The sequence below is a fragment of the Lytechinus pictus genome, chromosome 7 (genome assembly GCF_037042905.1).
Source record: "Lytechinus pictus isolate F3 Inbred chromosome 7, Lp3.0, whole genome shotgun sequence".
Lineage (NCBI taxonomy): Eukaryota > Metazoa > Echinodermata > Echinoidea > Temnopleuroida > Toxopneustidae > Lytechinus > Lytechinus pictus.
The window spans coordinates 27,451,574-27,523,662 of NC_087251.1; the positions used below are offsets into that span (position 1 = coordinate 27,451,574).

The 72,089-nt window shown below is 36.2% G+C and overlaps 4 protein-coding genes across 4 annotated transcripts in view; 3 read left to right on the forward strand and 1 right to left on the reverse strand.

Annotated features, from left to right (window-relative positions):
• The window catches only part of LOC129265864 (uncharacterized), a 21,696-nt gene extending 10,150 nt beyond the window's left edge, over positions 1-11,546 (forward strand). The window contains exons 4-5 of the mRNA XM_064102384.1: positions 995-1,321; positions 8,607-11,546. Coding sequence (XP_063958454.1) covers positions 995-1,321; positions 8,607-8,944 — 665 coding nt within the window. The 3' untranslated portion in view covers positions 8,945-11,546. The remainder of the gene's footprint in view (positions 1-994; positions 1,322-8,606) is intronic.
• A 6,679-nt stretch (positions 11,547-18,225) lies between these two features.
• On the forward strand, positions 18,226-22,788 carry LOC129265863 (periostin-like). The gene is made up of 5 exons (XM_054903786.2): positions 18,226-18,660; positions 19,016-19,233; positions 19,800-19,986; positions 20,187-20,399; positions 21,257-22,788. The coding sequence occupies exons 1-5, from the start codon at positions 18,342-18,344 to the stop codon at positions 21,394-21,396; spliced, it is 1,077 nt and encodes a 358-aa protein (XP_054759761.2). The 5' UTR covers positions 18,226-18,341; the 3' UTR covers positions 21,397-22,788.
• A 31,794-nt stretch (positions 22,789-54,582) lies between these two features.
• Positions 54,583-64,400, forward strand: LOC129265327 (uncharacterized). The gene is made up of 5 exons (XM_054903334.2): positions 54,583-56,216; positions 56,558-57,411; positions 57,859-58,084; positions 59,179-59,322; positions 61,288-64,400. The coding sequence occupies exons 1-5, from the start codon at positions 55,949-55,951 to the stop codon at positions 61,590-61,592; spliced, it is 1,797 nt and encodes a 598-aa protein (XP_054759309.2). The 5' UTR covers positions 54,583-55,948; the 3' UTR covers positions 61,593-64,400.
• Positions 64,401-66,134: 1,734 nt separating this feature from the next.
• LOC129264634 (uncharacterized protein C2orf73 homolog) overlaps positions 66,135-72,089 on the reverse strand; it is a 6,336-nt gene continuing 381 nt past the window's right edge. Inside the window, exons 2-4 of the mRNA XM_054902542.2 lie at positions 71,099-71,502; positions 70,655-70,767; positions 66,135-70,166 (exon numbers count right to left, since the gene is read on the reverse strand). Coding sequence (XP_054758517.2) covers positions 69,861-70,166; positions 70,655-70,767; positions 71,099-71,502 — 823 coding nt within the window. The 3' untranslated portion in view covers positions 66,135-69,860. The remainder of the gene's footprint in view (positions 70,167-70,654; positions 70,768-71,098; positions 71,503-72,089) is intronic.

Consider the following 72,089-nt stretch of genomic DNA (forward strand, 5'->3'; position numbering starts at 1 on the left):
TCATAATCTTTTATAAACTGAAGAGAAGCAAGAAAAAACTAACACACTAGTCCAAAATGAAATAAAGGTATCTACAGTATTCCAACAAACCATATATTATGGGAGTAATTATGATGTCCTTGTAATTTTTACGGCGAAAACCCTTATTCTTTGTTGACCATCATTGTAATTTTATTTAAAGGTCAAGTCCACCTCATAAAAATGTTGATTTGAATCAATAGAGAAAAATCAGGCAAGCATTATGCTGAAAATTCATCAAAATCGGATGTAAAATAAGAAAGTTATGACAGTTTAAAGTTTAGCTTATTATTCACAAAATAGTTATATGCACAATTTAGTCATATGCAAATGATATATCGATGATGTCCCTCACTCACTATTTCTTTTGTTTTTTATTGTTCGAATTATACATTATTTCAATTTTTGCAGATTTGACAATATGGACCAACTTGACTGAACCATAAAATGTTAAGCAATGGTAATTCAACATGTTCAGGGAGAAATAAAACTTTGTTTTACAGGACAATGAGGAGAAAATTAGAATATTTCATATTTCATATAATAAAATACAAAAATAATAGTGAGTGAGTGATGTCATCAGTTCCCTCATTTGCATACCGACCAGGATGTGCAAGTAACTGTTTTGTGAAATTAGGCAAAACTTTAAAATTTCAGAACTTTTTTATTTTACATCCGATTTTGATGAAATTTTCAGTGTTATGCTTGTTGGATTTTTCTCTTTTTATTCAAATCAAATTTTTGTTGGGGTGGACTTGTCCTTTAAATAAAAAGAATGCCGTGATATTTTGAAAAATGAAACAAGGCATAGATGATCAGTATAACAGACTATAGGCCCTAATTATGTATGAGTTATCATTAAAAAGTGAACAAATTAATATGGGCACAATCGCAAATAGATTGGACTTTAAATTAAGAGATATATGTAGGCCTATAAGCATAAGTTTTATTCGTTAATATTCTTTTTTTTTCGAAGTTCCTCCTCCTCCTGGCACCGCTGACCGTCGATCGACCAGCAAACCTCCATTTTCAGATACAAGTAGTAGACAGAACTACACATCTAAATATGGCTCTTCCCCTTCATCTTATTACGGAGACCCGTCGGAGAAGTACGGACCGCCGTCGACGAGGTACGGATACGCTCCGGGGGCCATGGATGGTGAAAGTCTGGACGGTTTCGATGTAGGGAAAGTGGCGCCGTTATCCATATCGGGCAATCTCCCTCCACCAGCTTACAGCGAGCATTCGTTTGCTGTCGGACCCGGTCCGGCTGGACCAGTGGTACTCTACAAACCTGGACGAGGTGGGTAGGCCAACATTAATCCCCTATACCCTCCCAGTGGCGTACCTAGGATTTTCCAGGATTTTCGTCAGGGGGGGGGGGGGGGCAAAAAGGTCTTTCAAGCTCGTCAGGGGGGGGGAGGCAAGGATACATGCATGGGTGGTGGCTCGTCAGGGGGGGGGGGCAGACTGCCCCTCTGCCCCCCCCCCCGTAGGTACGCTAGTGTACCCTCCCCTTCAAATAATTTTTAAAAATCAGATAATATTTAGTTTTCGTTTTCTTTGCCTGTTGAGCTATGCTGCTGCAGCGGTGACCCGACAATTGCTCCGCCGACATCTGCTCCGCCGACAATTGCTACGCAAAATAAGACAATTGCTCCGCCGACAATTGCTCCGGACAATTGCTCCGCCGACAGTTGCTCCGTCGACACTTGCTCCGCCGATATGTGCTCCGTCGACACTTGCTCCGCCGTTACTTGCTCCGCCGATATTTGCTCCGCCGACATCTGCTCCGCCGACATCTGCTCCGCCGAAAATTGCTCCGCCGACAATTGCTCCGCCGATAATTGCTCCGCCGACATCTGCTCCGATTATACGACAATTGCTCCGCGACAATTGCTCCGCCGATATTTGCTCCACCGAAAATTGCTCCGATTATACGACAATTGCTCCGCGACAATTGCTCCGCCGATATTTGCTCCGCCGAAAATTGCTCCGATTATACGACAATTGCTCCGCGACAATTGCTCCGCCGATATTTGCTCCGCCGACATCTGCTCCGATTATACGACAATTGCATGAACATCTTATTTCTCCAAGTTGGTCTATATTAAATGATAAGAAATTCATCCTGATACAAATTGTTTTGTCGTTGTTTTGTTCTTGTTATTCGTTAATGTTTTATTTATTTTATTTTCCCCCTATCATCACAGCTTTATGCTTAAAAAACAAAACAAATTGTTCTCCCTGCCGCTGCCACTTGACAAATTGTAACGGAGAAGGGGAATGACACACTCCCCATTGAAATTGTGAATCTGGATTTTTGTTCATATATTATTATCATTGGTTTCACTCCGGTCTTGAGCGGGGAGAGAATTTGGGGGGGGGGGTGCTGGACACAATATCTCTTCTGCTTTCCAGCAACTTATACACCATACATTCGCGCGGGCTCTCTCTCTCTCTTTCTCGTTCTGTTCTTTCACGTTGTTTATTTTTATTGGTGACCGCTTGATTTATTGTATATTTATCAGTATTATAATTATTAATATTTTTATCAATAATTTTTATTTACGTCTTCGGCCTTATCTACCCTTGCACTTTTTTTCCTTCAATTTGTTTCAAACGAAAGTATGATCATCACTGGCGTACAGATGGGGGAGGGGCGTGCTAGGGGTCACGGATCCCCCATTCTCCCTACCAATGAAAAAAAAAAGAATAAAGGAAAGGAAAATAAATGTCATCCTTGTCTCGCCCCCTCCATTTTTTTGTTGTTGGCTCATTACGCGACTGGTGAGTTACTATAAAACTAGACTTCGGTTGTATTTTTGTTCTATTCTGTGCAATAGCGACAATATAAATATATTATAATAAATGAATATATGTATGTATTTCTCTCATTACGTCTAAACAAATAATGTTATTTCTAAAAGACAATAATATATATACCAGCAATAATATAGTTACAAATTCATGAAACCCATTACGCATCTCACTGAATTTATAATGCGAGCACAAAGCACGAGCTGTTATTGACATGGAAAGGGGACATTTATACGCCTTTTTTAGATTGTAAACATGAAGCATATATCTCGGGGGGGGGGGGGGTATCTCGTAAAAGAAATGAGAGCACGATGCGTTAATTGAATATTTTTGATATATTTACCAGAGTTACAGTTCTATATATTTCCTTTTCTTTGTGTTATTTCTTTCGACAAACTGTAATTGAAGTATTGAAGAGTATATAGGCTGTTACGCCTGCTGATCATGATAGAATGTGGATTATTTTGCTGATTCATTAGATCTTAACATGTGTTCTTTAAATTTGGTAATTTGGGTACATGTTAGAAACACAGGCATTGTGCATTCAGATGCACATTGTGGAAATGAGATTCAGTATTCCTTGCAGCTAAGAAAGGTTTTGAAAATGACACTACTCTCAATTACATGTACAGTGCGTCCCACAAAAAACGAAACCGAGATTTATCGATGATTTATCATAACTTAATCGCAAATACAATAGACAAATGACCTACCATTTTAAGGACGTTCCACAGTTAAAGTGAAATCCATGTCATTTTCACCAAACTTTGCACATAGATAATTTAGAACCTTAATATTCGAAATATGCAAAAATTAACATAGGTCCATGTGCTTGATTTTTTGCTATAGAGCTTCAAAGTTCACCCAAATTGATGTTCTTAAGAATTGCGCATTCAAAAGAATTTGGCATTTTTAGACCGCCCAAGATTACTACAATGAGTTTAAACCTCCATTATTCCTTCAAAATACATGAAAAAGTCATCAAATTTCGCAAGAGAGTTAATAATTGTATCGTTAGAATGGAGAATCTATTAATAGTGCTGTTTGTTTGCAATTTTAAGTTTAACAGCACTGTCAGTTCTTAAAAATGGCGTAAAAGATAACAAAATCCCAATCTGAAAAATGTAAAATTTCAGTAACAAACTACAAACGTACAATAAATGCTGCACTTTATTCAAAATCCATGTCATTTTCACCAAAATTTGCAGAGTTGTAGAGGAAGGTATACCTAAGAGGTACAAATATTAAAGAATAGGGGTTCATGTACTTGTTTTTAAACTATCAGCATTTTTATTAGAGCAAATGTGCTTTTTAAAACACCAAAAATGGGCCGAATGCTTAGTATCTATGGGAAGAAAAAATCAAAACCACTCTACTATTTATTCAAACTCGGGCTAATATTCGTGATTCTTGGCAGCACTGCAGAGTAAAGTATTTTGAAATTGTAGAGAATTTTTTTTGAATGGTCCATGGAATAATTCAATTTTTTAGCTTCATGAAATAACGCATCGGATCTGCAGTTAAAGTGCAGAAGATGAGAAAAATCAGCTCATTACCGCAGCTAATTAATACCATAAGATCATAATGCGCACAAATATAACTGTGGAACATCCTTAAAGCTTAGAATCTCCTCTTTCATCTGAAATTACTTAGATTATTTCTCATTCACGCATTAGTGAGCAAAAACAATTTGAAAAGGGGATACCAAAAAGTCACTTGGCGGGCCGTATCTGGGTTTTAAAAAGAAAACCACATTTTTAAAAAGTTCAATATCTGCTCTTTAATTTGATACCTCAATTACAGAAAATGGTCAAGAAATAACAAAGTTCTGGTTATTTGAAATGAGGCTTGAATTTCAATAATTTTATAAAATGACGAGGTTTTACAGGCCAGCGTTCAAACTCACTCGACACTCTGTTTTGTTGACGATCAGCCATGCATTAAGTCTTTTGTTACCGTGCGATAGCTTCTGTGGGAAACCGGTGAAAACACGTTTATTTAATGAAATTATGGAAATACAAGCATTGTTTCGAGGGATCATAACTTTTTTACTACTTGACCATTTTCTGTGATTTAGGTATCAAAGAAAAGAGAAGATATTGAACTTTTTAGTCATGTGATTTTCTTTTTGAAATTCAGATACCCCCCGCCAAATGAGTTTTTGGCATCCTTTCTTCGAATTGTTTTTGCTCAATCATGCGTGAATGAGGAATAATCTAATTAATACCAGATAAAAGAGGAGATTCTAAGCTTTACATTGGTAGGTCATTTGTCTATTTTATTTATGATTAAGTTATGATAAATCATCGCTTAATCTCGGTTTCGTTTTTTCTGGGACGCACTGTATACTGTGTCCATAGTTGCGAGTGTGTGAAAATGAAGGTGTTTGCAGTCATTAAAGTGTAGTTTTGGTTGGAAAACGTTAATAAAACTGTCGAGAACGTACAGTCTTCATGATTTCATTTATCTCATGTTCTGATCAGTAAATCAAATTAAAAAAATGATAATGACAAGAACTTGTTAAGTTTATCCTTCTATTTCAATCCCATGAATAAACAGAAATCGCGATATTCAGAAATAATAAGTCATACACCTCCTTTTTTCCTCAAGCTCTCACTCACTCCCCCTCTTTCTCTCTCTCTCTCTCTCTCTCTCTCTTTCCCTCCATAACCCTTTTCACAATCATTTTTGTATGATTTCCGCATAAGCAAAACGACGACGACAATGATAATGATGGTGATGATGAAGATGTTGATAATGATGCTGATGATGATAATGGTGGTACAATGATAATGATAATAAGTACATGAACACAAGTTTTCTTCTCATATAGTTCATTCTTAGAAAATACATAGGCGGCCATATACACATGAAGGTATATCATTTATAGAAGAAAATCTTGTTTGATTGATTTTTTTATTTTTTGAAACTACGTGTAAAATTATATCCCCCATCAACAACAAATTGTTACTTACATTATAACATCATAATGAATATAATTCGACTATTGGCGGACCATATTTAGATTTAGATTAAGATTTATTCATTTTCCGTTCACAAAGCACAACAAAATCAAAGTAACAATACATAGTCAAATTTAAAGTACAATATCAATCGGAATAATGCATAAGAATTAGAACGTATAAACAATGAGAACCAATGCGAACTAAAGTAACCTTGACTAATAACTATATAAAACAGAACATATGGATTTAATTTTTGGATTATTTTTAAAAATTTAATTATCCTTTTTCTATCAGTGAAGAAAACAATCATGATCAACATAAAACAAAAACCAACTCACTATTATTTACAGTATTATCATAATCTAAAAACCTACGGTGTGTATGACATGATGTGGATGTGGAGACCAGACTGAGAGCACTGTATGTACGAGCTAGGATATGGAAACCAGAGTGGAGGGGTGTGCCGAGAAGGTGACACGACATGTAGCCGTTCACAAGTTGGTATTTTCTTGAATATTAATTTTTACTTACTGAATGTCTTGGTCATGTTTGTGTGGCACAAAATTTGCCGACAGTAAACATTTTGCGTGACTACAGTACAGGTTTTCCACAAAATAAGGTGGGGTATACCGTTGAATTTCACCTGGAGCAAATGTCTCCACTTCAGAGCATATTTCGCCAGTCTGAGCGATTTTGACGCTAAGAATGGGGTATGTCTAATTTGTTTCTACTGCTATAACATGGAGCTATATGGTTATAATAATTACATGAAAACGCGTTTTTTTTCCTTCATTTTAATCGCCAGGCACGTAATAAAACTTACACAAATGCTCCCCCCCCCACCATGAATAAGCATTAAGAATATCTATCCCTCCTTTGTGCTTACCCCTTTTTTTCTATTTCTTTCTAAATGCATGTATCAGGGGCCGCGGAGCCGGGGGCTTTAGCCCCCCCAATTTTCCAAAGCCGTGTACAAAAAACGTAAGAATGACCATATGATTGTGATTTTATCATGGACAGCCCCCCACTTTTGACTCAGCCCTCACTTTGAAAACCGTTCCGCGGCCCCTGTGTATGACATGTAATATATCATGCAAGCATAGTTTAAGTTTACTTTGTAAATTCATGGAGCTATGCTCCATGGTAAATTGACGCCTTCAGCCTGTGCTACAATTGTTATGCGTATGAAAGTACGAATAAAAAAATAAATGAATAATTGTCGTATAATCGGAGCAGATGTCAGCGGAGCAAATATCGGCGGAGCAATTGTCGCGGAGCAATTGTCGTATAATCGGAGCAATTTTCGGCGGAGCAATTGTCGTATAATCGGAGCAGATGTCGGCGGAGCAATTATCGGCGGAGCAATTGTCGGCGGAGCAATTTTCGGCGGAGCAGATGTCGGCGGAGCACATGTCGGCGGAGCAAATATCGGCGGAGCAAATAACGGCGGAGCAAGTGTCGACGGAGCACATATCGGCGGAGCAAGTGTCGACGGAGCAACTGTCGGCGGAGCAACTGTCCGGAGCAATTGTCGGCGGAGCAGTTGTCGTATTTTGCGTAGCAATTGTCGACGGAGCAAATGTCGGCGGAGCAATTGTCATGGAACCGCTGCAGCTTCCACAATAACATTCCAAAGGTTGGTGGGCGAACTTCTTAAGGCGACCGCACACATTACGATCGGTCTGCGACCCGATTTTGGAATAACACGTAGTAGAATTTGATGCTAATATTGAGACATGGAATATTTTACTGTGTAATGTTCGAAATCATTGTACGAATACCTATGTTCAAATATGTGACTATGCTATCCATCCTTCTTAGAATAAAAGCAAATTTAATATCTAGTCACAATGACGTCATAGCAGCCGTATGATTGGCTACGATTTTAAACTAAATTGGCCTTTACTAAAAAAATAAAGGCTTGCATTCTTTCAAAATGGTTATATTAGTATTCTTTCAATTAATTTCAACCTCTCATAAAATGATATGTTCCATTCATATTCTCAGAAAATTAGCAAAATGCGATTTGTTCCAAAATCGGATCGCGAACAGTCGTAAGGTGTGCGGTGGCCTTTAAACACAAAGCTGACGCTTAGAAAATGCTTATTTCCTCGTATATAAATGTGCTAAAAATTAGAATAAATTGAAAGCTAGACGAGAGAAAGGTAGGCCTATTGATTTATTTCCCCTCTATAAAGTGCCGTTTAATCTGTTTCAATTTACGGTTCTACGAACATCGCCCTTTCATATCAATTCTTAAAGCAAAAGTAAATTAAAAAGTATATACAAAAGTATACGAATCCAAGAAAGTTGTAACAAGTCTTAGACCAAGATACTTAAATTAGTAATCCTTTGTAGCCCTACATAAGCAATGGTACTAAAGGAAAGGTGACATTCTCAGCTGTAATTATATTAAAGCTCTCACAGCCCCCCCCCCAAAAAAAAAAAAAAAAAAAAAAAAAAAAAAAAAGAATGAAATAAAGTAAATAAATAAATGATAAAGAAATAAATAAAAATGATATTAAATTAGTAAATATAACAAAATATATAAAAGGGAAAAATAGACTAGAAAAACAAAACATAAAAACAACACAAACAATTATAACATGTTATTGGCCGAGTCATGAGAAAGAGAGAACAGGTATAGTAAAAAAAAAAAAAAAAAAACCTTATCCCCATTATAATTCAGCGTTTTTAATGTTTCTGTATGGGTCTCTCAGACTGGTCAGTGGTTTAATAGCCCACAAAATGTACTTGAATCAATGCGTTGCAACAAATCTTTTTAATTCGTTTTCATAACAGGGAGTGACTTGAGTTCACGCGGCTACAGTAAACGTTCTTCTCGACCATCATCCGTCACTTCTTGGCTTAAAACACAAGAGGGCGCCCACTCTCAACCTCCTCGTCACTCCTCTGTTGGCAGCGAACGTTCGGTGGTGAGGAACTCCCGTCCTGCCAGCCGTGCGAGCAGCGTCATCAACGAGGGTTTCGAACCCGAGGGCGACCAGCGCAGCCAGTTGAAGACGTCACCGAGTGTACGATCTAACGGTGGTTCGACCGTGGCGGCGAGTGAGGTCATCTATAACTCAGTAGGGGCTATGTCCAAGGCTGACCGAGCCTCGACGGTACACGACGCTTAGCTGAAAAAAAATAGGGGCCAACTACTATTATTTGGACATGTTTGATGATGTTTATGAAAAGTTGATACAAAGTGGTGTAAATATTCTTAATCATTGGGCTTATCATTGGAGGCCCCAATATACACTCTGAAAAAAAAATCTATTTAAGCTTTATCTTTTCAAAGGGGTACTTGCGGAAACAAAATATTAATGGGATGGTCCAGGCTGACGATATTTATATCTCAATAAATTGAGTAAAATTCACAAAGCAATATGTTCTTTTGTATTTTATTATATGAAATTAGGTTTATTCAAAATTGTTTTACCAATAACTAAAACAATTGGATTGACAACTGATGAAGTGCATTAGTTATTTATTGCTGCAACTTATTTCATCATAAAGGAGACACATCATTTACACAATGAAAAAATGAAACAATTATGATTTCATGTAATAACATAAGAAAAGGGAAATTGGGGATGTGACATCATCAGCCCACCTAATGAATATTCATAAAGACATGCCTAGAACTGTTTCACCGGAATAATGCAAATCTTTAAAATTAAAAAACTTAATTATTTGATATCAAATTTTGATAAAATTTCAAACATTTTGTTTTGTGAATTTTACTCTATTTATTTCGATATAGATATCTTCAGCCCGGAGTATCCCTTTAAGAAAGATACAAGATTCTTGTCAAAAGAGTTGATTCTAATCGTTCAAATGACAAGACATTTGTCTTTGTGACAAGAAACTTTCTTTTTTTATTATTAATTCTATGAAATGCTACAATGATAAAATAATCTATTTGAATTTGAATATTGAGTGTACAGGATGTAGGCTACGCATGTGCAGTGATTTTTTTTGAGAGAGAGAATTTTGTCATATAGTGAACATACTGAAATGGGAACAAAATCGCTGACGGTTTGGAGGTGGGAGACAACAATCTTTCATAGGCAGCTGTTCAAATTCAAAATTTTAGGGGGACAATTCCCCCGCTAATGCACGTACGGCATGAAAAAATCGGTGTGATGATGTTGGATATCAATTCATCTTTTCCTTTTTGAAATCCCTCAATTTCCGATGGTTTTTTTTTCTTTCACTTCATAATATTTAGAAAAAATTGTATATACCAGGCTAGAATTGCTTCAGGGTCGATTGTGATAATATTGACTCGGTAGTATCATATTCGAATTTCATTTTCATGCCTATTTTGTTGAACAGTACTAAATAGAAGTAAAGTAAGAAATATATTTATGTTAAGACTGTATGTAATTCTATGATATTGAATATAATGCTGTTTTCAATGCTTTAGTTTTATCATCATCTTTGTATGATACAGCTTTAATATTGAATACAGCGTTTACTATCAGAAAATCTTTAAATTGACATGAAACATAAATGTATATACGATATATTATATCTTTGATGTTTCATTTGATAATAAAGTCGATCTGTTATGATGGTGAAATGACAACATTGATTTAGTTTACTTTGGATGGCGTTATTCTTTCGTTATACGGCTTGTTCGATTAGATAATTATGAACAAAGAACACAGGAGATAAGCCATGTGAGAATCGAATTGAGAGAGTGGATAGATAAATCAATTATAAAATACATGCTATAATTTGTTCATCTGCATTATTTTGAGATGAAATAAGATAGTATCACAACCATGGGAATTCGTTCGGATTGAAAACAAATAAAGCTCGTTTGACAATAACAGTATACGTGACAAATATAAACATCAGCAATTCTTTTTATTTGTTGCCGCTTCCTGAACTATTGTTTTCGTATTGATTTCAAGGTACAGTGTTGTATAATAATAATACAATTGGGGGAGGGTGCTGAGGGTTTGCTGGATACGACATACCGCTTTGATAACAAATTGTTAGAAAAAAATCGAATAGATAATTAATTTTGTGATAGATTTGCCATGTAAAAAAAGTCAAATCAGTGAGTTACTCCAGGAAAATTCTTTGAAAAATAATATGAATTTGACAATGCAATACAACGACCCAAGCTCAAATATCACTTGTATGGTAATTTTGGGAGGGGTATAGTACGTCAGTGTGTTTCATTTTCTAAAAGAGGTGTATTCGAACTGTGATAATTCCAACGAGTGTTAGCGGCTTATAGACCTGGGGCCCGTTTCATAAAGGACTTGCAACTGTTGTAACTTTGCCATTATGGCAGCTACCATGGAATCCTTGATTTTGATTGGCTGCTGAACCCTGTTACCATGGTAGTTGCCATAATGACAAAGTTACAACAGTTGCAACTCTTTTATGAAACGGGCCCCAGATAACAAGATGCTTAAGTTTACCCGAGTGTATCAATAAATGGTCAATATATCCGTACTCAATTATTGTAAGATACTAAATTCAAATTAATCGCAAATTTGCAATTGATCGATATGGAACTGAGCTTTATGTCAATATTTACACTTCTGCAGGCTTTTATGTTGTCTCGAATAAACTCTGATCGAAATTCCCATCAAAGTTGCCCATGCACAAAAGTTTGGATATTTGTCAAGGAAACAAGTCGATTATTTGCTGACAGTTGAACATTGTAATGTTTTTCAAATAATAAAAACAAATTTTAATCACCATGTGTCCATTATTTTGATCGAAAAGAAAACTTCTTTTTTTCTCGAGTATCACTACTGTATTTGTGAAAAGAGTTATATTATCGACGTTGACAAACAGTCTGTGATAGTATATTGTGTGAAATATGTGTTGAAGATCGGAAGTTACACCCATCCTCTAGGAGTGCAATGACAATGTGTTTGACCCGTTATGACAGAGGGCGATTTATTTATCGTTCCTGAATTTCGGGATCCGGAGGGTGCACTGGAGAGGTTGGTTAGTTGGTGATTGAGAGATATATACAAAAGTGGGAAGGGGGTGAGAGGGGGTATGGATTAGGAGAGTGGGGAAGAAATGGAGAGAGGGGGATGTGAGATAAAGAGAAATGTAATGACGATTCGAATACAATAAACAACAACAAAAAACAATTGACATGAGAACGGGAGTGGGATGCTATAGATAATAGTGAAACAATATAGACTTATTCATAATATACGCGCCAATTTTCTATACCTACCATTTTGGTTTCTAACCCCCAAAATGATAGTAATAGGTGAAAGAAGATGGCTGAGAGTGTCACATCTGATTCCCCCACCAGCCTTGACGAAATTCAGCCCCTTGTGCGAGGAGGAGCCAGCAGTCCAGTCACTCAGTTAGCGCATTTACTTTTGAGAGTCAGACTGCCCATCAATGGGCAACACATAGGGTAAGAAATGTCCCTCCCCAATCTAGAGCCCTGACGCAGCTTCTCATAACAACGTAAAATTGAAATATATATATATATATATAACTAATTATCGTTTCAGTTCAGCACCAAATAACAATTCGGAGACTTAGGATAGAGGTTGAAGATTTTAAAGTATCAATTGAACTTGTCATTAGGCTAAGCGCTAATTACCCAACAGAATTAGATCCTGAAATTCATCACAGTTGTAAAATTCAAAAGGTACTACAAAGAGACGGTTCGGTGATTATGCGGCTGTCCCCAAGAGGTTTTGTATTTTGAAAATTATTATTATTATTATTATTACTATCTTATTTATGTATTTATTTTAGGGGGTGTGGTTATTACACAGAACCAGAGGCGGCGGAACATCAGTCTCGGACCAAAAAAAGTGGAGGCGCATCTTCTTTTGTCTGCCAAACAATAGGTGCCCATCCACTTTCATTACGTTCCGCCCCCTCTGTACAGAACCCATTATCTGTGCTACAATTTATCTGATTGTTTTGTTATTGAACTAACTTCCGATTTAATTAGGAACATCCACCATTATAAAACCATGATTGGTAAAACTGAAGGTAAAGCTCGAAAGCTCCCATAACCAGTCACATATTTTCCCTTTACGTACATTAGGAAATGAGATTGGTATGAATCGGAAGAATAGGCGGCCAGGAATAATTTTCATCAATGAACATCTTGGATCGTAACCATACGATTCACATAGAATGAACCTTTGATAACTTTCCATGATTGCTTTGAATTCTTTTGTTTTTCGGCAGTGAATATGCATGAGGTGGTACATACCAACACCAATGTGTGCTTCAAATTGGACAATTGTTCTACGCATTTCAAATTATCTTGCTACCACCTTATCTGCAGTGATGACATTTTCATTCATTCAAATACAATAAGACAGTTCGTAGTTCCCCGGGTAGTTCCACTCTGCGCATGATCAGAGGTAGGTCATTGGTACTAAAGTGACATGGTGGTTTAAAATTTAATGAGATAAACACCAACTTTGATGTCTTATATATTGTTTTGAACTGTATTTTTCATTTACATCCACAAAAAACAACAATGCGTCCACAAACGACTGCAGTATTTCACAGTTTGCCAAATATACCGTATAAACATGCTATAATATGCATTCAATAGAAATGCAACAAATACCTTCATAGAGTGTTCATTGATGTGCTATTCTAATCACCTGATCTGTTCAATTTCTCCACCCTACTATGTAAGGCATGCTTACGTAATATCTTGCCTATCACAATGAAAGAAATGAAAGGTCATTTGACCAAAATTGTCCATGAAGTAACTACGAACTGGTCTATTAATGATTGTTTCCTGTAGTCCAGGATAGGCCCCATAGAGAAGGGGTTGAACCTTGTTTTTTTAGATATACAATGTTTTTTTTTGGTTTCTTGTCAATTCGAGGGTGCTGATTCCGAATCTGAATGATGCCACTCTTGTAACCTTAAGCATTTTCCGCAAATTGGCAAAATCCAGTATGGCCGCAAAAATATGCAAATTACCCATGAAAATCATAAAATTGCCCTCATAATTATTAACAATAAAATGCATGTAGTTGTTGTGCAGAAGTTAAATACTCGTTGGAAAAACGATATTTGACAAAATATGTATTTATTGATATTCAAAATGGCCGCCATAAGCCTCTGTATACGTTATTATGTAGAATATGACTGGGGAAAAATAATTTTAAAACAAGAGCACTATTATTGCATGTTAATATGACCTACTAGTGGACTACTGTCTGAAAACATGATTATTATCAAAACTATATCTAATGTGATAAATGCTGTATTATGATATTCAAAATGGCTGTCATAGACCCCTTGTACTGTGTACAATTATAAAAGGGGACAGATAATTTTCACAACATTTGAATTTGCTTGACTATAAAATGCCAGTAATTGCGAAATATTGGTGTAACAATGTCTGACAACACGATTTCTAACGAGACATATCATTTCCCTTGCCATTTTGGTAATTATGCTGTATTTTGACATTCAAAATGGCTGCCATAGGCCCTATCTGTATTATGAACAAAGCGAAAGGAGAAACTAATTTTCACAAGAGTAAGAACAATAAAATGAATGTAATTGTAATCTAGGAGTGAAACATTGTCTGAACACATGTTTTCTAGCGAAACATATCATTTCCTTTGCCATGCATGAGATAAATGATGTATTGTGAAATTCAAAATGGCACCTATTGACCCTTACACTATTATCTACAATGTAAATGGGGACAAATAATTTTGTAAGAATTAGGATTTGTCTGACTATGAAATCCATATAATTCTGTTGTATGAGGAAAATATTGTTTGAAAACGTGATTTTGTAATGAAATATAGCATTTCCTCTCCCATGTAGGAGATAAATACTGTATTTTGACTTTCAAAATGACCGCTACAAGCCCTAACTAAATTATGCAACATGCGTATAGGGAAACTAATACCGTGTTTACACTTAATCGGCATTTGAATCGGCTCGCGGTTCTGAACCGCGAGCCGATTCAGCATCGGCTTTTTCATAGCGTGTAAACGCGAGTAACTTGAATCGGCTCGCGGTTCAGAACCGGCAATTTGCACCACCAAAGTAGTAGGTTCTGAACCGCGAGCCGATGCAGAATCGGCTTTTTTACTACGTGTAAAAAGAAAGCCGTTTCTGCACCGGCAATTTGTGCGCATTTTAATTACTTTACCATTGTGACGTAATTGTAAGCGCACTGATCCAGCGTTGTCTTTATTATGACGTATATTGTTGGTATGCGTATCATTTCAGGTTTTTGCATCGGCTCGCGGTTCTGAACCACGAGCCGTAACAACGTGTAAACGCAATCCAAATGCCGATTCTGCATCGGCATTTGGTTCAGAACCAAATGCCGATTAAGTGTAAACACGGTATAATTTTCATCAGAATGAAAACCCAAAACGCACGTAACTATTACCGTGTTTACGCTTAATCGGCTTTTGGTTCAGAACCAAAAGCCGATGCAGAATCGGCTTTTGGTTTGCGTTTACACGTTGTTACAGCTCGCGGTTCAGAACCGCGAGCCGATGCAAAAACCTGAAATGATACGCACACCAACAATATACGTCATAATAAAGACAACGCTGGATCAGTGCGCTTACAATTACGTCGGTTCAGAACCGCGAGCCGATTCAAATGCCGATTAAGTGTAAACACGGTATATGTGATGTATAAGTAAAATTGTCATGAACATGATTTCGATCTAAATACATCACATATTGGTTAAGAAGGTGATAAATACCTTACTTTGAAATTCAAAATGGCTGCCATAGGACCCCAAAGTAGTATGTACATTGTAACTGGGGACAGATAATTTTGACAGAATTTTTACTATAAAAATTGCTTAATTTGATGTAAGTGTAAGGTATTGTCTAAACCCAATGATTTCTAACGAAATATATCATAGCTTGTGTCATAAAGGTGATGAATGCTGCATTTTGAACTGAAAATGGCCGCCATAGTCCCTAATCTTAATATGTAAAATTTGAATAGGGGAAAGATTATTTCCACAAAAAGCATATTGCAGCCATTTTGGATTTTAAAATATAGCATTTATCGCCTAAATAACATAAGAAATGATCTATTTCGCTAAAAATCATATTTTCAGACAATATTTCACTCATACATGTAACACCATTTAGTCAAGCAAAGCCAAATTTCTGTTGAAATTATTATGTTCCCATTCACATAGTACATAATAGACCTACCGTTAGGGCCATGTAACGGCCATTTTGACTTTAAAAATACATTATTTATCACCTACCTGGCAGAATAAATGATACATCTTGTTAGAAATTATGTTTTCAGGCAATATTTTAATCTTAGATTAAAATTATATGCATATTATGGTGCTGACTCCTGTGAAAATTGGCTTCCCAGATCGATTTTACATAATAGGCAGTCAGTGTCTTTGGTGGCCATTTTGAAAATCAAAATATATTTTAACACAAACATTAAACCCGAATAATATATTTCGTTGAAAATTATATTTTAAGGCAGTATTCCACTAATTTACCACAAAAACATGCGTTTAAGCGCTCACCTTGTGATTGGTTTTGTCCTCTCGAACATCTTACATTATAATTGTAGGGCCTTTGACGGCCATTTTAAATATCAAAACACACGATTTATCACATACATGGAATGTTAAATAATAAATTTCGTTAACAATATGTTTTTAGTCAATATTCCACTCGTTTATCTTAACAAAATGCATTTTAGTACTCACTCTTGTGATTTTTTTGTCCCCATTCACATTGTACATCATAGTGATAGGGCTTCTGGAGGCCATTTTGAATATCAAAATACAGGATTTTATCACATACATGACATAACAAATGATATACATCGTTAGCAATCATGTTTTCAGACATTACTTCACACATAGATCATTATTACTTGCATTTTAGTGCTCACTTTTGTGAAAATTAATTTTCCCCATTCATATTGTATCTATGGCGGCCATTTTGAATATCAAGAAAATAAATATTTTTGTCAAATATCATTTTTTCAGAGAGTATTTCACTCCGGCTGCACAATTGCATGTACTTTTTAGCCAATGTGTGGACAATTTTATAATTTTCATGGGTAATTTGATGATTTTGGCGGCCATATTGGATTTTGCCAATTTGCGGAAAATGCTCAAGGTTATAAGAGTGGCATCATTCAGATTCGGAATCAGCACCCTCGAATTGACAAGAAACCATAAAAAACATTGTATATCTAAAAAAAACAAGGTACGACCCCTTCTATCCTGGACTAGTGGGGACGTATAGACTGAAAGAAGAGAGGTGATCCATTAACCTGCCAAATGCGTTGCTATGTCAGTGTATAAGGATTTCAATTTTGTCATGTTGAAATTGCAAGAACAGCAACAACAAGTTCCCAAACGAAACCCGTATTAAAATCTCACATTCTTAAGCATACATTCAGGTTGCTCTTAAGAATAAAATTTGAATTGGATTGCTGGACATAGCAACAAGTTATGTAGCATAATATGCAAGCTGAATTCCAAAGCATCGGAGCTTATTCATTCACTTTGAGCAATTAACATGTCTATTTATTAGGTTTCCAGGAAGGAAACAAGATCATGAAAGCCTGCCCAATCCTGCAACACAATTATAACTGTGGATAGACCCGTTTACCAATATATTCAAACTTTCATACATCATTTTCAAACAAAAGTGATTCTTGACAACATTCCAAGTATTCCAAGTATCGCAGTTCATACATTAAACAGGTCGATGGAATACTTGGTCCACAGGAAAGAACCATCCATACAATTTTGAATCACCATCATCACTGTAAACGGGTCTATTGAATAACTCATTTCGAGCCTTCATATGGCATTGTTTGGTAAAAAAGAAAACACACACACACACAAAACCTAATATTGCTGGTTGCTAGGTCAGACAAAGACATTACCGACATTTTAATAGCGATCTGTATAATTTGTCTATAGTAAGAGGGCAGCCGTTGTTACTTGCATGTTGCAATGGTCAGAATTCAAGCTGCATATACAAGTTTGTTACGTCAGGCAAAGGGGTTTTCATTCTTAGCAAGTACAAGTAAACTGAAATTTACAAAGGTGTCGTCTGGTGAAGAACAATGACATCATTTTGAGGGATTGGAAATACTCCAAATTCTTAGTGATTTTCAACCGAAGACGACAAGATCCGTATCCGTGCATGATTTAAACATTCCCGAAGTGATCAGATATTACTATTGTTTTCCTCCTGTAGCAAGGATCTTACACCATGAACCATGCACCTGGAATGTTGCTGTGTCTCCAGGGCCATTGTGTTGGTAATCGTTTGCAGGAATTGTCCACTTTTCAAGAGAATTACTTCAGATTATGCAACTTTTTATTCTTTAACAGCCTGAGAATCAATGGTATAGTTGACCTATCTATGTCAGGAATTCACCAAGAATGTGTCACTTTGAGGTACGAGATGGCGAAGAGAGTGTATATAAACTGCTACCCAGGCTCCTTCGCCACACCTTGTCTTTAGTGGGTCCAGGCTGGTCGGACGTATCTCTGTCAATCTGCTCATGCACCAAGCAACCACGAACTTGACCATGCAGTCTGTTGTCGCCTTTCTAGCCGTTCTGGTCGGGGTAGCCGTTGCCGTCAAGCCGACACCGAAACCGGCGTCGTCGGACGATATCAAGCAGAAGAACCGAGAGATCTCGTCCACAGAGTACCTGAGGAAGATGTTGGAGAAGCCCTCTCCAAAGATGTTCTTCAGTCCCATTGATGTGTCCACCCGTGACGACGTCCTCGACATGTTGGCAATCCTGGGGCTCCGTGAGGCATCCAAGATTGCAGAGCAGGTTAACATGAGGCAGATGCTCAGGGACGAACAACTTGGTAAATTTCAGTTTTCACCTTATAGGGCCGTATAAACAGGGGTTCGGGGACTTATTAAATACCCCATCCCCTAGAACACCAATTATGAAAAAAAAATAGACATAATATGGTAGAGTTGATCTCTTATTGTGAGAAAATACCTTAAAAAGTGAACCCCCTAAAGAAATTCATAATTCATATCAACTGTGGGTTAAAAACAGCAACACTGTCACCATTGTATACCTGCCCGAGATTATGATGGTCCCTCTCCAAATAGTACCATTTCATGAATTAAGCTTTAACATCAAATAGCCGTTTTCTTTAACATTAACCTTTAACCATTACCCTTTTACATATTCAAACCATATTTTCACAGCATCCGTCACGCTATGCCTGCCCAATGACGAGGCTGTCCAGAAATGGAAGAGGGAACTTCCCGACAAACTGAAACCAGACCAGGCGTCTCTGAAGCAACTTGTCAGGGCGTGGGTGATTCCAGGAACGATCAGATCTACAGATGTCGTCAACAACCAGATGGTCCAAAGCTTAAACGGCGCCAAACTTCGATTCAATGTTTACAACCAGGTCACGAAGGTGTGTATTTCTTTGTTAAGGAAATATGGAACGAAATTCCTTTTCAGAGAAATTAGCATTGAAATAATGGTTGAATCTATTTTCGACTTTGTTATCACAATCCTTGGCGTCCAAAAAAGTTTGGGAACATGAAATAGTAGGCAATTTTGAAAAAGCTTGTACTAACTGGTTCTTTTCGAGTATTTGTGCATTCTGTTTGCTTTTATTTCTAAAAGCGGGGATAGTTATCAAGCGTAGGCCCTACTTAGAATACACATGATAGAGATGCCGCAGAATGGTTTTGAAACTGGGGAGGGGGGCTGACCATGCACAAAATCACAATCGGAATAAGATGGCAATATTTTACTTTTTACACGGGTTTTGGAAAAAGTGGGGGGGGGGGGGGCTTTACCCCCCCCCGTTTCCGCGGCACCTGGAATGTAAATCCTTAGTGTCAGTTGCGAAATAAAGAGACAAAACTAGCATCGACCCAAATGAATTATTGAGACACTTGGAAATCCGAGTGTAAAACCATATTATGCAAGATTTTTGTAAGGTTTATCTCTATTTTTTAATTCCTTATACAGGTGGTCACCGTGAATGGAGCTAAAATCGTTAAAGCCGATATTATGGCAAGCAATGGACTCGTTCAAGTAGTCGACAAGGTGATCTATCCACTACCGGTCGGTAACGTCGTTGATACCCTGGATGACAACGAGGCCTTCTCCATCGTCTTCGATCTCCTGAAACATGCTGACCTCGTTGATCTTGCAGGTAAACCTGAACAGTCATAATACAAGAACACTGCATTAAAAATCCTCAGTGAATGGAAACCACAGTAAAACAATATAGAAAATTTATAAATATGTTTGTGGCTGCACCCTATAAGTATCTTATTTATATATTTGTTTTGCAAATTGAGTCATTTGAAATATATTTTGAATGTATTAAAATGTTTTTATATTTATTTCCAGTATCCGACCCCGTCACCGTTCTTGTGCCAACAAATGCCGCCTTCTATGCGCTTCCATCTGGAGCCCTTTCGGACCTCCTGAGAAACATGACTAAACTACGAAATATTCTAAAGAACCACGTGATCTCTGACGTCAGATATTCTGCCTCACTGTCATCGGGGCAAAGGCTTCGAACCTCTCAAGGAAGCGAGATCTCGGTCACCATTGAAAACGGTAAGCCGCTCTCCAACAACGTATACCTATTGGGCTCACATTGGTATATTAGAGACCCCCATTCACTCACGTGTTAATCATAGTTTATCAAAAGTTCAAATCAATCCCACGATAGATTTTGCTTTAGTTCACCGACTTTATTCACAATTAACAGTACATTAAAACTAGATATGTTAAACGGGTACTTGTCCAGCTCAAATCAAAAGTTAAATGGCCTGAAATATAAGACAGCCATAATTTCGGCCAGTTCATTGCCAGAAAACCCCGAACTGCATTGTGGATAATTAAAATGAAATACAAAATACAGTCTAGCCTCCCCAAAGGCCTTAATTATGAAAATGTATGAACATGACATTGTTTCTATCATTATTTTGATATACAAACATTTTGTATATTTTAATGTATTTTAATCAAAGTCATGTGATCTTTACTTACGCCTGTCCGGCATGCTTTACGCGCGGATAAATTACTCTCATGTGCCATATATTCCTTTGAAAATTTAAGTCAAATCACAAAACTGGGAGGCTTTTGTCAAAAGCTGGTGGATCGGGACAGAAGCGGAATCTTACTCTGAACAACGACAATTTGCAATTGCTCGTCCGTGCAAATAAGTATGATCCGCTGTCCCGGAGCGCGTCCCGGTCTACTAACTAATATTACATGTATTAAGTCAGTAAAGTTCTATGTATGACTTTGTCGAAACGTTGGTCATATTCCTTGAAGCTATGTGCAATTTTTTGACATCAAGGCACTGAGAGGTTCTTATCTATGTCTTATTTTATGTTTAATTTTGGTTTAATATATGATGCCCGGACTTTCCAAAGTAAACCAATAAAATCTCCTTTACCCACATGCAGGAAAAATCATCTTGAACAAAGAAAGAGACCAATCTAAAGCGAGCCAGGTAATCAAAGCCGACATCCCGACCACCAACGGAGTCATTCACGTCATCGATCGGGTCATCATTCCATCTCAAGAACATTACGTCCTCGTCTAAGACTTCATGGCGTCAATTTGAAATTTTGTACTAGTTCAATTTAATTGATAGTTTTAGTAAGTTGATCACGTGGTGATACCATGCAGCCGAACCCAAAAGTCTAAAATACAATACATGATTTAAGATTAGACATCTAATGTTTATCTTTCCCATTCAATTTCTTGATACTACTAACCAGTATTTGCTCAGAATTTATGTTTCTGATGAATTTCATATCCCTTGCCTGTAGTTGAAGTGATCTTTTATTTTCAATAATAAATTTCCCTCGGCATAATAAGTTATATCGCACAGACTTCATTATTGTACATTAAATCCATTTTTAAAACATGAATGAAGAGTGGAGAATGAATGTATGAACAGACCGCTTTATGATTTGATTAGAATGTGTGAAATGATGGATGCATGTGTGAAATGATTACTGTCAAACATTGAAGTTGTCCATCCATGCTGTACTTGTGATGTCGAGAAATTTCAACCCCTTCTTGATGTTAAAATTTCAGTTTCTCTCGACACAAAGCATTGATTCATGCAAATTACATGGACATGATGGGAGAACGGAGAGGCTTTTGTCGAATGTTGGTCGACCGGGACAGCAGCGTCTCGTGACTCTGGACATATAACAATTTCTAATTGTTCGTCCGGTCCATCTTCGGACGATCTGCTGTCCAGGTCCAACTGTCGACAAAAGCCTCTCGGCTCTCCACTGTGATTTGACTTTCATTTTCAACAAATGAAAGGAATTGGTGCGTTGTATAGAGAGTGGCCGCGTCATAATGCAATCCCTACGCAGAAGCTCTCTGAAGCATTGAGAATCTAAATACAAAAGCTCTTTCATCAGCCTTGTCAAATCGGTAAATCAAAATAACATTGTCGTTTTAGATATAAACCACATTTATTTGTAAATTTTCATCGGCTCCTAATCTTAGGACGATTTACCCTTCTGGTTCACCAATTTTCGATAATGACCTAAGCCGTTCATTCTGTTTTGATAAACATTTTCAATATATTCTCAATGTTCTTGAAAGAGTCCGCGTAGTAGTTGTGAAATCCCATATGATAACGACAAGTTTTATGCAACGGCATCCAGCATAATGTGACCAATTCACGCCACGAATCTAATGATACACTCTTAAAACCACGTGTTTGTGTATATTCGGTGTCCCACCCGCCGAAATGATTAAATTAAACATTTCTTATTGCACTCTAAATTCCAAGAATTTGAAATAAATCAAGATCGGTTGTGAATGTTGACCAACCAAATTTTTGATTTATTTTTAATCTTTAGGATATTCAACTTTTAAATCTGATTTGAGTTCAAATATTTTAGCTCTATTTAAAGCCCAATGGTTTAAATCTTAATCTAATATTCGGCTGGTCACCATTCACAGCCGATCTAGATTAAAAAAATCCTTGGGAGTGGTTAGAATCTTGGCTTGAGACAATTTAAATCGGTCAGACACATAGTCAATTCAGCAACACATCGATAAGGAGTTTTGATGGCGCCGCTATATATACATGCTAACATGACTATAGGAGTCTCAATGGCATTAAAATGTAACAAATAGACTGGGATAATGATTCGGCGGCATTTATTTAATATGAAGCTTTTTTTTTAAGTCGAAAAACAAATATATTCAGTTAAACGTTATGCAGACCAATCAATTTTTAATTGTCTTACACGTATAGGGAACCACGAAACCGGGGGGGGGGGGGGGTAATGAACCACCACTTAAACTTATATATACGAAAGTATAAAAATTTTACCGTATGGTTTTTGCATGGCCTCCCTCAAGTTTTGACAAATGCTCATTGAGTACATCTTATTCTCACGTTGTATGACAAAAAACTGGTCATTCCTCGTCAATCGTAGGAAGCGTTTGCACAAAAGCAGGAAAAACGCAATGAGACTAATCACCAATTGACATCCGGGGCAACCGGAAGTAGTATACAGGTAACGCCAAATTTTTGGTTCTTGGCTTTGTTCCAGTTAAAAAAAAAAGAATGAAAAGCACTTGTATATTATGCTCATAATGGGTTTCGCATTTTAATGATGGTGTAATTACGTTTCGACTGTCATTTGTGTTATTCCTTGTGCTAATGAATTTTTATTCACTTTCTTTGATCTTTGTTTTATTTGGCTCAGGTGACCTTTTGGCTAGTAACATTTGACTTGATAATTTGACCAAGTCCGAAGAAATGGGACCGTACGTTTTGTAATATCAATTATGGATGTGGGCCTTACCTTCTTTGTAAAAGAAAAGGAGAGAAGTGAAGTTAGTGAACGGGTTTTTCGTTAACTTTGACCTAATTTTACCTTCGTGCAGTCCATGAAGGCAATGCGAGGTTCTTCGCCTCATTTAATGTTTGTAAAAGTAGAGCGAAAGTAACATTGTCTCGATAGCTTTGTTTGAAACATATAGAGGTTAAAGGTCATCATTGTGCAGAAGGATAGTGGAAAAGGGAAAGATTACAAATCGGACAAAGGCATATATTTCTGGTTTTAAATAACCTTATAGACCAATTCAACTGATATCTGACAACCTGCGATTGCAGAAATTGATCAAGAGTCACGATTTTCCGTAATGAATGGGTTCAATAGGAGGACAATGTCAATTTGGGAAGGGGTATGAGGTGGTGTTATAAACTAAATGATTGTTCTTCTGTTATATGTTTTCTTTCGCAGGAATCACTATTCGAATTGTAAAATATATATTCAAAATCCATTCAATTGTCTCTACTCCTTATTACGTTGGATTTTATTCAAATTCGTCGCAGTCTGCTGAAAGTTCACTTATCAAATCAATTTTAGGAATTTTTATTGAATGTAATCGGAATTATGTCACATACACGACCCGGTAAATGGTTTTTGAGAGATAAAAACGGATGTTTAAAGTTGCGTCTTTAACGAAAATCGACAGTAATACTACAAGGACGGGGGGGGGGGGGGTCCAAAAGCGGTTATCCCAAGCAGTAAAGTGAGGAGGCGTTAACAATTACAGAATCACTCAATAAACTTGCTGGAAAAACTATTTTGTTATATAATTTTGAAAGTTATGGGCTGAGTAGTCTCGTACATTAAAGGAAAAAAAGGGGGAAAAACATTTTCTTATTTTCTTCCATCTCTCCTTTGCTTCTTCATGTTTACTTTGTGCAGTGCATATATCTCTGCTCGCAAGCAAAATGCTCTTATTGAACCACTGAACCCCATTTCCACGCCCCAGCCCCAACCGTAACCATGGTAACAAAGAAGTAAATATTTTCTTGATAAGACGTAATAGCAAGCCTATACCAATTCAGATAATTTAGGAAGTTATACAGCGTAGTGCTATTCTCACACTCTCTCTCGTATTGTTTTGACTTTTTTACTTGGATAGTTTGATATTGACCTTGGCAAGATGTGTCTGCTATTATAGCAACGGTAAATAAACAAATCTGAACATTTACTACAGTTTGTATGAACACAAGACACAGTTTCCGAAATATAGGATGTTTTTATTGGAGTGCGCCTGTTAATCGGCCAATCACAAGACCGCGTATGTAATTCCTACAAAAAAAAAATGAAAGTTCATTGAAAGATAATGATTATGGGTGTCAGCCGATATTTGCAGTCCTGTTGAATCTGTAACAGCTAATTTCAAATAATATTGACTGAATAAAACAGCGTGTAAAGCAGTGGCGCAATGACCCAACATTGTGAAGGGGCTAGATATGGTGTATCGCATAAAATTAATAAAAAGTTGCGAGCGGGCGAAAACTTCGACATGTTTATTTAAAAAAATCCAAATGTGATTCATTTTGACATAATGTTCAGGAAAGAATATTATATTTCACCCTTCTCTCTTCCCTTTTCTCTAATTTTTCTTGGTCGTGAAAGCCCCCCCCCCCCCATCTGTATACACTCCTGTGGTGTATATAGAAAAAAGTAATTGCGGCGCTTGGTTATTTCAATAGGGGAGGGGTAACATAAATTATACTTCACAAAAACATGTAGGGGTCTTATACATGTATAGTTTCATGTCCCAATATACTGTTTCAAATAAATAAAAAAAGAAATGAATAAATAAATAAACTCCTTTCTTTAACCTTCAACTTTCTTTGTCTTTCATATTTGTTCTTCGTATTTTCTACTTTTTATTTTCATCGCTTGGAAACTCATATTCACTTGTCAGCCCCCATGTGAGGTGCGGCTCGTAGAAGTTTACTTCCATTCTTGATAACTCATGGATTTCGAAAATTATATTTATGTTCTAGTACACACGAGGTTTTTTCATTTTCATGCCCGCAAATATGTTACTCCCAGACAATTATGTCATACGTGTAACATCTTTTACAGGAGCACCACCAGTGTATTTTGATGGGGGGGGGGGGGGCGAACTAGAGTACGTAGATCTACCATGGCCAATACCCAGAGCTCTATTTCGGGTGGGGGGGGGGGTTGTTGTCCCCTTTTCCCCTTCCTTTCCCCCTCATTCCACCTCCTCTTCAATTGTTTTCACTTCTTAAAATTAAAGGCAGCGGTCGCTCTCTGCCGCTGGTCGTACCGCCCGTGCTTTCACTTTTAAAAGTTAGGCATTGATGAGAGAGAAGTAAATACATTGCAACCTTGCATGCGGATTATGCTGAGGCTTAGCATTATTCTTTTCAATTTTTTGATAATATACAAGGTAGAATGTAGAGCAATCTTGTTTACAAATTTAAAAGATTAGGTCCCTGAGTAGTGACCCTTTCCCCCCATACGTGTAAACCGACGTCATCAATGAAAAAAATGAAAATAAAGAAATAACCCCTTGATGGTGTTTGGTAATCCCTCAACATGATGTCTTGATCTTGATGAGTTTTCATCATGGATCTTATAGCTCAATGAATAAAGATCGGAGAATTGTCCATGTTATTGAAACGTTTTCTCCTTGAAAACAAAATAATAAAGTAGAGTCATCACGTGTTCTGCCATGAGGAGACCCATGACACCTTTTTAATTCTTGGAAACTTTCTCCAAAGATTTTTGGCCAAAGTATCGTTACAAACGAATTCAGCTGTTTCTCATTTTCAATTTAGATTAGTTCATTATTTGTTATTACAGAAAAATGAAATATTTTTCGTCTGAAACATACACATAGGCAGCAGGCCTACAAATCTAGACTATCGCAATGGATTCGACAGTGGGGATATTGCTTGCAAAATCTACGATTTGAAGAAGAAAGTGCCAATTTATTTAAAAGAACTCATGGCTCGGGATGTCTTCTCCAATTTTAGATCGGATACACATTATCACCTCTACTACTAGGCCTATCAGTCAACAATAAATAACCATTGCCATGAATTGGGCCGATAAGTAGATGATACACCCCTTTGTAGAAGAAAAGTTTATAAACTGTGAGAACGGTAATTGGTGAAAAGTTTACTGGGTCAAAAACCCAGCTTCCCGGTAGAAAAGTGTCTATTTCCGCATGCGCAGTGCGTCCTTGGGTATAGTCTTCGAGAAGCCGGGTCAATGTCGTGCAATATCATGAAAATATTGCCCAGGTTGGCAAACGGAAACTCGTAACAGAAGTTTGACAATAGCAGGGAAAGTATAGTTTATGGAATCCAGTCGTTCATGTTTGTTCGGACTCAGGTCGAACATCTACATCCTGAATAAAACAAATCAACTCAAATTTGAATCATTATCTTTCATAATATTATAGAGAGGCACGTATAAACTATACGGGTCAATCCAAAATGACAAAATTACTCCTATTGTTAATTTAATCTTATATTAAAGATAAAAATGCATAACTTTGTAATATCAATCGACTGATTGCCCTTTGTTTTTAATTTGACAGGATTAATTTAGGGTGTATTCTCTTTAAATAGCTTTATTCACGATTTCAATGTCTAAAACGTTTACCCAAAACTTCCTTCATCTAAATGATGGAAAAACTGTACTTTTCATAAATTATCATCCCAGTATAGCTTCTGTATGACCTGCCAAAGGGATTACTATACATCACGTAACAAGTATCAAGTATCTACTTCGATGAAATAGCCAGCTCGTTTTAATATTTAAAAGGCACAACATGGCGTACTTTTAACAATGAATATCTAATTGTGATATGGATTTTGACATAAATTTGAACAGATTCTGTCATATTTGATGTGTCATTCTTCAATTTTTCTTTCTTTTCTCCTTTATTTTCTTAAATGTTTTTCTTGGTTACGAAAATTTGGGGTTTCGAGCTCCCAAGAACCCCAATTTGTACGCCAGTGCTTGCTAATGTAAGCTGTTTTTTTTAAGGAATAAGATAATAATAATAATAATAAAAATGAGGTAACAACGAATAAAACATACAGAAATAAAAAGCATTCTTGGTCACAGTGTGTGTTTACCCCCCCCCCTTTTTTTTTTTTTAAAGGTAATCATCATATCAAGTTTTGAAGTCTGTCTGCTCAGACTGTCAAAAAGGTAGAATAAAGTACATGTTTGGGGATTGGCGGGAATAGGTGTTATGGTCATTGTCTGCAGACGACTGAAGGCCAGACAACGGGAAAATGCGCGCGCACCAAACAAATTTGGGAAAGAAAATTACTTTCACACCACGAGCTACTTTGATTTGCTGTCAACAAAAAAAGACTTTCAGGCAACAAATTTTCAAAGAAATTGATAATAACAAACTATATTTTTATGTTAATAGAGTATATTAAGGAGGAACATTTCCATGATGAAATAATAGTTTGTGCACCAATAACACTATTCTGACTAAATTATCATTTTTGATAGATATTTCATAACTACTGCTCTGCAATATATTTTGAAGAAATTAAGTTGTCTTGTCAAACTAACATAATTATGTCAAATGTTAATTTAGATTAAGATTTTGAAAGTAGGGCCTATATAAGAATCCTTTTATAGATAGAAAATTATTGTGCCATTGTCTGATTAACAAAGATGTTATTTTGTCATTGCTTTAAAGTATTGCATAAAGTTTTCAAATTGTGTACCACCACTCGTCGAATTAAATAGTTGCGTATGACAATGCAACATTGCTCATTAGATTATATAGAATTGATAATGTGCCAAAAATGTGATGCTTAATCGGAAACTTTGGTAACAATGGTGGAAACTATTTTTCAAATGAATGTTGTAGGTTCAATATGTGAAGGATAGGACGCAATAAAATGACATTTAATAAAGAACCCCAAAACATAGTATTTTCAAGATACGCCATTGGTTTCAGAAATAGCCAGTCCAGTTTTGAATCCAATGTTCGAAATAATTGATTTCAATTATATTTTGTATGCACTCACAGTTCCTTAATTTTCAGAGATTGTACACCATATTCAAAGCGTCCGCCTTTCTTTTGCTAACTACATGCCATTTTAAAGATTTGGATAGGCATGTAGGTCCATGGGATAGGCAACCTTGTGTCCAGCCGATCAAAAAAAAATATAACGAATATGCAATTAACACTATGCAATTAAATCAAACTGATTAAATGTGAAATAGGGAATATCCAAAGAAACATCGCCAAATACCCTTTTGGAAATTTTTATAGCAATCAAACAGTTGGAATATATCTAAATAGGGGATCGTTCAATGTGAACGCAGTCCGCAAAAACAGAAGAGAAATTCAGTTTTTCCCTTTTCCTCAAGGGCCAACTTGTCGGTCAAATTAATTTATCTTAAGTTAGAATTTCGACAAATTAATTTCAGCGACTTTGTCTTCTCAATATTTCTTACCCCGATGTAATTTTTCGATGGGGGAGGGGAGTGGGGAGCTCTTTGTCATTTTTTCAAACAAAATCTATCCTTAGTCCATTGCACACATTTACCAATTGGCGATTCATCTGACAATTCGGGCGTCGCCACTCTTTTCATTTTCTAATTGCCAAATTTGGAGTTTAATCTCTCAAAAAACTTTCACTTGAAAGGTTAAAACCTTTAATTGCGTTAGGTGGAATTCCACCTCTGTACTTTTGCCACAGTTTCCCTTCTACACGATAAATGAACTTGGAGAGGAAACAATCGAGATAAATTATAAAATCAGCTGGTGTATATCCATTGTTTCAAAACTTTAAACACAAGCTACATGGTGTATGGGTCAATGCAAATCCCGAACATTAACACATACTTAGTAGTTATTGATATATCAATCAATTAATATTTCGACCCCGCTTACCCAATTTTTTATTTAAATGTTATTCGGATATACTATGATTTGTGGTATATGTAGAAAAGTAAAGTTTATTTCCTTTCTAAGATTTTTTTGAAATCCAAATTAAAATTCAATTTCGAATTTATTCATTTTCAAAGAAAATTTTCAAAGAAAATGAAGTAACATAATTACATAGCATACATTCAAATGATTCAGTAGCTTTACTGATAGTAAACAAAGTGTACAAAACATAAATAAGTTCAAATAGAATCGTGTCAATTTAATGTTAATTATCATAAAATCAGATATTTTAGTAAAGTCATGATATATCTAGGACTAAAGCAACTTTCAAGCCAGTCAAATTTGATTAGGGAGAAAGGTGGGGAGAATTTAATTTCTTGCATGGCGCCTAAATCATTTTCACCAATTCACAATATAAGAATGAGCTGTTGCCTTCAAGAGAGAACAGCTGTTGGTATTTGTTTAACATTGTTTCAACATTATACAAATAAAACATACACCCAAGACATTGTTCTGCTTTATCATATCTTTCCGATGTGAACTTTTACCTCCTAATGTATCACTTAATTTAATATTGCTAATGATTCTCAATGTAATTCCATTGTTTAAAGAATTAGGATATCAGTAAAATCCACCTTCATTATGATAAAGCGTAATTTTGTTTCAGGTTCACACAAGCTCACTTTGATATCTAGAATGATTTAGAAAACCCACCCCCCCAAAAAAAAAATGCATATTGATATTTTCGAATTTCGATACTCAACAAACATCAATAAAATTGAAATCCTGCAAATATTCTTTGAAATATGAAAATGTAGAATTGGATTACGCTCGATATGCGTTGGTATACTTGAAGGGGTTTTAGACTGAGTGGGTTTATCCAGCCATCTCACTATACTTTTGATTTTATTATGTACATACATTTATTTTGTATTGTCTTTTTAACATTGTGATATGGAAAATAAATACCAATACCAATACCCCCCCCCAAAAAAAAAAAATATTTTAGTGAAAATTATATTTGTGACACTTTCTTTTCATTTATCTTTTATTGTAAGAAAAAAATCAGAATATGAAAATTATGATTGTTGATACATTTATTTAATCAAGAATTATTTTCTGCTAAATCGCCTGGCTTCCTCACAATGTTTTTTTTTTCAATAAGATGTTCACCGTTTACACGTTGATATCGACCGGCTTCTGGGCACATTCTGATTCAATTTGGTTTATTATTTCTAATGCTATACAGTGCGTATAAAAAAAAACGGGACAGTTTTGAAAAGTCTATAAAAAATTGTTTTAAATTATTATATCTATATTTTTATGTTAATAGATGCTCTGATGTCTTATCTTTGAATTGCCATTTAAAAAATTAATTTTGTTCATGCTTGAGCGAATACGGGACGTTTTTGTCGGGGGTTCAAAAAGAAGCCTGCGCCAAAATGGCAGAAATGCGAAATTTGATGATTAGACTTTTGGCTAATCAGCACAATTCCTCTTAATATTTTCATTTTCTTTGCCATAATTTTCGAATTATGCTGTCAAATTTCATGTACAAAATTATTTATTTACCTTAATTATTTAGTTTTTCATTTAAACTTCTTTTACATTTGAATTTTCCTTAATAAGTAAGAAAAGAAGACTTTTTGTCAACCCAAGTAAGAAGATTTGCATTATTAATTGGGAGAATTTGTAATTATTCAATTCCTTTTATTACTGGTATGTGAAACAAATTATGTTATGGTACCTATATATAAAAGACATGAATCCTATTTTCAAGGGGTTATTGAATCCTTCACCAAGTTTAATTATGTGCTTGACAGGACAAACAGGAAAGAATTCATGTCTTTCAATGGCAATGGTGTATTGAGTCAATTTTGAAGGTGCAAGATATGGCAGATCGGGTAAAATGTATTAAAAGGTTGTGAAGAGAGCAAGCAAAAATTTCCAATTTTTTAAATTAAAATATCAAATTTTGTGATTTTGACATAATATTCAGTAAATGATATATATCATATTTCAATTTCTATGTTTTCTGTTATTTTCCTTTCCACTTTTTTTTCTTGGTCATGATTTTTTTTCTATTTGGGGGGGGGGGGGGGTCACCCCGAGCCCCCACCCATCAGTATGCCACTGTACAAAGGCACCATAACCTTTGTAGCACACAATGAAAGGAATTGAAACAAAAAACACGCTCTCCCATACTTCGGTTTAAAAAATTGTTCTTGCCTAAAGAAGGAATATTCAAAGCTAAAAGATAACATATTAAAAAGGAACAACAACAGAACTATTCAAGCAAAAGAGAAGATTTGGAAATGCATTTTGACCACATAATTCGAAAATTATGGCAAAGATAATGAAAAGGTTAAGAGGAAGTCTGCTGATTAGCAAGAAGTCTGACCATCATATTCATCATTTAATGCCATTTTGGCGCAAGTCTCTTTTTTAACCCCAGACAAAAACATTCCGTGTTCGCTCAAGCATGAACTAAACTAAATTATTTTAATGGCATTTGAAGGATAAGACTTCAGAGCACCCATTGACACCAAAATATAGAGATCATAATTTGAAACAAAAAGTTAAAAAACTTTTCAAATCTGTCCCGTTTTTTTTAATACGCACTGTATATACATGTTGTTTGTCTTAATTGCCTCGTGTTTGATTTCACAATTATTTTCTCTTAATCGAAAGATTTGAATAAAACTGAAATGAAAAATGTGATTATTTCCTGCAATATCTTTAAAACAATGAAAAAAAAAGAAGTTAATTCACAGTTTCAGCTGTGGGGGAAATGTCAGAATAAATTAAGAACATGGTTGGTTGGTTTGTGTTTATTCTAACTTCGTTTGAATTCTAAAAGAATATTTACGCCTTTTCTGATTATTATTATTATTTAAAGATTAGTCTTATTTGATTATTGTTATTTTTTAAGATTATCCTATTCAATCACTATCAAGTGACAAAAACTTAAGTAATTTCGTAATTTGTGAAGTGATATTACGCAGAACACACTGCTTACAGTTTGTATTATAACATGAATGCAAAGTAAATTATTTAAAGTTCATAAATCCCCTCTCCGACCGTGGCTTGTCGGTAATATCTCTTTGCACTTGAATTGATTCATAAATAACGATTCATCTAACTATTTTTTAGAAATTTTGATTTGATTTGATTTGATTTCTGCATTCACATCAGGGATATACAATAGAGCATATTCAGAGGTATCAACAATACTGTGGTCGTAACATAAGCAATGAAAATAAATAACAAAACATATTATTCAAAATAACAATTTAGATGAATGCAGAAGACAGCCATCGTGGGAGATTAGGCTTGATAATGATGACCACTTGGCACTTAGTCATATTAGACCAAGTCGATGAACTAATTGTCATGGTTGTATAGACGCAATATGATTAGACCATGTGGGATTAGACCAAATGAAAATTAGACAAAGTGGAAGGAGACCAAGTGGCAATTTACCGTTAGGCCTGCAGTTAGTGCGATTTATATTGCATGTGGTCATTCATTTAATCAAACCATAGAGCTGATCAAACATGATGGAGTGTGTTATTCAAACAAAGTATCTGACATCTTGTTTATTTGTGGTTGAATCTTCGAAATTGACGTTCAAAGGTCTTCTTTTTTTAACAATCTAACGGTCAAAATTTATTGAGAGTACGGACAATCGGCTCGTGGATATGTCAAGAATGACTATTCAACATTTGAGTTATTTCTTTTTTAGAAAACATACTGTTACATACATGTATGTGGAAAATGTAAATATAAAGAGTAGATAGATCATTATGGCAAATAATTATTAAGTGTGACAGTAAGGAGGGGGGGGGGGGGTAACATGGGTAAAAATTCAGAGGTCACAGGCGATTGAATTTACATACAATGCTTAGTTTGAATTCAACTAGGTGAACTTTGAACTATTGTTTAAATTATTATCTATACTACATGCTGTATATATATATGATAAATCGAATTATATTATTTGGCGAAAACCATTCATGTTAACATATCAGATTATTGACAAGGTCAGATCTATGGAGAAACGAAGTTCTCCTGCTATCATGAAATAATCTAATTTTAATTCCATAATTTGTGACTTCATTGTGAAAAAAGTAGAAAAGTCACTGCTTGGAAAATCTTTGTTTTTAGGTTCTATTCATAATTATGTTTTTTGTTTTTATAGAATCAATTACACTGTCACATCTATATGAAATATTACTGTTCTTTTGTTTCTGTGTTTGTATAACCACAGTAGAAATCGTATATGCTGAAATGTTTGTATTCAGGGAATAAATCGCCTCAGGAGAGGGCCATTATGAACAACCATCAATATATTTTTCAAGTCATCATCAACAAAAAAGTAAGGAATATAGTGTGCTTGGTATTGTAACAATATGCATAATTATCCTCATTATCCTCAAGACAAAAAATGAATAAAATCACCCTTAAATGGGTTATCTTGCCTCCTCCACTATACATGTATAACAATAACCTTATCAGCCGATGCCGACACTGTTTGTGTTAATTATTATACTGCAAACATAACTGACTGATACCATGGGCATGCTGTACTGTAAAAAAACTGTTTTAAAATTTTAAGTACGTTGTCAAAGCCCGTCTCTCTGACAACTTTTGTTTAAACTTTTTAAACAAGTTGTTTAAAAAGTTTAAATAATAAAAAAAAAATTAAACCAACTTGTTGTTAGAGTGACAGACTTTATAAACAACGTGCTATTTTTTTAATGTGTGATACCTAGTGGGGTAGATGTATATAATAACTAAAAATGATGATTTCATTGTCTAATTCATAATTCAGTGGAGACAATTTATCTAAACAGAAAAGTGAAAAAAGATCTCATCAAATTTGAGTGTAATGTAGGAAAGTTATGTTTCGCTTAATATTTTCATGAAAACAGTTATACAGGCACTACACAGTTACTATACACGAAAAGAAACGTTCAAAATCCAATTCTAATATAGGCCTGTGAAATATGACCTTTTCATATTTTTTCCTCCTCAAATACAATATATTGGTATCACTACACTTGAAAATGTGTAATCGTCATTGTTTTAACTTCACAGGATTCAACCGAGGACTAATATCAAATCAACAATATCGAATGTCATAAAATAAAAGAGAAAAAGTGAGTGGGGTATATACACCATCGGACCTCTTTCACCCGTGGTATGTTTATTACGCAAAACTTTTGTTATAAATTCCTAATACTATATCTTATTTTCATGACATTTTCTGTTTAATTCTTGTTTGATTTTTTTCTTTTTGTTCAAATCATCTTAGTTTGGAGTTAACGGGAATTACTGTATATCTATGAATATGTGACTCCAAAGCGTTGATCACCAATCTTAAAATGAGAATTTTCCTCAAAATCGAAAATTTTTAATGGAAATTGGGGCCTACACCCACCCCAAAATTATTTACCCCTTTAGAATGGCTTAAAAATTGTGTATTTGATCATTGCGAGACACGTGATATGGTTCAAATATCAAATCAAATAAAAGTCGCCATAAATGAACTTGATCATTGTTCGTGATCATAATTATATTATATCACGGGGTCTAGATTTTTATTCCAAATGTTCGTTATATGCTTTCTGTGTACAGACCTGCTTAAATACATACTTAGAGTGATACACAAAATTACAAAGCGATAAAGTATGTATGTATAATGATTTTAGAATTGTGATAAAGGGGACAAAGACCATGAAACGTCTTGACAAACTTGAGATTGTGAGCAAAATAAGAAAATTTATTCTTATCAAAGGTCGATGAGATACTAAGTCCTACTTTTTTTTCGTTGCGTGGATGTTAAGCAAATTTGATGAATATCTGTCAATTTTGTTATCGACGGTGCTTAAAATCGAACATAATTATTTGAGGTAAAATTGTAGATTGTGACGTCACAATACCATTGATAAGTGATCGAATGCCGTGATAGGGAGATTTAATATTCGAAGATCAAGTAAGGCTTAAAAGAAATTAAGGGATGAATAAAAAAAATTAAAGTAAAACAAATCATACAACGATAACGTACACACAAATAAGTTAAGTCAGCTATTGATATTTTACATATTTGCTCAATGCTTTAGCTAAAGTCGGTATATGCCTAAAGTAATGAGTGAAACTTTAGTTATTTGTTTTTTGTTATCATTGGTAAATGTGAAAGATTTACTTTTTTAAAATGCTGTATCAACGTATTGAAATTGATTGATTGATTGATTGATTCCTGAATAATTATTGGTTAAATAAAAAGGAGCCCCCCAACAATAGGGGTGAAATTGTACACTTACGGGGAGTTATTTTAACTTTATATTTCAACAAACTTTGGAGAAAGGCCTTCTTGGCACCAAGTTGGTTTCGATAAAACCATGAAGGAAAAATAGAGAAACATGAACATTTCATGAATATCAACCAAAATGACTACAGAGTTAGGAACTTCTTACTTTGTGACGTCACTTTCGAGCTGTTTCCCCATACACTGCCATTATGCTCTGGGTCATAAATTCCCTAAAAATATTTTTCATGGTTCATGATGAGAGTTAAGGGGTTTTCTTTTTTTTTCATAGAAGCGTCAAGGAAGATATGCAATGAGAGTTCCCTTTTTAATGCACAGGTAAAATAATTAGACATTTTATCGAAAAAGGAACAGTTTGTGAAATCATAGACATCGTTTAATGGGAGACTATTGATGATTTTTGGCAAACATTTATGATAATTTTGTGCATTCATTATTATTCAGTTTGACGTCAGGGTGAACTCTCCCTTTAAATTAAATAGTGACCTGTGAAGTCACAACTAAAGTACAAGTGGATGAAAATAAAAGATGGAATGAATTAGTTGCGATAAAGAAGTGTGATGTGAGTCAGCTATTGTTCTCACAAAGGGCCTAGAAGATAAAAGTCGGTTTATTTGTATTGACTGGTCTAATGAGTGAGAAAACACGAGCGTTGTCGTGTGAGTGTTCCACAAAACTAAAACATTGAAATTATATTTAGTTCTGTACCGCACAAACATTCGTTTGCATATTTTCTTCCCCCTTCTTTAAGAGTAAGTTGATAGTGGTTTAAAAATCGTTAAATCTTTTTAAGTCACATTTTGCTATTATCTTTTTGGTTGTATGAATGAATTGAGAATAACTCGGCGGGCTGTCGGATTTAAGGAAAGCAGACAATTTTTGAGCAAAAAGACCGTTTATTCTTTTAGCACGCTTATCTAGTTTTTATCAAAAAAAATTTGGGAAATTTAGAGTACCAAGTTTCACAAATATACTCGCATTAATACTTTCAATACGAAGCGCCCCGATTCAATTTTCCTGACCCTATATTTTTTTTATCATAATACCAATATTTAAATGGGTGGAGGGGTGGAACTATTGATCTGGCAGAATAAAAAAAGAGATTATCACCAACCATAGAGATATATACTAATAACGCAAACTAGTAATAGGCTTTTCGTCACCAACTTACTTTATTTTCCAATTAAAATGACATTAATTTTGATGTTATCATAAAACGCACATTGGCAAAACAAGACCACTCGCACTTTGTATCGTAATAAATTCATGTCTTAATGTTGTCCCTCGTAAATTCTGAGGAAATTATATTTGCGCTGGCAATATTTAGAATGAGGACAAGCACGGTCGGAGCAAACATAGACCTGTCAATATTTTTGTAGAAAAAAGGGGGAAGAAACAATTTTCATGTGATAAATTCGTAAGGTGCACATGTATTTAATCTACCTGTGGTAATATCAGAGTGACAGTTTCTTCATTTCAATCCCCATGACTATTACCGCTTCCAATTTTAATCAGAATTAGATGGACACTATTATACAGGACAGTGTGTTTGTCCCTCCCACTTGTCTCTCTATTTTCTCCTATTTTTCTCTTCAAATGAATTTGCGCGTAGCTATAGGCCTAATGATTAGCCACCCCCCCCCCCCATTATTGAAACTTGAAAGGGTATAGTATCAGACTTTTAGTAGGCCTGATCCTCTTCTGAACGATACCGTAAAAATCTAACATTAAATCTTATAGGTCATTATTTATATCACATTTTCAGATTTGTTTGTTTTACGAAAATTTTTTACAATAACCACTAAATTATACACAAACAAAGAAACATACATTTTCTCGTTGTACTTATTTCTCAAGGGGGTACATAGGAGGCGGAAGTGGGGGGGGGGGGGGGACGTGTCCCCCCTAAATTTGAGGTGGGGGACGATCCCCCCCTAAATTTTTTGTTGATAGCCTCTTTTTTTTTTTTTTGCTTGACAATTTTGTTTCCTGCGTCCCCCCTAAAATTTTTGGTTGATAACCTTTTTTTTTTTTTTTGCTTGTCAAAATCTTTTGGTGGTCCCCCTAAAATTTTTGGCTTCCGCTGCCAATGAGGGGGCATGGTTTTTCTCCAAAAAAATACTGAGCTATGCTCTTCACCAAAAAAAAATGGCTAACATCTACTTCTCGTATCTAGGTGAAGACTACGAAAATTGAAACAAAATGCAAGAAAATTTGTGTAAATTCGTGTCAAATTGTCTTTGCAACTTCAAATTAATTTGAATCATTAAATGCAATGAATAAGAAATCAGATAAAAGAAAAAGTTTTTTTAAAATTATATCGCAATAGATTTATAATATGGATAACTAAAAAAAAAGCATGAATAGCGTATTACTTCAATCAACGGAATAAGACGGATTATATTTAATCTTTATACGCCCGTCCTACGGGACGTATTGTGGTATCACGCTCGTTGTCCGTCTGTCTGTCCGTCCGTTACGTTTTCCTTGTAAACGTGGTAACTTCACTTTAAAGGAGAATGAAACCCTTGAAACCAGCTGAATCCATATCAAAGAGAAAAATCAAAGAAACATATTGTTGAAAGTTTGAGGAAGATTGAATGAATAATAAGAAAGTTATGAGCATTTGAATATTGAGATCACTAATGCCATGTAGATCCTCCCATTGGCAATGCGACCAAGATCTGTGATGTCGCACACGTACAACTCCCTCATTACTTTAGTACTTATTTCACTTATAATTCTCACTTTTATAGAGTCTATCACAAGGTGAGGTGTTCTCTTTATGAGAGGACAAGTACAGAGGTTTCACAACATTATATCATTGATGAATCGTTTGTCATATGATTAGAATGAGCAAAAAGAGATGTTTTGGGGTATATTTTTAGTGTCCAAAAGGGGAGAGTTGTTCATCTGTGACATAATAGATCTTGGTCGCATTGCCAATAGGAGGATCTCCATAGCAATAGTGATCTCGACATTCAAATGCTCATAACTTTCTTATTATTCATTCAATCTTCCTCAAACTTTCAACAATATGTTTCTTTGATTTTTCTCTTTGATATGGATTCAGCTGGTTTCAAGGGTTTCATTCTCCTTTACCTTAACCTAGGCTCATATAATTTGGTGTGCATGATACTAGCGTAGATCCCAGGAAGCATATTGATTTTGAGGTCAAAATGTCAAAGGTCAAGGTCGCAGTGACATGTTTTCATCTTACCCTTCTCCCCGAAGTATGCAGTCCTTGTAAACGCGATAACTTTAGTTTAACTAAACCTAATGTAATTCGGTGTGTATGATACTAGCATGGATCCCAGGTAGCCTATTGATTTTGAGGTCAAAATGTCAAAGGCCAAGGTCACACTGACATGTTTTCATCTTAACCTTCTGAAGTCTTTGTAAAGGCGATAACTTCAGTTTAGCTTAACCTAGGCTCATATAATTTGGTTTGTATGATACTAGCATTATATAGATCCCATGAATTTTTTTTTAGGTCAGAAGGTCAAAGGTGAAGTCCTTGTAAACGCGATAAAGTAAGTTTAACTTAACCTAGGCTCATATGATTTGGTGTATGTGATACTAGCATAGATCCCAGGAATTTTATTGATTTTGAGGTCAGAAGGTCAAAGGTGAAGTCACCACCTTCCACTTTTCTTGCTTGACCAATGAACTCCATTTTCCGCGTTACCAGCGGGCGTATTATGTGCTCGCCTTAGCCACACTGTTGTTTAATTATGCAGGAGCAGTCTTCCAAGCCAATTAACACCGGTTTCATTTATTTTTCATTATAGACCTTCTCTGCAGTGTATAACGACTATTTTGATGCAAATCCAATTTCTCCAAAGATAACTTTACCTGCAGGTGTATATTTTTTGACAGATGAGATAACTGATGGTCATATTATCTGAATACTTCGATAAAACCTATAAGATGCCATTTCCTCACACTGTTTTCATCATGTTCACTCTGAACAAAAATTACAGTGCAGCGCCATTGAGAAGGGGCGACTTTTGCAAAATGTATAGGCCTCTGGAAATGTAGGTTGTTATTGGCACAGGTATGGATATACATTGTGTTTTATATAATATAGGCCTATTAACAATACAACCCATGCCGCCATTGCCTGCATGTTTGGTGACCAGCCTATATATATATATATATATATATACATGTAGCCATATAGATTATATGTCCTTTCTATAAGCATGGACCTAGTATAGGTCCATGCCTATAACTTGGGCAAAGCACAAACACCAGAGGTCCAAAGGGCATCTTCGTTCTATGGAAAATAAAAATGAAAGCAGAAACGCATAGCCATTGTTCCTCACTGCTGATCATAATATTTCTTTGGCTTCCACCGTGGACCTCTAGATAACAATATGATTATTGAAAAATATAAATATGATCTCGTGACAGAGAATATAATGTGACGGAAAAAATAAGTATCATGGCACTGCATATAAAAGCATACAATATTTTCGATGAGAAAAATATTAAAAGTTGTCATTATAGTGCGTGATATTAATAAGCTTCGTAGTTGGATGCTTAACAATAAGGTGATTGTTTTTTCTTTTATCACTAATTGTGATAAAAGGCGCGGATGGAGGGCAGGGGGGCGGGGGGGGGGGTGAGGACCTTTGTTGTCATGTGTGAGATTTTCTTTTGGAAAATGCTTCCAATTGTGGTGGTTGCATGTCAGAAAATTCACCCCCCCCCCCCTCCCATTTGCTCCGCCCTAGCCCATAATATTTGGCCATTCTTTACTTTATTTTTTCTTGTCCGACTTTTGTTGTGTTCGTAACTTCGCACTTTGTCATAGTTCACAGCTGACTGGAGCTGACTATGAAGTACACGTTTGCCCGCATATATTTTGGACAATGTAAACCATGGCCTTTAATCCGATGAGGAAAAAACGTCAACAAACTGACTTCAGAGTTTCAGCTCAGCGAGCTCACCATAAAACCCTAGCGACAGGCGACAGAAGCTCTTTAATTTCAGGCAGGCCTGGATGCGTCTTGTGCTTACGAGCCCAATGATTGGCTCGATGATGGCGCGTGACCTGAAACGTCATAATCAGCCTGATTAGTTATGCGCAATTGTGTGTGTTTGTAGGCGTTGACAATAGGCGAAACAGCTGATTGCCAGCCAGCTGATCGCTCGATGTTGCGACATACATACACGCACCGTGCTGAAGCGAGGAGTGTACCGAGAAGTTCGGCGCTGGCTCGCCTTCAAGAAACCGTGTTTTCTTTGTTGCTTGAGCTGAAATATATTGATTTCAGGATTTTACCTCTATCAAACATCTTCTGATTTCACTTGAACCCAGATCACTGAGATACCTTTTTTTTTGGAATACGCGCCGATGTTTGTCGAGAGTTATAGCAGCCGATTCGTTATTTTCATCGCAGACGAGCAGCAAACGAAGCCAAAATGTGTTGCTGTTTGAAGAATTCTTGGGGTTGGTTGGTCACATTTGCAACCTTCCTTCTCATATTACCAGTCACGGGTATTCTGAGCAGTTTTGGAGTCATCTTTGTCAAATTACAGGCCGAATATACAATATCTGATTTCGCTTTAGGTAAGTAACATTATTAAAATACCCTTCATAAGTCACAATTATCCGATTCAATTTGGATAAAATGGACAAAAGTTAACACTTAATCTATGCGATTATAGCATTATATTATATTTTCAATTACAAAGTCAAGTATTTAATATATATATAAATATCCAGACAACCCTCCGAAACAAATATTATTTATTAAGGACCCTACGTACAAATTTCGTTTGTAAAATAGTCTCGAGTCTCGACACGTTGTCGCAATATTCGCGATTTCATCATCCAGAAAACAGTGCATGCACTGTGCGCATGTGTGTAGCGAGATGCATAATGCGAAATTTGAGATAGAGTGGGGCGATGATGTTTTTAACCTGCCAATGTATTATTCATGGATAATCTATCCTCCCTGGATATAATAAGGAGGACATCATGCTAATGTGACAGCTGGGATATCGTTGGGTATTACACAGTAAAATATAAGATTGTGCATAGTGAAGACGAAATGTTGAGTTTGGTTGTGGTAGTGGTGATGATGATGATGATGACGATGGTGATTTGATGATGATGATGATGATGTGATGATGTTGCATGGCGGTGGTGCATGCGTTGTATATGATTTGGTGGTTGTGATCATGAAATCATATTCATGTTGTGATGATGATGATGATGTTGGTGGTGTATGATAATGATGACGTTGACAATGATACATGTACGTGATGGTGGTTGTGGTGGTGGTGATGATAACGGCGATGATGTTCAATTTGAGTATTAGAAATGAACTTCATGAAAAAGGGTCGATTTATTAAACCGTTTTTCCAGAATGTTTCTGTGTAGTTCTTATTTAAATGTCAAGTCAAAGGACCATCCTTGATGACTATACCACTATTGATAAAGAAAACAAACAAATTTGCCACTATTTATTTTTGCTAATTCGACGGTCAAATATCACAACGTCACGTTGAGATTAAATGACGGGGTATTATAGATTTTTAATCTAAATGGGAGTAGTTTAAGATAAGACATTCTCAGGATGGTCTAATGAGTTATGAGAAATACTTCGTTTTACGGCCCGGTTCGTATTTTACATTAATATTCTTTCATGACACCTGTCATAAATCATGACCGCAAATCGATTTTAAGGGGGGGGGGGGACCTTGTTTATTAACCAAAGGAAGTGGTAACTATTGTTAATATTTTGGCAAAAAATAATCATTCTAATAATTTCGTTCTTTGTTTTAGATTCTACTAATTCTATAGGCATAATGTATAATCCCGGATCATACCAGAAAAAACACTGTTCTGTCTTTAAAAAAAATAATTCTTAGAATTATTTGCGTAAACGTTTTCAACATGTGTTTGGGCTATTTATTTCCTTTACATGCATGGCTTTGTATATCAGGGAAATTGTTGGTTATGACGTAAACCATTTCATCTTCTGGCTGGTATAATTTCTTTCTCTGAAAATAAATCCGTATCCACAATACCCCTATATTATAGAAAGTGTACACGCCCCCATTTACGCCCTTTTTTACCCCTTTTGATGTGCACCCAAGAAAAACAACGGTCCTTCGGCTTCGCCCTTTGTTCGATGACAGTCCTTCCACGGCTTCGGCCAGGTTTACTTTTTCTTCGTCCTTTGAAGTAGGATTACGATGGTTGAAATCTAATCTTCTGCACAATTATATTGTCCTTTATAGAAGAAAGCCACGATGGATAATACCCGCACAAAGGACTTCAATATTGGCCGTGACTCCGACTTTCACCATGCATGATCCACCCAACCCTGTGTATCTCTTGAATTTTATGGTTCGGAAATTGTTACAGGAGAATTAAATAAAGTCTTTATAACAATGTTGGAGTTTAACGATCATCCCAAAGCTTGTTGAATATCACGGATAAGGTGTAGTGCTATATGATTCTGCGAGGTGTGTGAATAGAGAGAGATTGCATTCCATTTGATTACTGGCTGTAATATTTTTACTGAGCGAAGTTAGAGTTATACGCAAATTATAAGCATTAGAGTTATACGCAAGTTATACGCATGAATAAAAGGAATATCTAAGATTATTATTAAAGGGGTTAGCGACTTAGCATTTAATATCCAAAAGTGTTATTACGGTACTAATATCTAATCTGAATACATTCCTAAAATGTATATTTTTTCGTCAGTGATCACTATACATACCCATGTTAAATCAATAGACCAATTCATACTGAAAAATCTAATATAATCGTTGTAATTATTTATGACATTTTTACACCATTGTTCTGTCAGTAACTTTGAAATATACCGGTATACAAGTCATGTAGGATTAACGACCTTCTATCAATCATCTACCCTGCTTCAATTGAGGATTATACATTAGAATAGTACAGACATATGGAAAGAAATTGTGGTCACATTGGTATCAGCTTACCAGTAAGAATTATCAGCTGTACAGAGATAATATTTCTAGTACCTTTCTACTTATTCTAGAACATCCGTATAGGCGTTCTGATTGTATAGCAGATAACATTAGGTGACACATTTTGATTGCCCGATGATTGAGCTTTTTTTTGGAGAAAGAGTCTTCCTTCCTGATTGTCAGTAAATTAGGGGAATGAAGACCGAACGAAGGATACGCATTTACATAGCTTTTAAAGATAATTTTAATAGCTTTTAAGATGAAAAGTTGAAAACAGTGAAGAATATTTACATTTTATTCGCATCTCAAATTTTATAATTACTAGACTTATACGACATGTTTCTTACAATTCAATATTGGGGTATCTTTAGGAAATTATTCAGGTTTTTTTTTCCATCATGTTCATCATGCTCATCGGTACATACAACATAATCTTTCTGCTTGCCTTGTATTTTTTCTCAATTTTTTAAAATTTCGATTTAAACAAAATTAGTTTGTAAATGCTACTGCATTTACTACAATACATGTATCATATGGTCTGATTAATTTTTTTTTATTGCATCTCAAGCATGTCACTGAGTCCCGATGTTCATTTATCATAAAATGCCTCTTTTCTCATGTTTCTACTTTGAGTCTAGTACACAATGCAATTGATCGCAGATAGATTTGCAATTCTCTTTGTCCTTTGTTTGATCAGATAGATTGAGAGATGGTGATGTAAACCAATAAAACCCGAGGACGATCCCACTCCCCCCCCCCCAAAAAAAAAAAAAGACTACCCCCTCCTACATGCTCCCTTTTTCGAAATATCTTTAAAGGACAAGTCCCCCGCAACCCAAAGTTGATTTGGATAAAAAGAGAAAAATCCAACAAATATAACACTGAAAATTTCATCAAATTCGGATTAGGAATAAGAAAGTTATGACATTTCAAAATTTCGATTAATTTCACCAAACAATTATAATATACACACGCTGGTCAGTATGCAAATGAGGAGACTGATGACGTCATCCACTCACTATTTCTCTTGTATTTATTAAATGAAATATGAAATATTCTAATTTTCTCCTTATTGTCAAGTGAAACAGCGGTTTATTCCTATATCAGTTCAGTCAAGTTGGTCCTTATTGTCAAATCTGTAAATAATGAAATATTGTATGATTCAAACAATACAAAACAAAAGAGATAGTGAGAGAGGGACATCTTCGACTGTCTCATTTTCATGTCACTGAGTTGTGCATATTACTACTGTTTTGTGAAAAATAAGCGAAACTTTAAAATGCCATAACTTTCTTATTTGACATCCGATTTTGATGAAATTGTCAGCATTATGCTAGTTTGATTTTTCTCTTTTTATGCAAATCAACATTTTCTGGGGTGGACTTGACCTTAAGACAGCTAGTAAATAGGCCCTCTACAGATTCTAAAAAAGGGTAATGGTTTATTTTCTTGTATTAAATGTTTGATATGACGTGATAAAGATATCAGGCGAAGGATTAAGGTCGATCAATACGAGCTTGCCTGGATATTTCAATGCCCTCCTTCCTTCCCAAGATTCCCATTTTTTGTTTATTAATACCCTAGCCTAAAGATAAATCATTCAAAATGTTTTTTTTTCTGGTATGGGGATCATCCGATATCGCCTTCCTCCTGTGATAAAAACTGTTTTCGTTTCATCACAAGATGGAAGTTTACCATCCAGCCATAGATACTTATTTGTTACACTTAAAAAAATGAAGTGCTAATTTAGCACTTACAGTGTTCGTATAGTGACTGCACTACGAGTGCTGATTTTCTAGTTTAAATTTGAACTAGAAAATCAGCACTCGTAGTGCAGTCACTATGCAAGCACTGTAAGTGCTAAATTAGCACTAAAAGGCAGGGAGGGGCATGGAAGTGCGCGATGATTGTTACTCTTAAAGACTATTATGGATAAATAGGTCAATATACGAAGTCATGATCAGGGAAATGGCTTTGGGTCCGATTACTTATTGTTTACGGAACAAACAACAAGGTCTATGTATTGTATTACCACGACTATTATACCATCATTCTATTCATTTCTTGTATTACAATTTTGCAAGTACACACGTGTTCGTATTACCTTTGTAAACAAAGTCCACCCTGAATTATTTACCGGGAAAATCTAGTTTTCATTTCACTTCATGTGCCGCCGAAGAGTAGTTTGAAATTATATCCTGTCTTATAATACATCTCTGCTAGTTTTGAATTTTCTCTTTTTTTCTCAGTCGATAATAGAACCCTGTTTTCTGAGACCAACCCACGGAGCTAGATTGTTGCAGCGTTACGTGCGAAGAGGGAGATGCTCCAAGTTCTGTCACTAACCCATCTCCTTTCCTCCCTCGAATTATGCAAACCCATTTTTTCTCTCAATCTTCCTGCATGTGAAACACACGCAAACATTGTTTAATGAGTATTGTTTTCACGTGTTCTATAAAGACAATTCAATACCACGAAAAGACGTGTCCCGACCATTGTTCCAATCCTCTTGATGACAACCATTAGTCTGATCAAGAGAGTGAGAGGTCCAAAGTTGAAGAACACCCGAGTAGGTTGCTTATTTGCCCACCTTCAACTATTTTTCCATCATTCTATTGTACTCTTATGAAAAAATGAGGTTATCTAAATCGTTACTCTCCAATTGCTTTACATTTTCAGATTATCCATGTACTTATTCATAATCAGAATGATATATGTGATAGATGAGGAACAACTGCATGTTTGGATAGCGATTATTGAGATAGAACAAGACGCTAGCGGCTGAAAACAATAATCAGAGTGATAGATATCAAACAAAGTGTCAATATTTCTCTTAGATATATAATCATTTCACTTGTGCAGTTGCTCATTTTGTGCGTCGATCTTTTGTGTTCACATAATGATATTCACTTTTTTTTCATTATTTATTTTCATTGATCGTATACATAATGTATATAATCATCACACCGCACATACACACAACTATAGTTACCCTTCCTTTCGTTTCCGCTTACTCATTCACACTCTTAAAACAAATAAGTCAAATTGACTAGACAGGTAGTCAGCTGGGTGCAACTGATATGCTAGTCACATTTCTGACATATATTCTAGTTAGAAATAACTATGTTCTGTAAAATACGACAAGAAATAGTCACATATGACTAGAATAACAGTAGCACCCTGACTGATTTGTTTTTGTTTTTAGAGTGCATTCTTCCATCTTTGAATTCTTCTTCCCATCTCCATCCATCGACATGCTTATGTATCCATTCATTCATCGTCCATCAAATCCTTCCATCAACTCCTCCATCCATCTATTCATCCATCCATCCATTGTATTCCATTAAATTCATTATTATTCCGATTCACCCCATCTACCATTCAAATCCCCTTGACTTTGTTGGTATGAATCGACTTGTATACATTGACTTGTGATTTTAGATTATCATAAATTATTATTTACCCAAGTCTGAAAGCGACTTCGAGCAATACAATTTTTTTTTGCTCTGTTAATAATGAAGTAATGTTCAACGTTTATGTTCCCATCTTTGTTTTTTTAAATGTATATTTGAGTCTGTTGACGAACCATAAAGTAAAACTGTTGCATTGTGTAGCTTACAGCCGTGCTCCCAAAATTAATAATAGACTTTTGTAAGGTTGGTCTACATGTATGTGTAATATCAGTATTTTGTTTGTAAACAGTATACCAGTCCATGCTTAGGGTAACCAGAAAACCATAATTCCTTCCCTTAGGGTGGACATATATGTACACAGTCCTAAAGAGCTTCGAGTTGTTTATCTCAGAATAGTTTTTTGCATCAAACTTATGTGACGTAGTGTCAAAGTTCGTTTGTAAGATATGTATCTCTACGACCCTAAAGCCGTGGAGAGGCGAACTTTTCATATTTGATCCTGGTGAAATAAGAAACTTCATGTCATGTAGATCCTTTATCATGGCCATGGGAAACGGGGGTGCTGGGGGTGCTGAAGCACCCCAAACATTTTCCTGGGGGTGCTGCATGTATTATTTCCAAGCACCTCATGAATTTTGGACGGTATGACAAAATGGAGAAATGTAGCCAATCTTTTTTTTGTTTACAGAAACCCTTTTTTTTTTGCTTGTCAAATTGACATTCAGCACCCCCAGTCAAAATATCGTTCCCAGTGCCCTGTCCTTAATACATTCTTTTTCAAACAGTCACATGAGGTTTATGGCCCCATTTTCCTTCAAATCATTACTATATTTAGAATGATTTATTGGTCGATCGGTGGCCTAAGCACCAACAGGGATATGAATCTTGTTCCAGTTCTAAATATTTCAACAGTAATGGCAGCATTCGTTTGGTTCTACATTCAATGAGGAGTTACTCCTTGTCTTTACCATGGTTCATGTCTTTACCAAGTATGTTTATGGGGTTCGATAATCATGTAAATGTGCAAGTCTTTTTTTTTATTAGGAAATGTTTTTTCTTTTTATAACCTTTACATGAAAACATTCAATAAGATGTAAGTTCATTCTAGAATTTCTAGAGGGAAAGTCGGAAGAAATAAAGGAGAAAAGGGAAAATGAATACCAATAAAGAAGAAGAAAGAAAAGCAAGAGACAGTAGGTTAAGTTTCTTCATTTTATCAAATTGGAAGAGGTAACTGCACTTTTTTTGTTTTCGGTTGATGGTGAATAATCCAGATGACCCAAATGACAAAAAACAATTAACCGAGAAATAAACCTAAAATCTCGAAATCACTAGTTGGCTGGGTGTGTGTGTTTATCGACGAAGAAGGGGGGGGGGGGGTTACCTTTTTGTATGATTATAAATATTATAAATCGCATTCAAGTCCAGGTATATTACGAATTTATTTTCAAACTGACACCGAATTCGGATTTGATTCGGTTAGCAATATTCGAATATGACCTTTGAAGATGAAATATGACTTTCCGAATGCCAACGCCATCTGTATGCGTTTAGTCACAGACTAGTTATAACCTGTCAAACATACAACAAAGTTTCCTCTTTTGGGCAGGTTTTGTGCCCTTCAACTCCAGTATAAATAGGACGGTGGAAGCCATTGTTTAGGAGGGAAAATAGTAACCAAGTGCCGGCCGGTAAATGTTCATATATCAGGTCGGGATCTGGCCCGGCCTTTTCGATTCAAATTTGGAATACATTACCTTCGATTTTTTTAAAGCGCTACCCATATGATTTGCATTATTCCATGTTAAGAGTTCCTATCACAAAGGTGGCCTCTGCAACAAACATAATATTAAGACAATTCCCTGGTTGATGCGTCCCCGTTCGTTCTTTTTCGGTCATAGACATCTTTATTTTAACAAGTATTGGTTGGAAAGACAACGATATTTGATGTTGGCCCTAGGCTATGGTTATTTGTTAGGAAAATTACATAGATCTCGACATAACTGCAGGCCAATTTGTTTGACCATGGACCCGCTACATGGTTTGACTATAGAGGTGATATCTCTTTGGTTTGACGGACCAGGTAGGTCCGGGAGTTTGTCATGGACATTCGGAGCATGGATTGACCAAGCAACGTACGCCAGATATATGAAGAGGAACAGCGGTTTGTCTTTGAGCCACAGGTCTTGCCCGTTGACTTGTGATTTAAAATCCTCCAAGCTATTTTTAATTGACAATACGAAATGCATGATGATAGCTAATTATACCAAGGAGTTCCTTACAGCAGGACAAATGCAACATGCTAATTCTGTGTAGCAGTGATTGTCCACCTGTTGCACTTTGCCTGGACTTTCGCGCGGTGTAAAGTAAAAATGACCTGTTGGATCGGTACCAGATATCGACTGCATGACCTAAAAGTATGATCATGCTTGTAGTATATTGTTGACAGTTTGTTTGCTAATAATCTCTATCGAATCCAAGAGATATTATTCCCAATTGCTAGTATCATTATAGCAATGATAGTAAACCATGTACTTATATTTTGAGGGTCCGTCGATTCACAGTGTTTGAACATCATGTTCAACATGTCCATGTCAAGAGGAAATGGACATCGTTCCACATCTTAATCACTCTCTACATTTTCGATAGATGACAAATATACTGTATTTTGTATGCGTTCTGGCTTACGATTTTTTTTCACCAACATGGCCTTAGAATACAGACGATAATAGAGATAACGGAATTTGGCTGTTTCCCGTTTCCCGCGTAAAAACTCAGTTCACCCGAATAAACCCACCACTACAGAAAGGGTGAAAGTACCTTTAAAAGTACAGAGGGGTTAAATCCAGCCATATCTGGTTGTATTCATGCACCCATAATCTAGTCCGTGTTTGTTTGAGATGAAGTATTCACAATAACGAAATAGGACCCAGTAATGCTTATTCACGCTATTGTCAGATTGTGTACTTTGATCCGAATCCTCTTATGTAACTTGCGTAATTATAGCTTATTTTGACCCTAAAACTAAAATTAAAGAACAGTTGATAGAAAGAGATTCCATTTGATAGGCATGTTTGCTTTTGAAAAAAAAAAGCTTCTGTAATTATGTTATGATGTTTCATTTATACGGATGGGTTGGGTCAGTTCACTGTTAAAGTTCAAATCAAGCCATGGACCCTCCACTAAAGTTTCCGACAAGGTTTCCTTTGCCAGTCTGCAGGTGTCCTGTACGTGTCTTTGGGTTGGAAGAAATCTCTTATTTGCATCAGGTGATCAATGCTTGCATGATATTGCAAAATAAAGGCCTCGTTTGATCACCCTGTTAATTGCGTCGGATTAAAGTTAATTATAAAGGATCAGGGCCTGGGATGAAAATGAGTTGGGGAAAGCATATGGCCCCAAACCGCCACGAGGACCACATCCCAGCTGTAATCTCATTGTAGGACTACATTGTCATGCAGAATATTGTTGTCGTTGTCTTATTTTAATCATGCCTTGAGTTAGCACTTCTAACTTTAAGGTTACGTATATCATCTTTGGCCAATCCATGGTCAACGCAAAGAGTTCGAGAATTTCAGCGTTTGAGGATGACTGTCCAGTCTGTGACCAATCTGGGTTCATTGGTTTATCGTGCATGTAGTTTTGATAGATATAGGAACATTTAAACTAAATGATAAAGATTTCAGTATAATGAGCATTGTTGGGCTGTATGCTCATGCAATTAACGGTGCATGATCGATGTATATGATGCATAGGCCTACTTCATGAGAGTATCTTGCTAGAATAGTTTCATGTTTTTATTTATGAACTAATGGAAACAAGAATATGCTCCAACCGCAAGACCACACCCTTTTAACGCGCTCCCAGTCCCGGGACACGCTCGGCGCTCTTCCATTGTTGACATCCAGCACCGTGAATCTCCTTCAGTTGGTTCCAAAGTCATCTTCAGAATGAGAAGAGAAAGTACAATCGAAAAACAACAATGGCTTCCTATATAGCGCTAAACAATACCACATTCAAGTTGTGCATTGAATGGTAATGACTTTGCAGAATGGACACAGAAAAGGGGCTTATGACAAGTCCACTTGTCGGACAATGACCGAGAAATCGGTCACGGTTTCATGGTAAAATGATTGATTTATGGAAGGAAAAGTCTTTTTGTCTAAAATGTATTATTTTGTCATACCGATGTATATATCTAGCTAAAGCACTTCCAGACAATACAAATGGCAAACAAGCAGGAACAAACATGCAAGCAACTCTAACCCCCCTCAACAGAACAAAATTTACTCTGCTTTTTTCACTGGTCAGGTGCATTCTTTCATAATGAACTACGATAAAGAATGATTATATCCCTAACAAGGATGATCATATTCATATCTTGTTGTAAGAGTAGTGCACATGTATGTAAGATGTTCTTAAAATATTTAGGAGTTGCAAAGAAAGCAGTGAGTTCGAACAGAACGCACCAGACAATACATGAAAATGAAATTAAGGGAGATCATGCTGTGTACGTAATATTTCGTAACAGTCATGTAAAATGCACGATCATGACATTTTCATGTGGAATGTTACCCTTTACATGAGAAAGATGTTCTTAAAATATTTGTAATTTCTCTAGCTGCTGCTTTAACACTTATAGGAGTTGCAAAGCAGCGATTCAAAGTTCTAACAGAACGTACCAGACAATACATGAAAATGAAATAAAGGGAGATCATGCTGTGTACGTAATGTTTCGTAACCTGTAAACTGCATGATCATGATATTTTCATGTGTAATGTTACCCTATATAACGCTGTGCGTTTATGCACATGACGCCAACAGTGACGTATGCCTTCTGAGGCACGTTGCAACAAAAAGTTTCGATCAAATACAACTCCAAAAAATCAAACGCAACTTAAATTTTCAACCAATGAAACACGTGTATTAGGGATTTGTATTTGATTTTTTCGAGTTCTGTTTAAACCAACGTCTTTCTGCAACGAGGTCCCTTGGTAAGACAGCCCATAACCACCTTGACCACTACCTATCAGTATACCAGTACCAGCTTTTCCTGGGGTTTTATGATTAATGTTATAGGGTTGTCTTTATATAATTGTTTCCCAAGGTTGAATTTGTTTTGAAATTTCAGGAGTTAACCGTGCCCACCTTGCAAAAAAATACTACGACGTGGATGGATACTGTTGTCACATTATAAAAATGATATGTTTATGCTCTTACAAATTGATATTCGAAAATGTTTGGATATATCCAAATCTATAACTATTCAGTTAAAAAGGTTTAATCGTTACCTAATTTTCCAAGCAGGAAAGAGATTTCTATAGTATAAGGGTTCATGAAAGGTTGAAATGAATAAATGTATTTTGAGTGTTAATTACTCTGCTGTTCTCATTTCCTCTTCTCGGTCATGACGCCCAGACCTGTTCCTCGATATGGTATAGCCCTATTGTTCTCATAGGACTTCCTGGATATTGATTGATCAGTTGTTCGATGATTACCAGAAATGTGAATTCGGCCATGTATTCGCAATCCTTTATTTTGAAGGGGAGGGGGATGGCGATGGTGGTGGGTGACTAATATAATCTCTGTACAGATGAATTAGGAATAATTTTCTCGGGGGGCCACTTCGATTGACGAGTGGATACCATGCGAGACCATGGGGTCTCGAAAAGCACCCTAAATATGTATTTTCCATATTTTGAAAATGCACCCCTTAACAAGTATAGGCGTGTGAAACCCTACCCTTAACAAGTATTGGAAACAAAACGAGACCCTTGGCAAGTATTCCTTGAATTGAACCCCTAAACAATTACAGCGATATCTTGATTGTTGTCACGGACGTCGGTCGTCAGTTTTACCTTTACTTGCTTACATCCCCACATCATTAGGTTTAGTACGGCCCCACCTCCCACACATCGCGCAAATCGGACTCTAAACACGTAGTGTTTACTGTTGGGGCGAAAAGTACATCATTTATGAAACATTTTAGTCTTTTTTATACCCTCGCAAATTTGACCCTAAACACGTAGCTTTCCTAGCGAAATACCCCTTTTTTCATTATTTTATTGTTTTTGACACCCTTATTACGTTACGTACGTAACGTGCCCTATGTTGAAAAATACACCCTCTTTACGTGTTTTTTTTTTACTCGCATGGTATCCACTCGTCAATGTAAGTGCCCTCTCCCGGGGATAATTTCTAACGTAAATTAAATCAATATATTGAAATAATATTGAAGAAAGACACGAAATGAGTTCATACGGGATTGCCATATAGTTGCGACTATGTTGAATAATATAAGGTCCTTGAGTTCTTTGTCTGCTATATAATGGAGTCGGTCAACTTGAAATTAATGAGGAATAGCACTTATGAATCGATATAAATTGTCATGTTTTTGTTATTCGAACTGGAGAGCACTAAACTGAGTCTTTAGATCTAACGAATTTTATGGCTGGTTTGATGAAGGTGACATTGAAAGTTCCGTTTTTTTGTGAATTCATAGTGTTATTATTTCATGTCCCCCCCCCCCCTCTCTCTCTCTGTCATTTTCTTTCAAAACGCCCCGTGTTTTGTTCTGATTCTTCATGCCTCTCAATTCAGCTTGGCAAGTTTTGCTGAAGGTGACTTTGAGAAGAACCCGTATACATGAATGAATGCCCATTGAATAAATTATCAGCTGTGTCGGTGTGTTTACGTTTTATCTTATCATGGAGAGGGTATTCAGATCCTTTAAGCTTGCAGTTACGGTAATTGATAAGAGGAAATAACAACCTGGCAGAAAATTGAAAGTATAACACGTACATGTACAACAAGTTCATGTATGAGACAAGGGGCCCGTTTCATAGAGCTGTTCGTAAGTTAAGAGTGACTTTAAGAATCGATCCTTTCTTGTGGTAAATGATGTTCACCATGAAATGATCATTGATGATTATTTCGCGCTCAAGAAAGGTTCACCAACGTTCTTAAAGTCACTTTTAACTTGCGAACAGTTGTATGAAACGGCCACAGAGCCTATATAATCTATTTCCTTATTATATCATCAAGATCATTACATGGAGTTACGCAGCAGGGGCCGAGTTGGGGGGGGGGGGTATAGTGTTAGTAAGCAGTGATCAGATAAAAATATTAACTGGGGAATTTAGAAACGGTGCATGGGCTAGGATTGGAGAGAAAAACTGAGAAATCAGCAGGTTGTAATACAAATAAACAAAAGATAGATATCTTCCGCGGCAGTCGGAGCGGATGGGGGGGGGGGGGCACACCTATATACCAACGTTTTACACATTTTTTTAATTATTATTATTATTTGCAAAAGCAATGCATTGGGGAATATTCGGTAAAAGATAAAAAAATATCACACGTTTGGACAGAATAACGACAGAGTATTAGGCATATTTGCTCTACCAATAAATTGCAAGATGTAACTTTACCTTCCCTCCTAATGACACTACATACAGCCGTCAAACAATTCTGTTTGGGAAACGAATATTATTTTATCTCAAGGTTATTTTTTCAGCTGCTTTTATAACCGATGAATATTATTTGTACGTGTATCTACCAGTCTACAGCGTATGACTAGAATGAAAAATGCATTTGCGCTGCCAACGGCTGACTAGAATTGTAAAGTGAAATAAAAAAAAATGAAGATGTCGTCAAACAGCTATGAAGTGACAGGGTTATTAGACAAGGAAAATATATAGATTTTTTGACAGAAGGGCTAGAGGACGGAAACTATGTGAGATAAAAGAACACAATTAAATGTCCGCAACAATAAGAAAAACAGGATTGATAGGAAACCTCAAAGGAAATCTCTTTGATCGACGCCCACTATACCGTATTCTCTTGTCAAGTTCGTCTGGTAACTTTCTCTTTCACTTTCCCACAAAATAATTTCCTGCATAGTATTGATAAAAATGAAGAGAGGAGGAAAGTGTCTAACCATTAGCATATACATGTATACACACATAATGATGATGAAGAGAAAATAGTTGTACAATTATTGTGACGCATCGAAAGCAGCGAGTTCTTACTGACTTTGTGGTCCACGAATTGAGATATTTTCAGCACGTACATTTTGTTACATATTTTTTTTTTCATACCAGCATTACGACCACACTTGATTAATCCGAACAAAACACCGCAACTAAAATAAAGTTCATTTACAACAAATCACATAATTAGCGGGTATAGGGGTAAAATATGAGGGCATATAGTCCCCCCGGATAAAACAATCGAAAATACTATCTACATGTAGCTATTATGCCAAGATAGTTATGATTGTGAGTCGTGTTGAATGTTGTGAAAACTTGTGATACCAACAACTGCCCAAAGTTTGACATGCATAATGTGGTTCTGATTTTGAATAAAACTTCCTCGCACTGCAATCATTCTGTTATATATTGTTTATTTCATTATGTTTCAATTACTTCCAAAGACAAAATCTTGAGTTTTATTCAATATGTCAAACCATTGAAAATAGACAACACTGCATCGTACGCCTGCCCCATACATCCTCCTCCTTACCTCCTCTCTTACTGAAAATTGACGCAAGTGAAAGTTTCGCCACAGATTGTAGTCTCCTGTAAACAAATGCATTTGGTCTTGACACCCTCTCAAGATTCGTTGTTATCATTTCTTCTTTTTTGTTACTTTTCCCTGCAGGATGGATCGGGTCAGTAGCCTTTGGGATAATGTTCGCAGCATCGCCGATCTCGACCGGTCTGTTCAAGCGCTTCGGACATCGTAAAGTCGCCATCGTCGGCGTTCTCCTTTGCAGCGCCGGTCTCCTCCTCTCGGCCGCCGTGCCCAACCCCTACTACCTTTTCGCCACCTACAGTCTCCTGTTCGGTGTCGGCAGCAACTTCATCGATAACACATCATTAAATTTGATCGGCACCTACTTCCCGAGGAAGAACAGCGCCCGTGCATCTTGTTTCGCCACTCTTGGATGGAGTATAGGTTGGTATCAAAACTTTTTGTTTATTTTAATTGAAATTGAAAGTGAATATTCGGAAATACCTTTATCTTTATTTCTTTGAATAGAAAATGAAATTATTTACCAAAAAACATTGTTGAATGAAAGTTGACAATAGCTTAATATTATAAACTGCATGATACAATGTTTAGATCGTGTTTCCGGCCAAGGCTAAAGATTAGTTTTAGTGAAAACAAGATAATGATTATAGCCAAATACATTTTGGTGGGTATTTCCTCTCTCATCACACTTTTTATCCATGTATATTTCATTTATTTGATGGGGAAAATGCTATTTTACTTCTCATCAAATTTTGTCATTGCAGGTTCACTTGCTCTAAATCCCGCCGTCGAGATCCTTTGCGAGAAATTCGGCTGGCGTAAGACCTTCATCATCCTGGGCTGTTGTCTCCTAGTACACGGACTCGTCTGCGCTGCTCTCTTCAGGAAGAAAATCGACTACGTGGAAATTGAAATCTCAGAAGAGGAAGACTCGGAGAACAGGGAAGAATATTACAATGATGATGAGATCAACACCGGTGATGATGTATTCAAAGCACAGCAGACAAATGGGTATATCCCAGTCAAAGGAAACTTCCAAATTGGCGAACCAGTTCTTCTTAGCACGCAACTTTCAACCATCGAGGAATCTGCACTCAGCAACGAGAATATCAATCAGAACTGCCATACTGGTACGGCGCCAGTGCAGAGGAAAGAAAGCGTATCATTCGCTCCAACAACTCAGCTACCAAGCGACGGGGAGGAAGGGCTCCCGCGTAACGATAGCAACGTATCACAGATGTCAAGTAATGGCTCAAGAAAAGACAGTAGGTCGAACTCTAGAGGACGTCAGGGAAGCAGCAACTCAGGGAAGAATGACCAGAATGGTAGGAAAGAGAGCTCGATCTCCCGGAAAGACAGCACAGGCAAGATGAGGAGAAATAGCTCCATGAGCAGCAGACGTGATAGCATCGTTAGTTTTATCAGGAGAGATAGCACATGGTCAAGAAGAGATAGTACACGGTCAAGAAGGATTCCCATACCAGACAACACGCCGAAGCATACAACCAAACAGTACATCAAGGCTTTCTTACACACGATGAAGGCGCCAGGCATCTTATTATGGGGGGCCGCCAACATTCTCATGAACATGTCGCTCATCTTTCCTTTCGTTAATTTTGTAAGTTGTCCATCTTCTCCTTTTACTTCTACACCATGAATTTACTTTGGTTAGCAGCTATGCTGTCAATGGTGTACTTTAAAACTTGAGGAACTTTATTGTCAATATTCTTTTGAAAGACACTTCACATGAATGGTCATTTTAATCCATATCATTCTCATCAGTGGAAGATCATTAGACAGTCACAGAAGTTTAATTTGTATTTTATTAGACGTCAGATGTATAGTAATTTGTTTTCCTATACGAGTTCCCTTGGAATGTTCTGAATGATATACTGATCATAGGTTGAAAATATCCACGATGCTCTGTAATACATGTATTTCCTCATAATTGTACATCAATTTCTACATAACGCTAACAAAATATGTCAGGGCTTTAGTATTCCGCAGTGCTTGTATTGATCCAACCTGAATCCCCCCTAAGTATTTTTCTTATTATTTTCTGTAGATAAAATACATGGAAACTATTGGCATCCCATCAGCAAAAGGTGTCCACGTCCTCATGGTCTTCGGGTTGTCGGACATGGTCGGTCGAGGTAGTTCGGCTATGTTTGGAGATTACATCCCTTTCCACACCGTATACGTCTACCCGATCTGTAACCTCATCATGGGTGCTGTGACGATGTGTCTGCTGGTCATTGACACCATTCCAGGACTCTACGGTTACGCAATAGGTAAGCTCAGGCTGATGCCAATGACGTTGCCTTCATCAAGTTCAAAGGTGAAATGACAGATTATCAACCATTTACTCTCAATTTTAAACAAATATCTGCAATGGATTTTCGCAGAAAAAATGCTTCCCATCACAGAATCTCTGACGACGACAGTTGCTCCACAATCTATTCAGTAATTACTTTCGCAGAATTGATTGATTGATTTTATTTGGCAAGTCACCATAACATACAGTAGTATACAGTAGCATTAAAACAACAGGCTTGCACAGGATGGCCCACGAAAGCTCGAAAGCTAATTTCCAGTGGGGTCTTCGACATACAGAATTAAGATAATAAAATTGTAAATTTTTACTATTTACATATTAAAAAATAAAGAAAAAAGATCAGAATTTACTATCACCAATAGATTAGATATATAGATAATATACACGAAGAATAAGAAGAAAAGAAGGAGAAGGAGGGTGAGGAATAGAAGAAGAAAGGGAAGGAGGAGGAGAAGGAGACGGAAGAAAAGGATGAGGAAGAAAATTAATAAGGAGAACAACAGCAAAAACGGCGACAATAACAACACGAAGAGGAGAATAGAAGGAAGAGATAAAAGAAATAGAAAGAATAGAAGAAAGGACATATATCGAAGCTTCAATCAAACTATGTAAAATACATAATAATACCTGGTAGAGAAGAGAAAAGAACTTAGTCAGAAGCATTTGCTGTCTACAAATTGTCAGAGATTGAAGTGTCATCGGCCATCTGAAGAATTTGTCATGGAGCAATTTCTAATCGTATGAAAAACATCCATAGCTGAAGCAAGATTATGTCCCCATAGTCGTTCAGATATTTTCCCACCTTTTACCGAGCTAAGCTTCTATTGTTTACTATAAATCGAAAGTGATTTTTTAAAATATTTTTAGAGTTTGAGATTCCCTTTGCATGGCCTTTGTTTTTGTTCAAGAGTTTGGGTTAAATTTGCTAACACAAGCAGTTTCGTTTTTTTTTAACTTACATTTGATGGAATTGGCCTTTTATTGTCGGTAAAATTTTACGGATCTATGAATTTTCCTTTAAAATAATTTTGTTGTTTTTATGCCTTACAGTTGTAGGTACCCTGACAGGAATTGTAAATAGTATGCTGCTCAAAGTTTCAATGGATCTATTTGGTCATAAGCTATTAGCCGAGGCATGGACATTGACTCTTCTAGCCGCTGGCATCGGTATCACATTCGGTCCTTCAATAGCAGGTAAGAAGATCCGTCATTCAGAAGAAACATGCAATGATTTTGATTGAAATGTAATAATGGCACTGGAAGTGTACTTCGGATTAATTCTAATATGTTCTGTGAGATAGGCAAAACTGAAACGAAACAGACTTGATCATGTTGATGGAGTCCGTATAATTTATCCCTTTGAAATTTGATGATTTAGCAAAATAATGAAGTGATGTGTTGCAAAAGCATACCATCGGTCGGTTTAGAGTTCATGTCGTTGTTGTAAATCTGGCATTATCGAAGTAACTTGCATCAATGGTTATAATCTAGCATGTCTAGGATATTCTTTCTTCAAAGTTTTGGATGACATAAAATGATATTAATTAAGTCAGATTTCCACGCGAAACGTTTGCTCGATTCTGTATTAAACATGAAAGTTTCTACTAAAAAAATCTGATTAGAGGTCGGTTCCTGCAAAGAAAGTTCAATTGAATAAAGCTCTGAACTGCTCCTTCCATGTTGTCTTAAGTTATCGCCACTGTCCTCAATAGTTTGGGTGGGTTCTTTCGGTTTAATTCACATTGTTATCTTGGGTCAAACTGTACAATTTGTGGGAGCTATCGGGAGGTTGGCTGTGAAGGTTTCCAGCAGAATGCATGAATCACTTTCGGGAATAAAGGATCGGTAACATATCACCATTACCATTTGCTTGAATGCATCTTAAGACTGTATTTAAAAGTTCGTAAAATGAGATAATTCAATATAAAAAGTACTTGGGGAGATATCCACCATTTTAAGTGATTATGTCGCTATCAGTCCCATTGTCATCATGTGACCTTTGATTTGTAACACACCTCCACCTTATCAGACACACCTCCAGTAATTGCTTGTTTGTTTTAGATTGGATCATAGCCAAGTACATGCTAACTGACACAATGCCTGACATGTGCCGCAGCGAGAATACTTAATTATATCTTGTTTGTTTCCGACATTCCATTTTTCATTGCAAACAGAAATATTCCTTGCTGCTCTTTACCTCATTTTTAAAGTTCTGATGCTTTCTTAAAATTCAAATTTGACGGATTATTTCAGAGTTTTGGCCCAGTGATCAATTGGCATCAAATTGCCCAACCCCAATCATTTCATGACTTAAGTTTTTTATTGCCAAGGTTTGGTAAAGTCCTATTTTGGCTTTGTTAAAAAAATCCTATACCTTTGCCCTGTCTTATCAGTGATTGAGAAACAACGTCAGGTTATGAGTATCCGATGACTATTGTTTCGATTTATAGCTAAAGATGACGGGTACTGATGATTGCATTTCGTCATCCATTGACGATAACTTCGGTCATTATGCCGCCACAAGGACCCTCTTCAAAGTATCTGGCATTAATGCCCTTTTTGTTTAATTATTTCATACTCGAAATGCCAGTCTGATCATCTGATTATACCAATAGCGTTGGTTTCAACGGTCATTTCATTATTTTTGACCAAACAAGAATGTATACAGAGCAAACATCTGTTTTCGATCCGAGTTTATCAGTGTAAACTTGACTGTCCTTGTTCTGCAGATGCAACACAATGTACTCTTTATATTCAGTCACGTTGCAGAACATCTGAATTTCATGACAAAATAAACCCAGTGTTTGAAGGACATTTGCTCTCCTGTTTCGTATGCCCAGTGAAAACGGACATCCTGAGACCTATAGTATTCGAATAACAGCCCATTAGACATGATCCGAGTGCCCTTCTACGCCCAATGCCGATCGGTTGTAGTTAGCGAATGACATCTTTGGACAACCTTGTGGCGTGATGTGGCTTGATGGTGTCCAATATCGGCGCGAAATCAGACTTCAATCAATGTCATTATGATTTTGGTTATTAGTTTTGCCCAAAAAGAGGGATATCTGCGAAGTAAAATTACGTTTTCCAAATCTTTCGAATTCAGAAAACAAGGTATCGATCGACTTACGAACTTTTGTCTTTTTCTCCTTTTCTCAGGTGCATCATACGATTTAACGCAGTCGTTCGATGTCGCTTTCTACATCGGGGGTGGTATCTACCTCCTTGCAGCCGTCGTTACCCTTGCCATCCCTTTCGTCCAGAGGTGGAAGAAATGGGTTCCAGAGAAGAAGTCCAAACCAGGGCTAGATGCCTTGCCAGAGGATGCCCTCCCTGAAAACTTAAGGAGACTATCCATCAAGCCTCTGGAAGACTCCATGGCGAAGGCGGAGCAGCAGAAACAACAAACAGAAGAACTTGAAAAGAGTGCGAAACGACTGGAGGAGAGACTGACCATTGTTTAGAAGTCTCCTTGAAAGAAAAAAAAAAACAGAAATCGCCTTTGTGACAGGGTCCTTGTCATGTTTGAGGTGACAGCGAAATGGGTGCTCAGGGTTTGCTTTTGAAACAGGAACGACGCGCAGTCGGATCCCTGGCCCGCCCTCACCCGGACCCGCCTCTCGTTATATCTTTGCTTTATTCACGAACAACTCGCCAAAGTTTCTCGCAATATTTATATGCTATTCTGTGGGTTGTATGCTAGTATTGTATTATAGTGAGAGAAAGAAACAAGTCAATCAAGCTTGAGAACCGTCTTGAAAATAGTGCCTCAGATCATTTTTGTCATCTCGTCAATGTACTGACCTTTATCTTGTGGTATTAAATTATGAGCACAAAAAGGTGTTTCACGCAAACCTCATAATCTGTTAAATTAACAGATGCAACGTAATGTGTGTGTGTAGAATTCATTTTACTTTCAAACGCTTGAAAAGATGCCATTTAAAAATGCATCTTTCTGGGTATGGTTCTGATAAAGAATCAGACACAATCATTATTACCCTAATTATATTATGATCATGATATTTTTATGATATTATTGTGCAGATTGTACATAAACAGGAGAAGTTATATCCTCCTTCAGCTCTATTTAAACCAATGCTTGGTGATTATATTTAAATTGTAAATAGATTTTCAAACAAAGAACATTGCATATGTGTGTTATGCATTTTCCCGATAAAGCAAACTATCTGCATTGCTTATATCATAATGATCTATTAACGATTCCGTTGCATAATGATCTATGAACGAGGATTCTGTTGTTCATTTTTAATGATATTACGGACGATTCTGTTACTTTTTATAATGATCTATAAACGACGATTCTGTTGCCTATTAGGGACGGCCATTCTCATTTCTAAATTTTGCTCCTTTGAAAACGGAGTGCAATCAATTTGAAGATTTTCTTTGTCTTTCGAATGATACGCTGCAAAGTATATATCTTATAGTTGTACTTTAAGCATTCATTCTTGCATCTTATTACGAGGAAGCTTTATCATGGTCAAGCAAGTAAAATTGAAACATGGGCTTCATGCTATTGGATGTAAAAAATATTCCCGATCTAGGTTGACAGGATATCATTTTTTTTTCTCGAGAATATCTTTTTTGCCCATCTTATTATGTCTTTGTAACTGTGTTAATTGTGTAGCATTGTAACGTTTGAAACCACATTTTCCTTTTTAATATTTTAAATTCGTAATGTTTTAACTAAATCTTTCAGTATCATAATCATATAAGCCTTCTATTTAATGAGTGCACTGTATCATAGTTATCTTGCTCTGTCCAAAGCAAATCAATACTATATCGATAATGCAATGTCCTTGTATGTAGTATTTATTTTGGTTATAGTTTGTATGATTTCGTTCAGTAGGAAAACCCTCTTGGTGTAAATAATATTTGTGATGAGATTTCTTAATATCTTGCCACTATTAGTAAATCACGATCGTATCCTAATTATAAAAAAGTATATCATTATTAGTAGCAAATTAGTTTTAACCCCCCCAAAAAAAAAATCAAAACAAACCCGCTGTTAACTCGAGTAACCCTGATACTTTATCATCTCATCAACCTCATCCAAACATTTTATTTTGAATATTTCAACTCATATGGTTTGGAAAATGTCTGCTACACGAAATTTTATTGATATTATCGAATGAATTTAGGACTGCACATGTATTTTGTTATTAAAGTGTGTTATGGATCTTTTACTAGAGTTGGTAGATGAATTTTGCAATGTGGGAAAAATTTTAATATACGAATTATACGATACTCGCATGCTTAATTCTCTTTCTCACTTTATAACTTTCGAGTTCATGTCACGTATCACTTGTTATAATGACGTCACAATTACTGAATGTGTAGAGTGAATTTGGTGGTATAGCATGCCGATAATAATAATGCAAAGTAATATGAGAGCATCACCTCTCTCATCACCTCTTGCTCCCTTTCATCACCTCTCTCCCCTTCTCTCCAACTCTTACTCCCTCTCCTCAACTCTTATTCCCATTTTTCCTTTTGTTTATTTCTTACCCTGCATGCTCTGTCTAGTTCAGAGAGATTAAAGTAGGCCATCTGTTCATCATTATTATTACAGAACAGTCGTTGCACATTAATACACCATGCTAGAGGAACAATCCTAGGGTATATAATGTCGATCTGTGCGAATCACATTTTGCAAAATGTATATGAAACATTCAAAACATGGTATTATATCAGTCGGTAAGCCTGATGTTTGAAGCTGCAGTGTAAATGTCACTAATGGGCCTATACCTATTGTTGTGACTTGCACGTTGTTTAAATATTAAAGAGATTTATTAGCGATTTATGTTTATTAACAATGGAGGGAAACACAAAGAGGGGGTCACTGTTATGCCTGAAACTTCCACCACGCAGGTTATTTTTTGCAGCCACGTGAACGGAAACGTCTTTGGAAATAACGTGTTAGATTCGATTGACCTGGAGTCTGTTTCGTTGGTGTGACGTCATGTGTGACGTTGGTGTAACTAATGGTATATTGAAAAAAAAGGTAATGTAGTAGTAATTATTTGTGTACATGAAATATTGACATGCTGTATGTATTGTTTAGTAATTATCGTGCCTTGATTTGTGGCAATTTTGGTACAATGTTATAATGCTCCCTTTTTTCGGTAGTCAAGTCAACGTTTTCGACTAGGCATACTGTGTTATCTTCTCGAGCTGTCGATGTCATGTGAATATTCGTTTAAAAAATACTTTTTTTCTTGAGAAAGAAACCAATAAAAAAATTCAAAATGAAATTGAAGCAAATTTTGTTCTGTCATCATTATTACGTTTCTTGTGTTCTACTGATAAGTATTTTCTGTATATAATTTATTATCTGTAATGAAATGGGGGGGGGGGGGTATTCCAGCGATTCCCTTTTGAACTGCATGGCTGGAAATTTAATAACAATAGTACTAGACGGGCATTTATCAGATAGGCAGTGATTATTTTTAAAACTTGAAGAAAATAAATAATGAATCCGCATTTTAAGGATCCACTAGGGTAATTTGATATAAGTACCTTCTTCTAAATTTGCCTAACGTAATAGTCTGTGCTTACCAAATGCCATGAAATCGATTCGATCGGTCTATTCGTTTTTATATTCATGTTTTTATCATAAATCATCACGGATCGCGATAGTTACAGGATAACGAAAAGAGGCAGAACATCAGAAGAACAAATATAAAAAATAAAAACAGGAAAAAGCGGAATATTATGTAAACATTAATGCAATTGAGCCTAAACCTTACTTGTCAGGAGTCTGCAAGCACTCTGTATATAGCATGTCCATCTGATAGAGACCTAAATCAATATTCAAGTTAAGTATTCAAGAAATAAGTAGTGTAGATATTTAGAAACGCAATTATGAGTGTAAATTCTGCTAAAGTATCATCTGTCTCGATTCATTGATTTGAATTTAGCATGGCAATTCGGCCTATTACAAGTACGTAGTATACATTTACACTCAGAAGTCATGCCTTTATTTTGAAACCAGCATTGCTCTTGTATTCCTCCCTATCTTGTACATGTACTTTCATGTTTGTTAGGAAATATCCACCCCTGGAAAATGTATGCATTCAGCCCCTAATTGCCACCGATAAACTTTAGCAGAGCCCTTCCCATCCACCAAGGATGGCCACTTGGATGCCCCCTCCTGAATCCAGAATCGCTTTCGCCGCGCGTTGTTTGATGCAGTTGAGCAAAGAGCAAATATGGAAATTTAGAGACATAGGATTTTCATTTTAAAATGTGATACCATCCGCCAGATCTTTTTTGTTGTTGCAACTATTATTCATTTTGTTTACTCACTTATAGTGGAACGAGGCATCATAGTGAGCTAGATCGTAATTATGGGTAAAAATCTAAGCTTTAAATTGATATGTCATTCCCTAATCATATCTGTGATGAGTTATGATAAAGTATCAATAATTTTCAGTTACATATTTTTTTTCTGAGACGCATTGTAGAATAACTAGATAATGACTATGATAAAAGCCTAGTGCCAATTCATTGGTTTGGGTTATTTCAACCAACTGGCTTGTGGTTATTCAAATATAATTCATATACTGACATAGCACCAGTCCAAGGTATTCACCGCAGAACAGATCACGTAATGTAATCAAAATCCTGTCAAGTAAAAATTTCATTAATTTTAAAAGTTTGATTATTTTTCAAAGCATCACCATTACCATCATCATCAGTCATCATCATCATCATCGTCGTCGTCATCATTACCCAGGGGCCGCAGAAACGGGGGGGGGGGGGCTGCAGGGTTTCAGCCCCCGCACTTTTTCCCAAAACCATGACAAAAATGTAAAAATAACCATCCGATTGTGATTTTTTGCATGATCAGCCCCCCTTTCAAAAACGTTCAGAGGCCCCTGTTACTATCATCATCATCTTATCAATATGACCACCAATAACAATCATCATCATCACTAACTATAATCTAACTATAACTCAGATGCAATGATGAATGTAAATGAAAATACTTTGAATATAAATTTATTTCAACAGCAACAAATCAAATTTATATGCACTATAAAAACATAAACACAAATGTACAAAACCACATGCTCTTAATTTTGCATAGTTGTATCAGTAATACAAGCTGAGAAGACTACAGAGTACTGAACTTCTCGAAAAAACAACACAAAAACGAATAACCTTCAGCCAATGGACGGAATCCTCACATTAATGCAATAGACTAGTACAAAATATAACACAATATACTTTATAGTGCATGTCGATCATATTACTGGCAAGAATGAAAGTAGTCAAATATTGACAATAATTCTTCTTCTGTTTTTCCACTTGTTAAATATTAAAAAAAATGACAACCTAAAAAAGGTTACATTCCCTTGAAAGACTGTTAATTGATTTAAATAATCATTTGAACAGTACCAAGGATCCAAGATAATATGGCAGGGAAAATGCACAAATTCTCCCCAAAAAAGATATCACTAAAGGCAAATTTGCTTTACTTGTCAATGTATACCTCCAAAGACTCCAATGTAAGATGTATGATTATCACGGGTTCTTTTTTTCTTGCGGGGGGGGGGGGGTCACCTCTATGTTCTCTGTCCATTTGGATCCAACGCTTATTTAAACAAATCAATAATACAATCCCTTCAACAAGTCTTAGATATGAAATCTTATACGTCCAATTAAAAATTTGGCAAGATAAAATTCTCCCTCTCCATGCAAAGTAAAATGTTCTAGTTTACATTGCATTTGTTTTCCCATTACTTCCATTGTGCAAAATCACACTGCACATGATACCTTAGTAAAAAGCTTCAAGTACATGTAAATCTACAATATTCCTTGATTTCAATTTCCCCACTAAACTATTATTATCTTTCTAATCATTTTTTGGGGGGTCTTTTTCTCACAAGTTTTCATGAAACAATTGTACATTAGGCATACACAGTTTGCCAATGATAAAATAAGCAAAACTTCAAAATTGGAATATACAAAATATAATGAAAGGCTCATCATGCCAATATATAAATGATAAAATAAGCAAAACTTCAAAATTGGAATATACAAAATAAAATGAAAGGCTCATACGTGTAAACATAGCTGAATAACCCCACTTCTCCATTACTAGATAATTACTAGATTCATGAATCAATTTAGAGATAATCAGGGACTCGGTTTTATAATTATAAGGGGAGCAATAAAAAGCTCTCCTAGAACTTTTAAGGAGAGCGGTAGAGGAGCACTTCAAAAAGCTCTTCTTCAACATACAAGGGGAGCTTTTTGCCCAATTAACAAAATGGATGGAGGAAATGTATGTACTATACAATTACAATCAACAACCAAAGGAAGTATTTATAATTGTTTTACAATGTATTGTAATTAGATTGTGTGTTGTAAAACCTGTTTTAGTTAGGTTTTGACTTTGGCTAAAAGTTAAGTCACTGACAATTTTTTTTTTTTTTTTTCGGGGGCTCCATTTTAATTTTTTTGTCAAATTTCGGGGGCTCTTTTTAAATGCTACTTTTTTGTATTTTGAGGAATACCTGTTCACTTATTAAGGAATTATTACTTTTTGTTTAATATTAAATATTGTATGATTTTTAAAGTTATTTATCATGTTTAGAATCTTGGATGTGGGTGTGTGTGGATGGGTGGGTGTGTGTGGGTGTGTGCGTGTGTGTGTGACTGTGAGTTGGACTTGGATATAAATGAATTCAATATCTAATTTCTACTCCATTTATTCAAGTACAATACCCTAGTCAGCCATGTACATGTATTAAAGGCCCATCACATACCCTAACTTTTCCTGAAGTTCTTTGAAAACGCAGATCTCCATGAAAATTTAATTTCTCTATGGGGGAGTCTAAATTTGGTGAGAATGTATTCATTAAGAACTTAAATATATACATGACAATGAAGAAATCATCAAACTTTATTGGCAGTTTTGAATAATATTCCTGAAATGTAAACTCTGTCTGAAACAGAAAATCACCATCATTGAGGCCTTTACTGAGCGAATTGTCCCCCAGAGCTCTGGCAGAGAGACAGAGCTCCAACTGGCTAGCTAGTAAAAGCGCCAATGCGTGAGCCTGCCGCCGTCCTTGTAAAAAAGATGGAGCTTTGTTTGATGATTTATTGTCTGATATAATACCTCATCCCCTAGAAAAAGAAAACAAATGATTTTTTAGTTATAATTGATAAATTAGATAACTTATTTTGGAAGTTAATAAGCCGTTTTGAAAAGCAAAGCCGAATGACAACTCACCAATGCTAGGTTACTAGACTCTGGGATTTATTTCCTGTGTAATTCGAATTATTTTATCACAGAATTGTGATATCTGTAGGGGAAACATGTGCATTCAAAATGGCACACGGTGGTAGTCATAATGGACCCCTATACATGCAACTCTTTCCCGACCGTTGCGTTGATTTTTTTTTCCATACCTGGTACCATGTGTATGGAAATACGTGGTACAGAAAAAATAACGCAACTTCGGAATTTGAAACTGCGCTACTCGCTACTTTTAAGGCTTATTCGTGATTTTGAGTGTGGATTTTGGATGGTTTTTAAATGGTAAGCGGAGCTCGAGCCTATGGCACTAGTGGGCCGTTGAGTTGTTATCACTCGGCAATAATTTCGGGGGCGACATTCAGATTTTATGTCGCCCCCGAAAGCATGATTTTGGGTGATTTCGAGGGCGACTTTAGGCATTTTCGCGCAGGTCAGCTATCGCGAGGCGCGCTATAAATCGCGCTACCAAAAATGGATTAAGGCGCGCATGTAGCGCGCGATCGCTCTCGCGCGCCTTAAAATCGAGTCCCTGGATAATTCAATTTTAAAAAAGAAAATAGAATAATCGATACCAACATTTGCAAATTGATGTTTGAATTTTTTTAAATTGACTTACTCAAACATTTTGAATAGATCAGTCACAAATTAGTGACTGGTGTCAATAAAGCATTTACAAAATAGAATCTAATAACTTGGACTATCATTAGCATGGTTATAAATTCCAGTCAGTCTAGCCATTGTGAGGCACTGCCAATGCTGGGAAAATATCATGAATTATGATGATTCAGTAAAAATAAAGTAGCATTTCAAAACGAGAAAACATAAACATGTATTTTTAAAAATATAACCTCTAATAATTGATTTCATATCCTCCCAATGATCTTTAGAGATGAACTTCACTCTAATTTTGTGCAATAAGTGTCCCTATAAGCTTAAAGTCCAGCTTTAAACAAACAATATGACAGTTCAAAATTGATGAGTACATGCTGGCCAAACAATTGGCCATTCAATGTTATCCAATTGATATCAAATAGTTACTTTGATCAGATAAGTTACTGTTCATCAGCTGCCTGCAGCTGCTTTGACTTCAACATCTCAAGTAGGACCCAGTGCTGAAATTGTCGAGACTCAACTTATGGCACTGGTGACTTAATAGTTATTATTTTTTTTCCATTAATTTATGCATCTTTGGTAACTCCTAATGAATGACAACTTGTCAATCTCAGGGTGGATCATGAATCAAAGCCAAAGACTTAAAATTGACTGAAGCAAGATGAAAAATAAAATCCTTTACCTTAAGATAGTAAAGGCAAATGCCATCTATCAGCACAATAATTAAGAAAAAAATGGAATTTTGGAAGTCTGATCTGAATCAAGAACACACCACCAAAGGAAGCACCATTAAACTCTGTAGGACATAATCATAAAGCAGTTCACCATCCTACATTCCAATTGGAGGGAGAGCTGGCACTGTATCATGTCTGAGTCCGGCACTGGGCACATCAGTCGGCACGATCTTTCCCTCTTGCTTTCCCCCGACCTTCCCAGCGATGGGCTTCAGGGGTCGGTATTGACTGGGGAACTGCGCCTCCCGGACGGCTCGGTTAGGCTCGTGGGTGAGGTCATGCATCATGATGTTGCGCATGCCCTCGCTGCCCCGCCCTGGGAGTCTTGGTCTTGAGGGGACATCCTTGGTGTCTGGTTGTGAGGTGGGGTGGAAGACGTCCCATACAAAGTTTCCATGGAGCTGAGAACATAGAAGAAAACAATGGGAATAAACCGCTTGAGTACTTAATTGTCCACTTCTTGTGATTAATAGAGGAACTGTCCACTTTATGCAGCATAATGATACCAAACGGTGTTTAGTGCACATTTTTTTTTGGGGGGGGGGTGGATCAGTGATGTAAAATACAACTAGAAGCTATACTGCGAAGCTTTTTGAAACTTGGAAGAAAACATTTATTTCCATCTGAATGGTTTTAGATTCCTCATACTATCGTATTTATGAAAACTGAAGAAAAAAAGGTAAAATGCATATTACATGCCCCTTGACCATTAGCCATTAATTTATGTAGCCTTGAAGAAAGAACTTACTATCTTCTAGCCCTGAAAAATGTGATATGTTATGTTTACAGAGGAGCTTTTAAATTCCCATTCTTTAGGACAAACACACTACAAGTATTGCCTGTCTGTTCCTATCATTGCATTTTATCAGATTATCCTTTCTATACATACCTTGCCCCTCTGTTGTAGGTTGTTTGTTTTACGGCTGTCATAACCATGCTGATATGAGATTCGCTCCATCAGAAGTCTAGGTCCGGTCGGGTTTGCTAATTGTGTTACAGGAACTGAAACAGCAAAAAAAAATTTGTATTAATTCCAATGATGATTTTGTAAATGAAGAAGATAACAGGAGTATTGTTAATTGTAGTGATTCATAGAGAATTGCGTCAATCTCCTGTCAAATGATTAGGTATTTTTAAAACTGAAAGTTATCATAATATGAAAAGATATTCACCATGAATAGTGTTCAACAGGGTTTTGCTTGTTCAAATAGCAAGAATGTGGAGGGAAGAGGATGGGGGCATGTTGGTTTTAAAAGGTTAGCCTACAAGGAAAGCAACAAGGGCTGGGGCATTCTCCTCAGATAATAAGTTACGTTAAAAGTATTTAACTCACCTGGTCCATGTGCAGGCATGGTGTTTGGGTTACTACCGTGTCTCGTTTGTCCCTGAGGTCTATTCTTATACGTCTTGTAATCACTCCTGCTTATGGTGTCCTTGGTGTAAACCGGGTTCTTATTGGTGTTTGGGTTCTCCCTGGAAGGCCACCAGTGAGCATCGTTAGGGTTGACCTTTGTCTTGACATCACAGATGGGGTCATGAAGGGTCGCACAGTCCTGGATGAGAAAGCCGACACCCTCAGGGTGGGGTTTGTTGTGTCTGGTGGCCGAACTTAACCTCGGTTGGGGTTGGGAAGGATGCTTCTCTCCCTTGAATGTCCTGGCATAGTGTGAGCCGTTGTACATGCCACGGGTGTTCTTCTCATCGTAGTTTCCAAAGACTCTGTTTGTGGAGTTTAGGCTGTAAAATTACAGATGGAGAGAGGATTAGGGACTTGATAAGATCTAGATTTACCTTACCATTTCATGATCTTTTCCCTTTAGACAAATGACTTTGTGTCCCCCGTTATACTCCATTAAATTGATTTCATCTCATGGAAGAACCAAACATATTTAGGATGGTTACCCTACTGTTATGTCAGTACTCATACAATGTAATGTTAGTATGAAGGGGGGGGGGGTATGTCTGCGCAGTGCGCACCTAAAAATTTAATTCAAATTTAAACATGAATTTATTTAAATTCAACAAACACAATTAAATGTACCTTATATTCTTATGAGTAAGTGTACAAAAAATCTCATTAAAAAAATTTGAAAGAAATATTTTTAATTTCATGTAGGCCTAGGGCCTAGATTGTAAAAGTATCGGAGAGTCATTTCCAGATTGAACCAAAAAAATAGTGCTCCACAGCACAGGCCATGTCTTTAAACACAAGATTTCGATAAGAAAATGCTGTTTTTTGAGGCTGTCACATTAAATGCCTGAAATTCAATATTTTTCCACCATGTTGAGACAGTAGGTCTCGTCTGAATAACACAGTATGCATA

Excerpts from the sequence above, each read along its gene's own strand:
- LOC129265863 (XM_054903786.2), top strand. The coding sequence starts at position 18,342 with ATGCACCAAGCAACCACGAACTTGACCATGCAGTCTGTTGTCGCCTTT. Across the intron at positions 19,234-19,799 it reads TTTACAACCAGGTCACGAAG|GTGGTCACCGTGAATGGAGC; the intron begins GTGTGTATTTCT and ends TTCCTTATACAG. Across the intron at positions 19,987-20,186 it reads TGACCTCGTTGATCTTGCAG|TATCCGACCCCGTCACCGTT; the intron begins GTAAACCTGAAC and ends ATTTATTTCCAG.
- LOC129265327 (XM_054903334.2), top strand. The coding sequence starts at position 55,949 with ATGTTCGCAGCATCGCCGATCTCGACCGGTCTGTTCAAGCGCTTCGGA. Across the intron at positions 56,217-56,557 it reads CACTCTTGGATGGAGTATAG|GTTCACTTGCTCTAAATCCC; the intron begins GTTGGTATCAAA and ends TTGTCATTGCAG. Across the intron at positions 58,085-59,178 it reads ACTCTACGGTTACGCAATAG|TTGTAGGTACCCTGACAGGA; the intron begins GTAAGCTCAGGC and ends TATGCCTTACAG.